The sequence below is a fragment of the Crassostrea angulata genome, chromosome 8, assembly GCF_025612915.1.
Source record: "Crassostrea angulata isolate pt1a10 chromosome 8, ASM2561291v2, whole genome shotgun sequence".
In the NCBI taxonomy this organism is placed as follows: domain Eukaryota; kingdom Metazoa; phylum Mollusca; class Bivalvia; order Ostreida; family Ostreidae; genus Magallana; species Magallana angulata.
Window position 1 is genome coordinate 3,063,382 of NC_069118.1, and position 72,089 is coordinate 3,135,470.

The 72,089-nt window shown below is 33.2% G+C and overlaps 2 protein-coding genes across 2 annotated transcripts; both read right to left on the reverse strand.

Moving 5' to 3' along the window:
- Positions 1–877: 877 nt before the first annotated feature.
- Positions 878–8,613, reverse strand: LOC128158497 (uncharacterized). Its single transcript, XM_052821367.1, has 4 exons — positions 8,483–8,613; positions 7,989–8,103; positions 2,946–3,112; positions 878–2,809 (listed from the first exon to the last, which is right to left on the reverse strand). Exons 1-4 carry the CDS (start codon positions 8,601–8,603, stop codon positions 2,688–2,690), a joined length of 525 nt encoding a protein of 174 aa, XP_052677327.1. The 5' UTR covers positions 8,604–8,613; the 3' UTR covers positions 878–2,687.
- A 28,641-nt stretch (positions 8,614–37,254) lies between these two features.
- On the reverse strand, positions 37,255–47,530 carry LOC128160605 (uncharacterized). The gene is made up of 4 exons (XM_052823939.1): positions 47,479–47,530; positions 47,203–47,338; positions 37,746–37,909; positions 37,255–37,589 (listed from the first exon to the last, which is right to left on the reverse strand). Exons 1-4 carry the CDS (start codon positions 47,528–47,530, stop codon positions 37,510–37,512), a joined length of 432 nt encoding a protein of 143 aa, XP_052679899.1. The 3' UTR covers positions 37,255–37,509.
- Between the last annotated feature and the right edge of the window lie 24,559 nt (positions 47,531–72,089).

Below are 72,089 nucleotides of genomic sequence, written 5' to 3' on the forward strand. Positions count from 1 at the left end.
AAATCAATGTAGCATTAAATAGACAACCTTTAGCTATAGTCGGAAAAGAACTGGTTTTTTTGTAGACAGGCTCCTATTTTGTAATCAATTGTTATTCTGTTAACTAGCATTTAAAATGTTTACTTCCAAGCAACCTGATATTTAATCTTATTATAGGGCGTAATAATGATTGTTTAGACAAGAATATATTTTTTTAAATTTTTGTTGACAACCTGTGTGTCAATGGCACATTAAGAATGATAAATGGTTGTTATACTGTTTTCTGGGGGAAAATCTGTGATATATAGAACTCATTAAAATTATCCATACCTCTATTAAGACTTTTGTTGCAAAATGAAGGTATATTTTTTAATTTAAAAATCAAAAAGCACAAGCATCAACATTCCTAGTGTAAAAGATTAGCAAGAAAGATCAAAGCGAGTGGATTTAGCATGAAAATGAACCTGTAACATCAAGACGTATTAAACACAATTCTTTTGTGGATTTTGTTGATGTATGAAATAACATGTTGAAATGCAGTATTTAAAATACACAAACATATAATTTGCCAAGGAAGTAAGTACACTTACCTATGATTTTCTATCTTGCCACGAAATTGATACCCCGAATATTATTGAGCCACATAATATCATTGTATGAATATACATGTACTAACCTAATTACGATTTTCTATCTTTCCACGAAATTGATTCCCCGAATATTATTGAGCCACATCATATCATTGTATGAATATACATCTACTAACTTAATTACGAGAACTAACATTTCATATTTAAAATTGTGAATGATAATTTTGACTATAGCTTACAAATGCCTCACTCACCTATCTGAGTCATCGCAGTAATAGTTGTAATAGTAATAGTAACATAGCTGTCTTCTAGATGAGTAGTAGCCACTGTAGTAGTAATAGCAGTAATAAGCACACTGCGCGGGAACTGTAACTGTAAACATTGTAATTATACTGTAATAGTATTTTTTAAAAGTCTTTGTATTATGCATTTATCACCATTGCACAAATAGGCAGTATATATTAATAAATAAATATCTTCAAATTCAAGCAAATCCGCAGAAAAACGTAATCTTTCTTACATCTTAGATGTTAGATAACCTAATTCAACATTGGGATTGCTGCATAGATACCTCTATAAGGTTACCCTGACGATGACGTAATTATTGGAACCCCATACAAATGTGATTTTATAGGGATCCACATAAAAGACTTTTATCATCGATATTTATAGTAAAGAAGACGTTTGTCATTGATATAGTATCGGGTCTTTAAAGAGGTGCTGACTCTACGAATTAGTGCGCATTTGCTGTACAGTATCCTTATAGAGGTGTTGATTCTAAAAAATAGCGAACATACTTAGAAAATAAAATTAAAGTATAAAGGTCTTATAACATCGTTTATTTGTAGAATTCGGGTCCTTATAGAAATGATCACTATACAAACTAGTGAGCATGCGCGAAAAATATTGTTTTAATAATTTATGAAATTATTGATTGTCAAAGAGTATAGAACAAATGAAAAAATATTCTATGGAGTGCATTTAAAAAAAGATAACAAAAAATTCCCGAAAAACGTTGGCATTGAATGAAAGTCGTTGGTTTGACAATAAAAATCCCTATAAGAGTTTCAGGAAGTGACCCCGAACGGCTACGATATCTCAGATAGCTGGGGAACTGAAGAAACTTTATCAAAACGTACAGTTATGGCCCAGTAAGCGCTTGTATTAACCCAAGATAAATCTAAAACAGATAAATTTATCAATCAAAAAAGTTCGGTTTGACAAGAACTTTTATGCTCTGTTCGTTCCAAACGAGGATAGGAAAGGTGAATGGATGAATTATGCCACCGAATTTAGGATGAAAATTCAACAGACAGAAAGTATTTTGTTACCACAAGTTAGTATGAATTCTAAAATTTGAAATCATTGACTAAATTACAGCAACGGTTGTATTCATTGGCTATACATGCATAGTAGGAAACTGGAAGATATTTAAAAACCACTACTCTAAAAGAAAAAAAACACATGCGGTTTTTTCTATTATTTTCTACATGTATTAAAATTTCAGTTCAAGCATATCTTTTACAACATTCACCATAGCATAGCATTGACATATCATAGCATAACATTGGAATCTCATAACATAGCATTGAATCTTATACTATAGCATACAATCTTATAGAATCTCATTCGACATAGCATACCATAGCATAGCAGACAACATGATTTTAACTCGGTTTTAAATGTTTTTATTCGAAAGAATAAATGTTCACATTGCAGATTAGTAGTAAACTTTGCCCTCTTTTCATTTTACTCCGAAATATATGGAACTCTTCTGTGTATGGAGGCGTTTTTGTTCAAATCTCATAGCATACCATTGTCATAGCATAGCATATACTTCCATATCATTAGGCCCTTTATTTCAATTTCTCATAGCATATCATACAAATCTCATAGCATTGCTTTGAAATCTCAAGGCATATCATTAAAATCGCATACAATAGCATAGCATGAAGTTGTAAAAGATATGCATGAAATGACTGTAATATCATCACTACAAACTGAATAATAATTATATATAGAAAATTAGTCATTTTTACAAATACTTAAAAAATATATAGAACTCTCTTGTTATATCATTTTCCCTTGTTTATTCAGTACAATATTTCCACTATGTAACTACGAATAATCAATGATTGAAATGTTATTTCGCCCGACAGCTTGCTGATTTTTGCCTAAATACGTTGGTGGTCCATAGGAATAGACAGGAACTGACGGCTGTGGATACCCTGGTGGTGTAACTGAAATAACATAAAAGTGAACTATATGCAGATGATGAACTCCAAAGTGAGTATCAAAAAACAAGCTAGAATTAAGCGTTAAACATTTTTATCATCAGTTAGGTTTCTTAATATTTGATAAACACAGTTTACGTACTTGAATTGGTATTGGCCGTGGTCTGTTGAGGGTACACCATGATTTGACCATGGTTCTGTGTTTTGCAGATTTTGACACACGCACAAACAAAAATGGTGACAATAACGGCCAGCCCAACGATACCCCCAATCACTCCGCCAGCTATCGCTCCAGCTGAAGACGAAGAACTAAATATAAACAAATACGTTTCGCTTATTAATCTAATATGTGATTAAGCAGTAACCGAAAGAAAAATTAGAAGAAAAAAAAATCATTAAAAAATAAACATACAATCACATCATTCTTAAAAAAGCATCTTTGAGCATCTCTGGTGAAACCTGAACGAGGTATTTAACTAAGTCTCTATTCTATGAAGTAGATAAAGGTTATGCCTAAATTTCACAATATCTAATGAAACAAAGTAGTTAGTTTTTGCATGAAAAAACGTCTTCAAGATTTATTGCTTTGAATGAGGTTAATAAACTATTACTTATTTAATTATCTATCTTTTGGATTGTTAACGTATTTCCCACTCGGTATAAACCCGATTGTATATTCATACGACGGAAAACATACTTTGATATTCTACTATTAAGAACATTTTCAAAACTTTTAAGAAAACAAGAGAGCAGTGCAACTGGTCTGTAGCTATTTGTAGAAGTCTTTTGTTTGTCACCTTCCTTATACAAAGGAACTATGAGCCCTTGTTTCCATAGTGGGGTATTTTCCCATGTAGAATGATTGCATTAAAAAGTTTAACAATGCATCCAAGTACTTTCTTCCCCCCAAAGATGATATGTTCGTATGTTATCCTATCCGGGCCTGGGGATTTTCTTCTCTTCAGGTTGTTAACAACAGGCGAGAGATCATCTGTAGTTATTGGTCCGCCGGGGATATTTCCAGAAACTTTAGTACACTCTTCCTCTACGTGTCTGTACTTGCTTTCGATGAACTGGCGGAAGTGTTCATCAAAGGTGTCATCTTCGGCGGGAGTGTATATTTTTTCGTAGTGCATTGCGAAGGCTTCAGCTACACCTCCAGGGTCTTTGAAAATAGCACCATCGTCACCGTGAACTTCGGGATACGTGCGTAAGACAGGTGATAATTTGAGAACAAGGTTAGTATTTATATTGGCAATTTAATCTTAAATGACTAACATTCTTTACAATATTAGAAGCACAACTATGAAAATAGTATTATTTTGCATATACGTAATTATACAAACAATCGTTTGCAAGTTGTTTTAGAAGATAATTTATGAATTTCTTCTAAACTTACCACTATATACAAGATCCATAATAAGTGTGTCTCTGAATATTTATCTCAGATTATTATCTCAGATTATTCCTTATACATGGAGTAATGATTTTGCATAAAGAACTATATAAGTGTTATTTTTGTGTGTATTTTTCAGTTATCTGTATGTCATTCTGCAATGACGTTATTATTTTTTCATAAATATATGGGGATGGAAATTATCAAACAATATCACACATTACTTTTATTCAAAAGTAGTACATGTAGTTGAATGAATGCAGAGGCGGCAATGTAAAGCTGTAAGCAGTAAAGTTATGCTATTAAAGCAATATTAGCTGCATGTTTTGGAGTTTTATTTGCTGCATATCCTACAATTATAATATGTCTGCATGTAACTTCAATTTTTATGATAAATAAGATTTGAACAAAAATCATTATTTTTTTCATTAAAAAGTTTTCTCTTTCAAGGAATATATATAGCACTTAATTTATTGTACAGGACGACAATAATTCAATGTTGCTTTGATTAAGGGTTTTTAACGGCTTTTCCCACAAAATATGGCAAACAGAAATTTAAAAATCATGATATTTCTTTCTTTTAAATTGAAAATAACATTTTGTTTAAACCAGATTTCAGCATGAGAATTGCATGTCATATTTCTTATAATTATTCCCACCATTACATCTGTGGTAATTAATTACCTGCACTAACACCCCTAATTTTTCATAACAATATAGGTAAATCTCAGGTGAAAGACATGCTATAATTGTTATCACAACACAATCGATACTTCTTGTTATGAACATATATGATAACACCATGGCTTCAAACATCGAAAAAAAAATTATACTAGCGGCGCATATATGAATGCAAACACGGTTTCAATGTTATTTTTTATAACTTATTGCAATTTTTATCAGGTTATAATTAATTTCAGAGCAATAATAACACGAGAGAAAGATCTTAATACAGTATGATGTTTCGCCCCGAGGAAGGTATGAAACATCGAGGTGCCCATTATGTCAGCGCGAAACAGAATAGGTGCGAACCATCCCGGATTCTGTTCATATGTGCTTTGACATTGATATTTAAAAAAGAAAAAAAAGTATGTAAAAATAATTATAAATTACATCACCTGCATGTTCTTTGAATTTGGAAAAAAGGTTTTGCCGTCGCTTTGTCCCAAAATATAATAATAACAACCAAAAAAACACACAAAAGAAAAACAAAACCAAAAAAAACCCCCAAAAAACAAAAACAAAAACAAACAAACAAACGAAAAACGCTGTATGCCAGATTGCTTCTATATAAATGTACATGCCAACCGCATTCCTGTGTGACCTCCGTCAATAGATATAAACAAAAAAGTAAAAAAAATGTTTCGGTTTATAAATGACGTCAAATGTCCAATTATTTGTTAATGTAAAAAGTTTATTCTTTGATTGCTTTTAAAATCGTAATCCAAAGTTTAAAATCGTAATCCAAAGCTGTATACCCATAACATTTGAAGTTTTCATTCAATTTTTTGAGAACTAATAGTCTGACATAATGTTAGAAATGTGTAGGGAAATGTTTAGTTATTCTAATGAAATTGGCAGTAGGAAGTTTCCATGTATTTAATGTTCATGTCATTTCTGATTTCTTGTGCACAATGCGTAGGAGTTTAAATTGCAACCATCATTAATTTAAATGAACACCTCGTAAAGACTAAGTGTAGCAAAATACAAAAGACAACCCTTATCTTACATTTAATAGACAAACTAGAATTGTTTTTGTAGATTGGGTCCTATTTCGTAACCAATAGTCATTGTGTTAACTGTTTTGTAAATAAGTACTTCATAGTGACCGGGTATTCAATACAATATTAGGAAAAATGAATAGTGCACTTGACGACAAGCAAGACTGCTATTTGGATTATGCTTTACAACTAATGTTTCAACACCATTCGTACATGAGACTGTTAATCAGTTCAAGTGAAAAATGACTCCTTTTTTGAAAACAATATCTATTCTAGATATGTGACAGAATTCTTTAGAATTATCTATATTATCTCTGCTAACATTTGTTTTTTGTTTTTTTTTGTAAAGTCATAATCTAAATTGCATTATCATCAACATTCTTAGCGTTAAAAGTTTACAAATAAAAAAAAAGATATCAATATATTAAAAATGGAAAATAGATTTATGACATCAAGTATTACTGAATACACTTTATAATTGATTTAGTTTATTTGATCAATAAAATTAAAAGTTAATTGAAATGCAATGTTAAACAAAGTATTCTATTGACCATTTGCAACGGAATTACGTTTCTTAAAACTCTGGTTTTACTTAATCCACGGAATTATAACTTTTAGTTTTTATTGCTCTCCGTTTTATTCCGTCGTGGTGCGTCGTCCGGCGTGCATTAACAATTTTACATTTTTAACTTATTCTTAAAAACTACAAGGCTAATTGTTACCATTTTTGGTGTGAGGCATTTCTATAGTAAGAGAAATGTAAATTGTGAAATTTATGGCTCTACCACCCCCGGGGCGCCACAGGTGGGGCCAAATATGCAAAAAAAAAAAACCCCAAATTTTCAAATATCTTCTTCTCTATCCCCATACATGTGAAGAAAAAACTGGTGGCATACTAGTAATAATGTCCATTAGTCCCTCTACCAAAATTGTGAAACTTATGGCCCCTGGGTTACAATATGGCCATATAGTAAAAATGTATTAAATCTTAGAAAATCTTCTTCTCTACTCCTATACATAATTGTTAAAAACTAAATGCCTGTTTATAATGTAAGGGGTTCAGGCTCTAGGGTGGGACCAATATGGCCATACAGCAAAAATGTTTTTAATCTTAAAAAAAATCTTCACTACTCCCACATATGTGGGCAAAAAACTGAAAACATGGTTATTGTGTCTACTAACTCCTCTACCTAAATTGTGAAATTCATGGCCCCTGGGTCAGGGCTTCATGATATGAGGGAGGGGGCATATGGCAATATACTGATAATGCATAAACGTTTAAATTTTTTCTTTTTAACCTCACACATCGGTATAAAAAACTGACTCACAATTATTTTTACCAGGAAGTCCTCTACTGAAATTTTAATTTCATGTCCCCTGGTATGGGTTTTGACTCTAAGGCAGGGCCAAATTGGATGTATAGGTGTTAATACATGTAATGTTAAAAAATTATCTTATGTACTCCCACACACCTGAAAGGAAAACTGAATTCATGATTTTGATCTTTACTTTTTTGCAAAAATTTTAGGTTTCACAGTTCTTTAAGGAAAGATTTCAGACAGGGAGGTGGCCGTCATAACTAATTTATAATTTTTCTTCTCCAGAATGAAACCTAATTAATTAAACGCCTATATGAAACTCCTCGACAAGTTTGTGTATGGATTATATGATACTCAGGTGACAGTCAAGGCCAATTGACCTCTTGTTATTGAAACACTGTCATATATATTGTAAGAAAAAAATTGTAAATATAAATACACTACTTTACTTACACGTATCTTATTTTTTATCATTCTTCTTTTACGCGAGCTCTTAGTTTCGTGATTTAGCTGTTGTGCACCAAAAAGTGAAAATCTAAAAATGCAGTCGCCGATTAGTTTAACATAGTTTTATTCAGTTTTAGCTAACTGAAAAATAAAAGCGAGCTTTTAAAATTTCCGAGAAGAGGTCTTCGCGATTTTACTCGGATATTAATTTCTCGCGTTCAATTAGGAATTTACAGCACTAGAATTTACTGATAAATATATGCAATGTTATTATAATTAAAAGTTACAGATGCCTTACTTACCTATCTGAGTCATAGTAGTAATAGTAGTAGTAATAGTAACAGTACTGTCTTCTAGATGAGTAGTAGCTACTGTAGTAGTAATAGCAGTAATAAGCACACTGCACGGGAACTGTAACTGTAAACATTGTAATTATACTGTTAGAAATTAAAATCGTATTTTACAATCATTTTTACATTTATCACATTTGCACTAATACATGTATGCAGTGAATATTAATAATGTAATATATTTTGGTATTGCACTGTGTTGTTTTTATTAAGAATATTTGGATATTTAGGAATTGTCATTTCTGAAATTAAGATAGGATTTTTTTTTACATTTTAAACGATACCTGATAGGGATACATTCTTTCCAAAGAAACAAATTTTAACTCAAATGTAGACTGAATTATTCTAAGTGTACGTATCAAAATATCAATTATAATTCAAATAATTAATTTAAGAGGAATTATGATAAGAATAAACTGCAAATCGTTGCCCTCATTCATACTTACGAAAAATGAATAGCAGTTTTAAAACTGAATCAAATCGTTTTAGTTGAGACATCTTTATAAGAACAGTAAAGACTAACAAACGACCTTCTTGCGACAAATGTAACTGATGTAATGCACACATCGAAACTCCTCTAGTCTTAAATAACATTGAATCTATCAAAACGATTTGGCTGTCCATCAAATTTATACAAAACCATGGTGCAGGGGCTCAGTTGTTAAGAACCAGGCAAAGTTTATTAATACCATGGGACCAGTGCAAAACAAAATCATTTAAACAAAACGAAAAACCCCAAAACCCTGCCCATGCCTTAAATCTATACAATAAATGTTTGTCACAAGCTTGTACATAAAAGGAAAAAACATCTGACGTCCCATGCATTGTAGTGTCTCTACAGCATTGATATACTTTAATTATTTAATTGTTTTAATAACGTAAAAGTGAAGAATAAGACGTGCACATTTCTTTTCACAATAGAATAAGTTTACTAGGATAATATGGCTGTTATCTTGTAAGTTGCTTTACTAGATCTAGAAGGCATGTATATTATGCTTTACTTCATTAAATGATTTTTTGAATCATTCTAGAAAGTTAATTTGAATACAGACATAAAAACAGATATACTTTTAAAAAGTTATTAATCAAATATCTCATTTAATGCATTTAAAGATTTGTAGCATTTACGTGACCTAATATCATGAAAAGACTTTAAACAATTCATTGTTTAACCTAGTTTTTAAAAGAAAACAAAACAGAAAAAGAAGTGGGCACATGTAACTTAATTTAACACGATCTCCCAACTCCATTTTTAACTTCCTTAGATTTTTTACCCTGTCACATCTATTGTCGTGTTTGTGGCTGCAGCTGATATATTAAGTGTTTCGAAACGCATCATTGGCGCGAATGACCCGACAAGATGCAGATCCATCATTCAGAGCAATTTTGGAGCAAGGAATTAGAGAATTTCTTGATATTACTGTACTTGATGTTTAGGCTATTGTATTGTTAAAAAAAATAATTAGAATTTTTTATTCCGTACATGCATAACTAGGTTTAAAGGTGTGTCGGTCTGAACGACTACATTGTAAGAGAACTATGCTTTTCAAAGCTACTTACAAAGAAGTTATACATGTACAACTACAGAATACACAATGTTATAACAAGGATTTATAACCACAGCCTATTATAAAATGTTAAATACAACCAAAAAACTGTAAAATTTATTGATACCGCTATATCATACATTTCCAAATATTTAAAACGAATTATTCACATATAACTAAAAATGATAGTGTAAATTCTTATTGATTTTATCATGTTTACTGAGAAAATGTTGAGTACATCACTTCATGTTATTCTTATGTCAAGTATCCTACATACAATAGTAATTAACTAAGATAACCAACTAAGGGAGAAATTAAATAACCCTTTAATAAATATAAATGGGTTTATAACAATATATAGACTGAAGATGGTATTTTCAAATGAGGCAAACATTTAGGTGTTTTCTTGCGTAGAACACATTACTCTTTTTTAAAATACATTTTTTGAAACAGGATGTTTATTTCTTAAAGGATTGGAGTTCAGCATCCAAAATATAAAATATGACCGGTTGTAATCTTCGACATCGACGCGGATGCTTGATAGAAAAGTAACAAAAGGATGCAGTTTGAAAATTTAGATATTTAATTGTTATACGCTGTGACATGAATTTTCTTTCATAATTCATATTCATAACAATATATTTTCGAAAATGATATGGTTGTATTTTAGTTTCAAAATGGTTTAACGCATTTTGTAGAAAATGCGCTATGCAGTGTCGTATGATCAATGTCCGCCCCGTTATGTTCACATTTAAGGTCCAGCTTCCCCCAAAAGAAAAAAGTCCTACCAGTATTCAGCTAGTAGAAATGCTCTCAGAATTACTATTTGTAATGCTCATGTACTTTTATCTAGTAGAAAATAAACCATTCGGTAACTTGTGTATGGTAAATGTATGACCGTATCACCTAACTACATTGTGGAATGTTAAATATTGATGGCGCATTAGATTTGACAAATTGCTTAAAAATCTTTAAAACAAAAATAAAACTTTGAAAAGCACCAATAATTTGCACACATGATTCATTCCATCTGTTTTTAAATCTCTTCCGATGGATACGGGTTAACCGAGGATTTAACGACTGGTAAATACAGGTAAATAAAGCCCTGCATGCGTTCACACCTGTATTGCTTTGTGTTTTGTTTTAAAATTTTCCATAGATCAGGAACCTATCATGATATACAAGCATTTTACACGTCTCTAGGGAGATTTATCAATATTTTAAGATAATTTAGTTTAAAGTACCATGCATAACCCGGACATATATAGTATCTATTCATAATACTGTATAGGAAACTGTATGGGTAGCAAAAGACAGAAAAAATTAATTTAGTGATTTATTTCCCAATTAAAAGCACGTTTTGATTGACTAAAGGTAAAGTGTTTAAAAAAGTAATAAAAGTCTGATAAATTGTATGATACATATAAATTTGGAAATAAAACTATAATATATGTAAGCGTATTAGGCTATCTAACATTTATTTCAAATGAATTGATCATAGCATTTTATATTTTGCGTAACGTTGATCTAGTTTCATTCCACAGAAACTAATCGGAAAGAATCACATTACAGCGATAAACGTCTATAACATGCCGAGGTCAAGCAGATTTAAAGGAGCATGCTCGATCACGATTTTCGCCAAGAATTATTTTCTAATTTTAATGTTTACAAAGTTTCAGAAGGGCATTTATCACAGACAACCAAATTTTGAGGGTCTTCCGTTGAGTTATAAGGTTTTGTTTACATTCTGAATGTTGAAGTGAAAGTTTAAGTTAAAGAGCTAAACTAAATGTGTTAAACGCTAAGAACTGTTTATTTATGCTTACAATGATTAAGAGGATTGACAAATTAGCTTGGAAAGACATTTTACTGGTATATTGAACATATGTTAACAAAAACAGGCACGAACCTTGTTTACAACAATAAGTATTCACAATCACAATCTCTCTCTCTCTCTCTCTCTCTCTCTCTCTCTCTCATCAATAATGAAGTCTTGCTGGAACCTTGCTGGAACCTTTTAATTATATATAAATAACAATATTTAAAAAAAAATGTTCCACTTTCACAATATACTTATTTACCTAATTACCGTAACTGCACGCCATACAGTCACACCGAACAAAACTCGCTCTACAAAACCGTTAAGTGTATCAGACCCCTCAACGTATCAAACACAGTCACAGTTAAGCGTATAAGACCTCTTAACATGCAATATAGTTTAGTGTATAAGACCCCTTAACACCACAAAACAGTCAATGTATGACCAATAACGGCGTATAAGACTACGAAATATAAAAATATAAAAAATACGCTTAGCTATACATCGTGCTACTACTGCAGCACGTGCTAATGGACCCCGGCTCACTGGCCAAAAAAATGGGTATTTATAGCATCATAGTAAACAAATAGACCAGTCCGAGTATAGTCCATTATTGACCAATACCTGAGGTGACAAAATCAGAGGCACCAAAAAGGATATGAACATAGAATAAAAATCAAAGGTACCCTACAGGAAAATTGAAAGCATAAATAAATCTATTGATTGTGGCAATGATTAACCTACCCTACATAAATGTATTTTTCGTCTTGATTTTCTGATTAAATACATGTACATATAAGATGTGTGTTTTTAAAAACGACCGTTCACGGATATATGTTCTACGAAGTGTATTTTTTAGTCGTGTGTCATAAAAAAATGGTGTAGAGCAAGACCTTAAAGTAGTCATATTTTTCCATTCACTAAAGGGAGGTCGTCAAAAGTGTTAAAAAGCACAATGCATCAGTTTTAGATGTACAAAAGTAGAAGAGGAAAACACATTTAAACTGAAGGAAGAACGATTAAGTCATCAAACAATACGATGCTAAATCTTTATAAATATTATTTATATTTACTTTACAAGTATTTTATTCATGGATATAATGTTTGTCGAATTGTTAGCAATAAGTAGATGTAAACATTCTCTCTCGAAACAATATATCCAGCACAGGTAAACATTTATGTCTGAAAAAATTAGTTTGTTGCAAATAAGCTTGTATCTAACTTTGTTGATGTGAGGTATCTGAAACCATATATCCATGCAAATGGTCATTTCAAAAGTAAATATCTTTTTAAGTTAAAGAAGATAAAAAATAAAACAGACGCTAAAGCATTAAGAAAAACCGTCATAATAACAAACCGTCAATAAATTCTCCATATGTATGACTTTTAGAATTTAATAGTCGACAATTTTATAACAATTAATAATCATAATGGAAATAAACTTTATGTATGTCGTTTTTTTCCTTCAAACCTTTCCTCATAAACCAATCAAGAATATCATATCGACAATTCTATAAAAATAGATAATCATAAAAGAAATAAACATTATGTTTGTAGTTTTTTTTTTTCAAACTTTTCCTCATAAACCAATCAAGAATATCATAGCATTGTAAAAAATAAATAGGTTGCTTAAATGTGATGGAAGCATAGTCTTCCGTTTTTGGACAAAGAACAAAAACAGGAACTTGATAACAAACAAATAGGTACCAATTCAACAAATGAAGATACCAAAAAAACTAAAATCTTTACACACATTTTTGTAAATAAACGTACACTGTATGTATATTTTATTTACTCATATTCTTTTTATCAGACAAAGTAAGCACTAGTTATATAAGTAGCGGATAACTTTCTCTTCTTCAAATATCCTATCCTTTATGAGAAATAACTTGCTGTCCGCTCAGTAAGGTTGGTTGTGGATAGGAATAGGCCAGAACTAATGGCTGTGAATATCCTTGGTGTGTATCTGAAATTTTATAGCAGTGGCTCATGTAAATAATGAGATCCAAAGTGAATATCTGAAGAAGTCTGGATGAGAGCCGGTTAAAAAGGCAGATATGTTTAAGTCCTTTGAACTTAAAAAACATATTTACGTACTTAAAGTGGTATCGACCGTTGGCTGTTGATGGTGCACAAAGTCATAGTCATGGTTTTGTTTTTTGCAGATTTTGACACACACAGCCACGATTGCAAAAATAAAGGCCAGTCCAATAAAACCACCAATTACTCCGCCTGTCTTGCTTCTTTAAGGACCTAACAGCCATCTTTAAGCCACCTTAAGCCATCTTTAAGCCACATTGAAGGTAGCTTAAGGGTGGCATGAAGATCGTCTTTAAGCTACCTATAAGCATCTTAAAGCCACCTTTAATGAAAACCTAAAGAAGGTCATTCATCCTGTGAATATTGGATACTTTAAATTTTAACCAGGGTATGTTTATTGTGTTTTTTATACCATATACATGTCAATCCACATTGATATAAGATTTTCTTAATAGATTCTTACCATGGGTTATTAAAATTCTTAATACATCAAAAAGTAATGCTGACAATTTGAGTTCTTGAAAGTAATTTACCCCAGTAGGAAATCATTCTGACTTTGACATTTATATATTGTTAATGGGTATCTTCAAAGTTCCTCATATACCATAAATTTGGGTGTTGGGGCTCTCAAGTTTAATATATGTTTACAAAATTTTAATGTAATTTCTCGAGGAGATAAGTTTGAAATAAGGAAACCTATTTGCAAGTGTAAATATTTATATTTATTAATTTTTAAACTGCAGGACAACCCATACGGCCGTGCAGCGTGTAAGTGTACCTCATCACATCTTAATTTCACTGTGTCAATGCATTTGAGAGGTGGAGTAGGTATGGATGCTGGATCGTATCGAGATGGAAGTGCTATGGTATACCATAATACGTTCACCATAGGTTAACAAAATGAGTTATCCGCAATTGTGCCGTTACACGGCTTATTTTGTGTGTTTATCCGTTTTTGTCCGTGATGTGAAATTTGTGTATGTTCCGTTTATATCCGTGTGTTGTGATTTTTGGAATTCAGTGTGTCTCGTGCGGTTCGTGAGGAAACACAGTAGAAACATCAGTGACTGTCAATCTTTTTCATGTTTTGGACCACAATGGAGTAAGTTAATTAATTTTAACAAGTTTAACAATAATGAAAATTCATAATTGTACATTCTGATTATTCTAAGCCTACAAATTTTGACTATTTTTATTACCTTTAAAAGAAAACATTTGATGTCATTGTCCTATGTGCTTATGTTCGTCTTTGTTTTGTTGTAGTTATTACCACTGTCTATCATCTAAATAAAACTATAAAAAACGATGGTAGAAGCGTTAAAGTAATAATCCATTCCCATATTTCAACATGGCGTCAGCAGATAATTTGAACCCACAAGAAACCGTCGTCGATGAAGATCACGAAGAAAAGGACCAAAATCAGACTGCTGAACAAACTGAACCTGAACGTACGGAAGACGAAAAACGTGTAAGAACTCTTACTAACAAAGGTAAAGAACTTTACGAAAATGAAGTACAGAAATATTCTACAAAAATTGACAAAATATGGAATGAGATAGAACATATTCCAAGTGAAATTGAAAAAATTGGTAACGATATCAAAGCACTACGTGCTCTGGCTTCCAATCTTGATGACATGGGGAAAAGATATGAAAAAGAAAATAAAATATTTTTCGAATACCTTACTCGAACCAATACATCTGAAAGCCAAAAGGAGTTGGACTCCCAGAAGGCTACCTTTGACAAAGGAAAAGATATTATTCAGAATTTAAGAAAAAGAATCCGGGATTCTTGCATGGAGATCACTGAAAGTGTCTCAAAGAGTTCACAAGGAACTATGTCATCTAGTGTTAGTTCAATGTTATTCAAGAAGCACATGGAAGCAGAATCACAACGTGCAAATGTTCAGTTCCGTGAAAAAAACTATCCCTTTTAAAACAGAAAGCAACCCTCAGAGAAATGGAAGCTAAACGTCAAGCTGAAAATGAAAGGAAAAAAAGCAGAACTAGAGACCACTCATCAATTTTTAGAAGAGGAGCGTAAAGCGGCTGTGGCGGAAGCAGAAGTACGAGCATTACAGAATTTTGATACAGATAGTAAACAGAGGTCCATCATACCAAAACACATTGATACCCCAGTTAACCGTATTAAGTACACTGCTCGTTATATCAATGATCACAGTGATGACAAATTTGACATGGATCCCTTTTCAACTTGTGATTCAGAAAGTGTTTTTTCACAAACTAACCATGAAAAGTCAAACAACAAAGGGACTCCGGCTATTCAAAAATCCATATTGAGAGAATTATCAAGTCAAAATGTCAAGTCAAAACTCCTGAAAGTCCAACTGTTGTGAGTGATCTTACAAGATTTTTATTCAAGAAAGATTTGTTGTTCTCAAGATTCTCACATTTCAACGATAAACCAGAAACATTCACTACATGGAAAACTAGCTTCAAGAGTATTACTGAAAAATTACAAGTTACCCCATTTGAAGAGATGGATTTATTGGTGAAATTCCTGGGTCCTGAATCCTCCAAATTTGCAGCTAGTATCAGAACAGCAAATACAACATATCCAAAGAGAGGACTTGAAAGAATTTGGTCAAGACTTCAAGAACGGTATGGAAGCCCGGAGTTAGTTGAATCTGCATTGAAAACAAAACTCAGAGACTTTCCCAGAATTACCAATCGAGACAGTACTAGTAAACGACTATACGAGTTAGTGGATATCTTAGCACAAATTGAGGCCATCAAAGAAGATCCAAACTATTCAGCATTGTTGTCATACTTTGATTCATCGTCCGGAATCAACCCAATTGTAAATAAACTACCGTTCAACATTCAAGAAAGTAGACAATGCGTGCCCCAAACTATAAAATAAAAAGAGTGTTCCATACCCACCATTTTCATATTTTGTTGAATTGTTACAAGAAATGAGCAAGATCCGTAATGATCCGGGATTTCAGTACGAAGCATCCTTGAGTGCTCCTACACCAAACCAGTACAGAAAAACAAAAAATACTACAGTTCTATCATGCAAAAATGAAGTGGAACCCAACAGAAATTTAGACTACAGAGGGCAAAAGTGGTGTCCTATTCATATTGCTAACCATAGTCTTAAGGACTGTAAAACATTTCGCCATAAACCATTATCAGAAAGAAAAACAATCCTTAAAAATTCGGGTTTGTGTTTCCGATGCTTGGACTGGAACGAGATTGCAGAACAGTCGTGAAATGCGAGTACTGTGATAGTGAAAATCATCACACTGCCTTCATGATGACCGATTCAGTCGTCAAGACCAATATAAGGAGACAACTTACGAAAAGAAAGTTGATGTGCAGAACAAGCTTAAGTGTACTGTGGTATGTGGAATGAACTTTGAAGGCAAATCATGCTCGAAAACTATTCTTGTTAATGTTTATCCAACAGATAATCCATCCGACAAAAAATCTATGTACGCGATCATAGATGATCAGAGCAGTAGAACTCTTGCACGCTCAGATTTCTTCAATATGTTTGATATACCTACCGACTCTGTGACTTACACATTGTCATCGTGCAGTGGTTCTGTGACACTTAGTGGGAAATGTGCATCAAACTTTACCGTGGAACCAATTTAAGAAGGAAGTCCGGTCTATTTACATTCAGTGATAGAATGTGATGACATTCCCAACTGAAGAGAAGAAATTCCCACACCAAACCTAGCACGTGCTCATTCTCATTTTGCAGATTTAGTTACCCTCTTACCAGAATTAAACGAAATGCAGAAATTCTGTTACTAATTGGAAGAAATCATCCAGATGCTCATCACGTGTTGACGCAGAAAACTGGACCTTCTGGAACTCCTTTCGCACAAAAGTTGTCATTAGGGTGGACAATCATAGAAGAATGCTGTCTTGACAAGACACATATACCACATGTTGTGACAAACAAAACATATATCTTACCATCAGGAAGAAGTTCAACCTTTCTACCCTGTCCAGCGTACATGAAAGTGTCAGAAGTTAGAAATAATTTGTGTGATACATCAAACGAGGAAATCATAACTTCTGATATCTTTGAGAGAACACCCGATGATGATCAACCTGGCCTATCAGTGAATGACAGAGAATTCCTGAAGATCATGGATAGTGAATGTTACAGAGATGAAAATGGGTCCTGGACCGCACCTCTTCCATTTAAAACAGATTGAAAAAGACTTCCCAACAACCGTGAACTAGTTATGAAGAGAACTTTATCATTCTTAGCATCTTGTAAGAAGAACCCTTTGAAAATGGAACATTCAATTTCTTTTATGGAGAAAGTATTTTCCAAAGGACATGCAGAAGTAGCACCAGTACTTAAAAACAAAGAAGAGTGTTGGTATATTCCTATATTTGGAGTTTACAACCCCAAAAAAACCCAAACCAAATACGCATGGTTTTTGATTCGTCCGCAACATTCCACGGACAATCCCTTAACTCCATTTTGTTAAGCGGTCCAGATTTAACTAACAGTCTTCATGGAGTACTGTTAAGATTCAGAAAGGAGAAAATAGGAGTGACAGGTGATATTGAACAAATGTTCCATTCATTCAAAATTCGACAAGATCACAGGAACTTTGTTCGCTTTATATGGTTTCAAGACAATGATCCCACACTACCACTAACGGAATACCGGATGTGTGTTCATTTCTTTGGTAATTCACCATCTCCGGCAGTAGCAACCTATTGTTTAAGACGTTGTGTTCAAGAGAGAAGAGACTGTGACCCAAAAGTATATACATTTGTGAACCGAAATTTCTATGTATGTTTGAGGCACGCATTGTATTCTTATGCAGAAGAGTACGCAAACTATACTTAAAGAAAAATGAAACTTGAACTTTCATAAATTTGCGTCGAGCAGTCCACAAGTCATGGATAAACTTCCTCCAGAAGATAGGGCGAAAGACCTAGGGGATGTGAATTTAGACTTTCATCAAATACCTTTACAGCGAAGTCTGGGACTCGTGTGGAATTTAAAGTCAGATACGTTTACATTTCAATTCGTACCAAAAGTCGAGGACTTTTCACCTACAAAGAGAGATATTCTTTCATGTTTGAACAGCCTGTATGATCCACTTGGATTTATAGCACCTGTGATTTTGCAAGGCAGATTCATATTTCGGGAAGTGTGTAAACAGATAGCCATGCTATGACCTTAAATTGCTAGTATTACATAATGGTCACTATGATATTTGAGTGTACCTAGGTGCTGCGCACTGAATGGTGCTAAGGATAATTAATAGAATGAACTCTGTGACTCTTGTAGCAATGCGTAGTATTCCTAAATGATGTTATGAAACCAGGTGCATAATACGGGCATCATAATATCCAAATTGAGAGTTTAACAACAAGTGACTTATTTGGCGGTTCTGTGTCTGCAACGATAGCTCTAGTACTCTATATTGACTCATGTATTGTGTATTCTATATATTAACCTTTGTAACCTTTTATGCCGTGTATGAATGAACGTATTGTGAGTACGTGATGCCTCATACTAGGTGGGGGACTCCGAGACCCAGGACTCGGAGACTCAAATCCTGCATCCAGACTCTTTGATTGGCAGTTTTGACGGTTTTGTTACTTTATTTAGAAATAAAATATTAATCTTAATTTTGAACACTAAATGTTCACTCATGGTCGTCGTATATGGGCCGAACTAGTCAAAACTGTCCATCATAAGTAAAATGTTATATATACCCATGTAAAATGATGCTGAACAGATTTAATTAGATCCCGCATATAGATAGAGAGATTCCGCTTATAGATAGATTCCGCTTAAAGAGATTCTGAGACTCCTGATTTGGGCTGCTATTAGCTGATGTAATTGTAACTATACGATCACGCTTAATAAAACCGCTTGAGAAAGAAATACTGGACTTGTCATCACTAAGTTTGAGCTGACCCTCAATTGGATCCGTAAGACGGAAGGCTTACATGAACTTTCTTGGTGCCAGTGACCAGGACTAAGCGAAGTTCAAAACAGAATAAGGTAAGAACCATTTCTATATGTCTCTTATAGCTATCTCGAAGTAAACAACTTTGTCTATGCAACCAATATGGCGACAGGTGATGGGTTTGACAAAAAAGAGTTTAAAAATCAAATGGAGCAATTAGAAAAACAATTCGCGGGGTGGGGTCAGAACAATGAAAATAAAGGGCAAGAAACAGGTCAAAAGTCCCCAGAAAAAGAGCAGATTAAACAAAATACTTTTGAAACATATCATGATGCTAGGCCGTATGAAACTCGTGAACCTCGACACCGAGTCCCAGATCAGGATGATGAAAAAGATTTTAATATTGGTCAAGTTAAAGCTATAACAGCCGCACTCTCAGTGCCCCTTTCTTCTGTGATAACTCCTTTTGAGGGAGATGCTCAAAAATTTAAACAGTGGATAAAGGAAGTTGAAAAGTACAGTGTTTTGTCTGGGAAACAAGGTCATGAGATCCCCATGCTTGCATACATAACGAGTAAGGGTTCAGTTGGGGATTATATTAAAAAGTATTTAGATGAAACAGATGCGTCTGAAGAAATCCCATCTTGGAACGATCTTAAGGAATCCCTTAAAAATAGATTTGCAGAAATAACAGACCCCCAACACGCGTTAGCAGTAATGCGTAAGACTCGACAAAATTCAAATGAAAGTGTTCAGTTGTTCGCCGATAGAATATTGCAAATCGCGGAAGACGCCTACAGTAATGACAGACTAAAAGATCCTTTGATACAACAACAGTTAGTAGATATCTTTTGTGACGGGTTGACATTCGACTACCTCAGAATGAAAATTTTGCGAGAAAACCCTAAAGATTTAGAGTCTGCAATTCAAATAGCAATGCGAGAACAAAATCTAAGACAGAGGCTAGCGATAAGAGGGTCAAATATGACAGAAATTGTACAAAGTAAAGACAACAGACGAACTCTTTCAAATGTTGATACTACTCTTCCCTTATTAAAGGATAGAGCAGATAATCTTACCTCAATAGAAACAAGGCATGTAGAACCAATGGAAATTGACCATACGCGAAATAGTAGGTGTTTTAAATGCAAACAGACGGGTCATAGGGCTCGATTTTGTCCTCAAAATAAACCCCAAGTTAGGTCTCAGCCTCAAATGAATAAACGACTCAGTCAAAACAAACCCGTCCATAATATAGAGCAGAGACCCCGCACAGGGCGAAAAACCATCTTTAAGCAAGTCCTTAAAGGTGGCTTAAAGGTGACTTAAAGGAGCTTAAAGGCTATACAACCTTTAAGCCGCCTTTAAGTCACCTTTAAGCAAGTGCTTATAGGTCCTTAATGTCCAAACTTCTTTAAGCCACCTTTAAGCCATCTTTAAACATCTTTAAGTGGCATTTACGCTCCCTTTACACTGCCTTTACACTGTCTTTAAGTGGCCTTTAAGTCAATATTGATCAAGCTGAACAATAAAAACATATATTAAATGCAAAAGCTCTTTTATAGAGATGGGAGGGGGTCATCCGAGTGATAATATAATTTCCAAGGAAGGGGGGGGGTGTGTGTTCCAGGCGGTTTTAATCGTCGCTCCATTAAACACAGATCGTTATCATCAGCACCGCTCCGATGGACACAGATTGCCGTTATAAAATTCTTTATAATTTTTTGGGGGTTTCAAAATTATTGTAGGGATGAGCGCAGTCTCTGTATCTTAATATGTGCATAAAACTAATTAAAGTATGTTTGTTTCCTATTATAAATTAATCGGTGAAAAAAATAAATATCTCTCTCTCTCTCTCTCTCTCTCTCTCTCTCTCTCTCTCTCTCTCTCTCTCTCTCTCTCTCTCTCTCTCTCTCTCTCTGTTCCTCCGGTTATTAAACAAAATAAAGATAATGAACCAAAAATGCATGATTTAATTTGATAATCGGTTTAAGGTTTGTATTTTTTTTTTCAATTTTCATTATTTCTAACTCTAGATCTGCTAGATACATGTTAAAGATGAAAAGACTCTCAACTGCCTTTGTTATATCGGGCAGGATATTACTGCTTTGTTTGTCTAGACATAGTTTTGTTCGTTTGTGTATATCTAATTAGAGTCTATTGTTTGTCCAACTTAAGAAAACCCCTGGAACTAACACAGAATATACAAGATATACACAGCAGTTGTGTCGTGTGCCCAGGTGCATGTTTGTGTATATCTAATTAAAGTCTATTGTTTGTCCAACTTAAGAAAACCCCTGGAACTAACACAGAATATACAAGATATACACAACAGGTGTGTCGTGTGCCCAGGTGCACGCCAGGGTTTCTAAAGGCGTTGAATCTTAGTATGTACGAGTATACGATAAGTCTAGTGAATAAAAGTTAATTTACATTTGTAATTCATTTTCAAAGTATTATTTCCTAGCTCTGGGTTTCAAAGATGTTACGTCTACAAATTAACGATACATGTATGTAAGAGTCAAATATACCCGGCCTGGCACATCATACAATTGTATATACAAGTCATTTGCAATTGCCACATGCAGTAAATACGTCACCGGTAATTGGTAATTTTGTTTGTTATAGAATTGATAGTTTAAAAATCATGTACATACAATTACATGTAAATATTTAAACATATTGGAACGGCGCCGCGATCATGAAAACCGGGAAATTGCGGGAAATTGAACAAATACCATAATAGTATCAATGCATTTCATAAAAGAAATGATTTCATTTTCTTTCTTACATTTTTATAGCTATAAATTAGATGAACGTATATCTACTCGGTTTAAATTTATTAACTAAGAAAGCCTACTATAGTGAACCTAACGGTTTCCATTTAGGCATAATATATTTTTGTTCACTGAAGACCAAGTTCCGTATTTCATTCTAAATACACGCATGCATGTAATTTATAAATTAGATATAATTGATTGTTACAAACTGAATGGTTTGTCAAAATCGTTTCAAGTAAACACATTCAATACAGTGATTCAATATCCACTGATATAGGATATAAAAACACTCATATATATGTAAGTTGCCGTGGCGCAGAGGAAGTGTGGTGATGCTAGTAAACTAAGGGTCCCGGGTTCAATTCTCGCCGTGGCCGTTTTTTTTGTGTGTTTTTTTTTTCATTTTTCTTTCTAGAACAAAAACCGTTTTAATACCATTTCTTTCATAAAGTTAATAAATTTTGTTGGAAATTAAGCACAATATTGAAATAAATTTTTTTTAATGGCTTAAAGGTGGCTTAAAGGTAGCTTAAAGGTGGCTTAAAGGTGGCTTAAAGAAGTTTGGACATTAAGGACCTATAAGTTGTCCTTAAAGGTGGCTTAAAGGTGGCTTAAAGATAGTCTTTAAGCTGCCTTTAAGCCATCTTTACGCTTTCTTTAAGCCATCTTTAAGCAACACATATAGCTTAAAGGTAGCTTAAAGGGGGCTTAAAGATCGTCTTTAAGCTACCTTTAAGCATCTTTAAGCTATCTTTAAGGAGAACTTAAAGATGGTCATTCATCCTGTGCCGTTCACCTGTGGAATGTTGGAATTGTGGTAAAGTAGGTCATGTGCGTGCAGATTGTTGGAGCTCGCATATGTATCAAAGAGCGCAGCAAAATCGGGGCAGACCATCAAATCGTCAAGGCCGAACATATGAATTTAGCGACCAAATAAATAAGGGACCGTCTCAAAATTTCAAATCGCGCTCTTATTTTGACAAACAAAAACAGGAAAACTAAAACGTTCTTCCTTCGTTGAAGCCCGAAGAAAGAACTTTAAACAAAGACCTACATATGAAGTTAATTTTACTAACAACCCCAGTAGCTGTTTATTAAAAGTAGGTAAAAATAAATTTAGAGCTTTGGTAGATAAAGGTGCAGCCGTATCTCTAATTAGTAAGAAAATGTATGAAAATCTATTTCCCCGCCCCAAGTTGTTTAATAATGACATCCCCTCTTTACAAGCAGCAAATGGCAATTCTTTAATTGCGATAGGGTATGTAAATATTTCCTTTAAGATTTCAGGATTAACTTTAGACCACAAACTTTATGTGACAAAGGGACTCAACCGAAATATGATTCTCGGTCGTGATTGGCTCAAGAAAAACAATGTTCGTTTATACTTTGATCTTGGACTCATGCGTATTGATGGCAAAGTATACGCGGAACTTAAAGAAGATTTACACATCTCATCTATTTTAAGAACTCCTAAGAAACTTATTATGAGACCAAACACGGTGTCTGTATTCTATGGAAAAATAAATAACAATTTTCCTCTGGAAAAAAATGACTTGGTTGAAGTGAACAGCATAGACAATAACTGCATTATGGAAGACCCAGGACTATATTTAAAAGACGCCGTTTGTATAGTTCGGAGAGATAAGAAAGTTCCAATGATCTTCGTTAACCAAACTAACAAAAATTATAAAATTCCAAAAGGCTACATAGTTGGACGAATTACCGCATTAAAACAGTAGGAAATCTCAGAAATACAGACTACTCAAGACACAAAAGAAGAAATTGATGTACCTAAAAGATTTGAACACTCAATCAAAAGACTTGTGAGCAAAAACAATGATTTATTTGCAAAGAAAGACAGTGATCTTGGAGTGACTGATACTGTTAAAATGAAGATAGAAACTGGAGATCACCACCCAATAAAGAACAGACCCTACCGTGTACCCTTAAATAAAAGACAGATAATTGACAAGGCCATACTGGAAATGATGGACGCAAAGATTATTGAGAGATCACAATCGCCTTGGTCATTTCCCTTAGTAGTGGTGAAGAAAAAGGACGGATCAGACCGGATTTTTGTTGACTTTAGAAGCTTGAATAAGATAGTGAAACCCGTATCATTCCCGCTACCGTTGATTGATGACATCCTATGTTTACTAGGTAAGGCAAAATATTTCACTGCACTAGACTTAAAGAGTGGATATTGGCAAGTGGAATTAGAAGATTCAAGTAAAGAAAAAACGGCCTTTGCATGTCACAAAGGACTATTTCAATTCAACCGTATGCCATTTGGGTTGAGTAATGCACCAGCAGTTTTTCAGGTGCTGATGAACATAGTTCTTCAAGGACAAGAGGAGTTTGCTATCGCATACCTGGATGACATTCTTATATTCTCAGAGACACCGGAAGATCATCTTCGTCATATTCAAGACGTTTTCAACCGCCTAAGGAAGCATGGACTTAAAATGAAGCTAAAGAAATGTAGTTTCTTCAAGGAACAGACAGAATATCTTGGTTTCATCATTGATGAACATGGCGTTACACCTGATCCAAAGAAAGTCGAAGCTATAAGAAAGTTACCAGCGCCCACTACAGTCCGAGAAGTTCGTGGCTTTATAGGTATGTGTAGTTATTACAGGAGATTTATACCGAACTTCTCTAAGATTGCAGAACCATTGATTGACTTAACCAGAAAATATGCAAGGTTCAAATGGACACCATGTTGCCAAAAAGCGTTTGACTTTATTAAAGAAAGTTTAACGGTAGTGCCTTTACTAGCATATCCAGATACTTATAAGCCGTACATCCTGTACACCGATGCCAGCGACAATTGTATTGGAGCGTGCCTTACTCAAAAGACAGATGAGGGAGAAGATAAGCCAATATATTACTTATCCCACAAGCTGAGTAAAACTCAAAAAAGTGGTCAACCATAGAAAAGGAGGCATTTGCAATCCATTACGCCCTTCAGAAGTTAGACCATTATTTACACGGTGCTCAGTTTACAATTAGAACAGACCATAAGCCGCTCAAGTATATCTTAGAATCCCCAATGCAAAATAAGAAAATTCAACTATGGGCATTAAGTATTGCAGGATATAACTGTAAGGTAGAGTACATAGAAGGAAGAGTTAACTGCTGTGCAGATCTCTTATCCAGATTACCAACAGTCAACCTGGAGTGTGAAGAGGAAGAACAATCAGAGCATGATGAACCAGATGTTAAGGACAATTTCTTTGAAGTGAACGTACTTAACTCCAATGCCTTTTCGCCTAAGAGATTGGCCAGATGTGAAGTTAATCAACACGACGAATTGGTCAAACCCTTTATTGATCTACCAGAGGATATCAACATCAAAGAAAGTCAACAACACGACGAGCAGATCAAGAAACTGAAGTATCGGTTAAATAAAGGAACAGCAACGGCAACCGAAGAAAAGAAGTTTCTGGAAATTGATGGTTTAATGTACTATCTTTCAGATGGAGACTCAGAAGGCCCAAAACTTCGCCTGTATGTACCACGTGAGTTAGAACTTTTAGTAGTGCAGCAGTATCATGACGGACTCGGACACATGGGAGTAGACAAAACATATGACGTAATCAGACAAAAGTACTACATACCAAATTTGTACAAAAGGTTATACTCTTATATAGAAGGATGTGTAGTATGCCAAACGAGGAGCAATAAGAAAAATCAACCTCCACTTCAAGAGACAAATACCACCTTTTCCAATGGCTAAAGTAGGACTTGATCTATCAGGACCATATCCAACATCCTTGTCGGGAAACAAGTACATAGTTTCTTTTATTGACATTTACTCTGGTTGGCCAGAAGCTTTTCCCGTTCCTGATAAGTCAGCTGACAACATAGTACATCTTATCTTATCCTCACAGACAACGGAACAGAAAATGTGAACAAGAAAGTGGAAGAAACCTTGAAAGAATTGAATATCAACCATATCAAAACATCTTATTACAGTCCTCAAGGCAATGGTAAAGTAGAGAGATTTCATAGAACTCTTCATGACGTGATGGCAAAGAAAATAACAGACAACGCTCAAACATGGGATATTCATCTTAATCAGACGTTGGCAGCCATTCGTTTCCATCCTAACGATTCGTCAAAGTTTTCCCCATATTACCTTATGTAGAGATGTCGTATTACCTCTTCATACGTTAATGAAACCTCGAAGGAGATATGCGGGAGAAGATCAACACAAGATCGCCCTACAAGGACAACATAAAGCTTTCCTGCTAGTACATCGTAATATGAAGGAAGCCAAGAAGAAACAGAAAGCTCAGGCCGATAAGAAAAGCAAAGATGAAAATTTTCAGGTAGGTGGCCCTGTCTACCTTAAGAACAATAGGAGACAAAATAAGTTAGATAAAAAGTGGCTACCATATTATCGAATCATTGAGCAGAAAGGACCAGTTAGTTTCGTGGTGAGAGACCAATTGACTGGATTAACCACCAAATGCCATGCACGACAATTAAGACTGGCAGATATTTCGCACTGGCCCCTTTCACAAACTACTGAAGATGGTGGAAGAACTCTAAGAAAAACTAACTATGTGGTGCCACCGAAAGATGAATCGTCGTCAGAAAATGAAGACATGCAACCAGAACCATTGGAAAGAGCTATACAGTCCAAACAATGGGAAAGAGAAGGATCTTCAGACGAAGAGGATATTCCCCTAGCAGAACTTCAGAGACGTACAAGAGCTAAGAAGATCATGGATGATCAGCAGTATAAACACGAAATTGATCAGACCGTAGATTCAGAATCGGATGAGACCCATGAGTCAAATCAATGTGGTGAAAATAGTGGTCAAGACTATGAAATACCCTTAGATAACCCAAATGTACCCTTAGATGAAAATATGGAAATAGATGAAATAGCCCCTAAAGTAGGTCTAGGCTTCAAACCAATCCCTAAACCTCGTAAATCAATCCCTAAGCCCTGTAGAGAAAATAACAAACAAGAGTATGCGTTGGCTATTATGAAGGAATTAGCCAAAATAATAAATTAAATGTTATATTATCGTAGACTGTAGATGTAAATAATCTTGAATAAGCTTAGCTTTGTATATATTGCACGCTTTTAAAAAGATATGACAGGATGACCCCCTGTGACATAAAAACATGTATTGAGATACGTTGACTAGCAAACGCGGACTCAGCACCTCGGTTATGTGAAGGTATATGAAGGTTAAAGAGATTTAACATATACTCGAAATACATGAGACAGCAAATAAGTAAAGAAATTTTACGACTGATTTTTGTAAGTGTGACTTTTGTAAGAACTTTAAGATAATTCGTAAAAACAATCAAATTTTGCGATCAACATTTTGAGTATGGGACAAGGTTCCTCGGGTTTTCATGGTTTATTTTCTTAAGACAAAAGATAATAAAGTTGTCCCTATTAATCAATTATGGCGAAATTGCCAGTAACTAATTTGCAACCCATGTTCTTTGGTGGGAAGCCCCTGGTTTTAACTTTGGCAGTAACAATAACGATAGTACTTTGTATTAAGAAACGGAAAAATATTAAAAAGTGGGGTGGTATATGTTGTCGTGGTTGCTGGACGGGTTGTCGAAAAAGGGGTAGTGACGGAGATAAGAAAGGTTCTTCCAAAGACACTGTATTTTGTTGTGTGAATCCAGAGAAATGGACCTCTAGTGACATTATTGAACTTGAACCAATCTCGAAAGACACTAGGATCCAAGAGAAACCCCGACGGAGCGGAAGAATCGCAACTCGCAAATTGACCAGTAACACGGGGACAATTTCGACTAAACTAGCACAACAATTTCTTGGAGAGGAGAAAAATTAAGACTATCCATGGACCAAATACTATCGACCGGACCCAGAGCTGGCACGTAAATACCTGGAAGAGAAGGCCGCGATGTCTACGCAACAGAGGAACGTAGGAGACGCTCCGCGAGAAGTCGCCTCGCCATCCGCGCCGACCCTCTATCCACGGGTGCCGATGATGGATGAATAATTAAGCTACAGCCGCGAAGAAGTTGTGTATTCCTTATGAAAGGATTGTGAAATTTAGCGAAAATTAAAAAATGTGAAATGTGTTAAAGTAGAGATGTGCGTTATCTTGTGCTAATGTAAATCTTGTATTTGTTGATTCACTCTGGAGAAATTCAGGAAGAAACCGATGGACTCCGAACTTATGACGCTAACCTCGCCCCTAGGAAGGAAGAGATATTTTTGTGAACTTATAAGCATGCACTGACTTTGTATATATATGTGACATCAAGCTTAACCATACTTAGTATTACTTTGATGATGAATTACGATTATATTCAACTATGGTTATTTCATCTTGGTCATTATTATCATACTTTATTCATTATTGTTTTCATGATTGTAATGCGATATAATCAAGCTATATGATTTTATGAACATGTATACATCCTGGTTATAGATTTGTTTTTATAGATGAATGATGTTCCAAGCTGGAGGTGGAAACATGTCACTTGTTACTATCTCTTAACATAGATGTTCTGACTGGTATGTCACTAGGAAGTTCGTCTGATCAAGGGAAGATCAAGGACGCTTTCCTATTCCGGGCGCCAGGCATGAGAAATCTCCCTTCGGGATATTTCTTTTGTTTGGGGGACGTATGTAAACAGATAGCCATGCTATGACCTTGAATTGCTAGTATTACATAATGGTCACTATGATATTTATGTGTACCTAAATACTGCGCACTGAATGGTATTAATGATAATTAACAGAATGAACTCTGTGACTCTTGTAGCAATGCGTAGTATTCCTAAATGATGTTATGAAACCAGGTGCATAATACGGGCATCATAATATCCAAATTGAGAGTTTAACAACAAGTGACATATTTGGCGGTTCTGTGTCTGCAACGATAGCTCTAGTACTCTATATTGACTCATGTATTGTGTATTCTATATATTAACCTTTGTAACCTTTTATGCCGTGTATGAATGAACGTATTATGAGTAAGTGATGCCTCATACTAGGTGGGGGACTCTGAGACCCAGGACTCGGAGACTCAAATCCTGCATCCAGATTCTTTGATTGGCAGTTTTGACAGTTTTGTTACTTTATTTAGAAATAAAATATTAATCTTAATTTTAAACACTAAATGTTCACTCATGATCATCTCAAATGGGCCGAACTAGTCAGAACTGTCCATCATAAGTAAAATGTTATATATATCCATGTAAAATGATGCTGAACAGATTTAATTAGATCCCGCATATAGATAGAGAGATTCCGCTTATAGATAGATTCCGCTTATAGAGATTCTGAGACTCCTGATTTGGGCTGCTATTAGCTGATGTAATTGTAACTTTACGATCACGCTTAATTAATCGTGTTCAGCGTATCCGTCAACATTCAGATCCAGAACAATGGAATTATATTTCGACAGAAGACAATCCTGCAGATGTCGGAAGTAGAGGAGTCCTAGCAAACGAATTAACACAAAGCCTGTGGTTTCAAGGACCAAGTTATTTACAAATTGACAAAACAGAAAAAGAAGACGATCTACTTGTCATCCCAGATAATGACAGTAAAATAAAAAATGTGAATGTCATATCGCAAAAAACGTGTCGAAAAACTTTTGAAGTGTACAAGAAAATAGAGAAATTTTCCTCCTGGACGTCTATGGTTAGAGCCTTTACTGTTCTTAGAAGAGCTGTTAGGAAGAAGCTTAACCTACCTCCCTTGGACACTGTGCACATGAACCGTGCTACCGAACTATTCCTAGTAAAAGTATGTCAGATTTCCTAGTAAAAGTATGTCAGAATACTACATTTGCTGCTTAAATCTCAAATCTTGCTGGTAACAAATCTGTACCCAAAGATAGCTGTTTATGATATCTGGATCCTTACCTTCATGATGGAATCATACGACTAGGAGGAAGAGTTCGTACTGGATATGCTCTATCCAAGGAACATGGTCCAATCATCATCCATGGGAAAACCCACCTAGCTCGCCTTCTTGTTCAAAGATGTCATGAAACTATTAAACACCAGGGGAGACATTTGACGGAAGGGATTGTTCGTTCATCTGGATATTGGGTAATTGGAGGGAAAAGATTGATCTCATCAATCATACATTCGTGTGTAATCTGCAGAAAACTTAGACGTGAATTAGAACATCAGAAGATGGGAAATCGTCCGGAATGTCGTACAAGACCATCCCCTCCATTTACCTATGTAGGCGTTGACGCCTTTGGACCATGGGAGATTACTACACGTAAGACAAGGGGCGGATCAGTGAACAGTAAACGTTGGGGAATCTTATTCACATGTCTGACATGTCGTGCCGTGCATATTGAACTAGTAAAAGATATGTCTTCACCTACTTTTATCAATGCTTTGAGAAGATTTGTAGCCATCCGGGGAAAAGTAGCAGAATTCCGTTCTGATAGAGGGACAAATTTTGTTGGTAGCACAGATGCTCTAGGGATTGCTGCAGTCAACGTAGAAAGTTTATCAATGAAAAATTTTCTTACCAACAATGGATGTACTTGGATCTTCAACCCTCCCCATTCTTCCCATATGGGAGGAGTATGGGAGAGGATGATTGGAATGACCCGACGCATATTGGACTCTATGTTCCTTAAGGAATCAAAGAAAAATCTTAACCATGACGTATTGAACACCCTCTTGTCGGAAGTTGCAGCAATCATAAACAGCCGACCTATTGTGCCTGTATCAACAGGCCCATCTCAACCCTCTGTGTTATCTCCATACACTCTATTAACACAGAAGACCGAATTGGACGTTGGACCTTTTGAACATTTCGATATTAAGGACATGTATAAAACTCATTGGAAATATGTCCAGATCTTGGCTAACCAATTCTGGAAAAAGTGGCATTCCCAATATCTACAGTTGTTGCAGTCTAGACGGAAATGGATAGACGCTCGAAACAACCTTGCTGAAGGCGACGTCATACTATTGAAAGACCAAAACTCTCCCAGAAATGAATGGCCGATGGGTATCGTACAGCGTGTGTTCCCGAGTGAAGACGGACGAGTGCGTAAAATCGAATTACGTGTCGTAAAAAATGGCCGTGTCGTTACATATGTGAGACCAGTTACAGAGACTGTTCTGCTGTTTATACCGTAAGAATGCTTGCGATGTTGGACATCACAGGCGGGGAGTGTGCCGTTACACAGCTTATTTTGTGTGTTTATCCGTTTTTGTCCGTGTTGTGAAATTTGTGTATGTTCCGTTTATATCCGTGTGTTGTGATTTGTGGAATTCAGTGTGTCTCGTGCGGTTCGTGAGGAAACACAGTAGAAACATCAGTGACTGTCAATCTTTTTCATGTTTTAGACCACAATGGAGTAAGTTAATTAATTTTAACAAGTTTAATAATGATGAAAATTCATAGTTGTACATTCTGATTATTCTAAGCCTACAAATTTTGACTATTTTTATTATCTTTAAAAGAAAACAGTTGATGTCATTGTCCTATGTGCTTATGTTCGTCTTTGTTTTGTTGTAGTTATTACCACTGTCTATCATCTAAATAAAACTATAAAAAACGATAGTAAAAGCGTTACTATACTGTATACAAACAGACAAGGACATTATTTACTGAACGCCCATCGTAAAACGGTTCAATCAACAAGCGAGGCTACAGTCATGCAACTTTTAAAACACAAAACAGAAAAGTTCTTTTTCTGTAACGACTTATTTGATTGGATGGTATTCATAAATATTTGCTCATCAAAACAAACGTCGATGTTCAATTCTAAAGAAAGAATCAACGTGTGTAACGGGATGAGCGGAGGCTACTCCAAACAACAACAAGACATCTTAAATTTAACAAAATTTAATAACAAAAAAAATAAGAGAAAGAAAGAAAAGATAGAAATATAAACACTAAACCACACAAACACTCACACAACTTTCACTCAACAAGAAAAAATATGATGTTTATACAAATGACCAAAAATAAATTAGAAGAGTGTCCGAATCTCCGGGGCTGTAGTCCTGGACCAACTACGGACAACCACAACTATAGTAGTTTCGTCACCACAATCATCATCATCACCACTATCGTCATCATCACCATCGCCATCATAATCATCGACACTATAATTATAATAGACATCATCGTCATCACCATAATCATCTACTTCATCATCATCACCGACGTCACCATGAACGACATCATCTACATCATCTTCATCGACATGACCATCATCATCGTCGTCGTCATCATCACCATAACATCATCGTCGTCATCAACATGAACATCGCATCGTCATCGACTTCACCATAATCATCGACATCATAACATCATCATCTTCTCAACATCAACAATATGACACTACAATAAGTGTACAAGTGACACCATAACACCATAATAAAAACAATATTGTATAATACATCATATAAGTATCTCACTGATAGTATCAAACTATGATAATGTATAAATAGTATTATATTAAAGGCAACATCTCAAAATATTGTAAGTATATGGTAACTAAGTTATTTGTTTACAGTAAACAATATGGCGTCTGAGACTTCCGGTGACGCACTTCCGCCCAAGTAGTTAAGTGGAAAAAGTGACCATAAATTGTAAAATAAAATAACGCATAGAAAATAGCCCTTTAAATCACCGTTTCTTTATACAGCAATAGCAAAAACTGTACTATAGAAAAAGACGAATTCCATTTAAACACTCTCGCTAAAGTCACACATCAGTGAACACACAGGTAACTCTACAGTGAACAATGGTCAAGGTGACTTTATAGGACGACTGCGTAATACTAATAAAAAGGCAAAAATTTACAACTACACCAAACTAAATAAATACTTACCACGGTCAGCTATCCGTGTCCGCGTCAAATGCTGAACTTGTGAAACTAAAACATGCCACACAGGCTTCTAACACGATACCCCCTTCACACACTAAGCACGTCTTAATTGCTGGACACCTCGGCCGGGTATCTCTTAGCGCCTATTGTTAGCGTCGGCCAAGCACGTTGCAAAGAATTATGGGAAAAATAAAATCGGGTGTGTTCGATATGAACAGTGATTGTCACAACGTGTCATGGAGAGGGGAACGAAGCGTTATCAACCTTGAGTTTCCGACAATGACTCTTCAGTCGATTACAACGTATGAATGTGTGTTTAATTTATAATTTTTTTCCATCTTATTTATCGTTGTTAACAAATTCAAAACTTTGAACGAATGCAGGGATTTTACCGCCTCAACTCCCATAGAAAAATTAATTTTTATAGACCTAGAGCTACAGTTCATACATGTTACCAAAGAAACTTACACATGCATTCAATGAAATAATTCTAGTTAGTCAGGCACGCTCTTAGGAACGTATTTACTTGTAAAAAACACCACCACTTTACTCTGTCTGCAGACGCTATTTGTCATTTTTTGTAGAAACTATTTAAGGAAACACGCAGAACCATTAATACACTGTTCGACTTTAATAGACCTAGCATTGTAAAAGTATTGCTTGGCAATGTGCAAAACTAATTTAAACCTTTAAAGCACAGCTGTCATAAAGCGCCTGTTTATATGTATATTTATATGCGCACACATGTACAGTGTACAAACGTGATTCAAAATATTTCAGTCTACAGGACGTTGCGAATGGAGTCAACGAGTCTACATATCATATGATTTGCTTAAGTCCAACATTACAGGTCTGAAATTTTATTCAATTGACAATCCATCAAATAATACAGTTTCTTATTTTTTCTGCATGATAATTTAATAAATACTTTTGTGGTGTTTACTTGACCATGTCTTTATTAGACTATCACGTGAATTTTCAGTGTCACATGGGCGCTTTTTAAACAAAGAAATACTAATTTGAGAGACTAGGACAAGGCAAAGAAAGTTTTGAGCAATGTATTGGCATTCCTTATATTTTTGACTTGTGAAATGTGTTGAACGCCACAGCAGTTACAATACTGTAATGCACACATGTTACTCAAAGGTTAAAATGACGAGTTTTATTATGACGTCACAACCGCTGAACGCTGTTCACCATAACGTCCCAAGCAAAAATTAAAGTTCACGCTTGTGGCTGTTATAGTGGCTCTTCCGTTTATACAAACTTACCTTAGGATATGATTTTAAAGTAATAAGTAATTTTAAGGTAATATGTTTTACGGTGTACAGAGACAGAAAATTATAAGAATAGAAGTTTTAAAATTCTAACAAAATATATAGACTTGCTTACACCTAAAACCTTTCTTTACTTTTGGAGAGAATTTATCAGTCTGTAAAACGTATTTTGTGTTTAATTTTGTCAAAACTGCTAACGATAAATACAGTACTACCTGTATTATGTTTTTGTACCTTGTTATCTGAATTTTTTTTTTCCTGGTTCATAATTTTGTTTATTTGTTTACTTTTGCATTCTAATTATATATGTTGTATCCATGTCCCGGTCCTTGTTTGTAGGTGTGTAATTCCCCATTTTCCAATTGAATGGTTTGACCATATGCAATATCTCTATAGATTGTTTAACTTTTTATTTTTTCTCTTTGTTTTTTTTTATTTAGTTCAAAAAATGACATTTAATGCTTAAATTTACATGTACATCCCCTTACTGACAAAACCACTTTCATTAATCAATACAAGTTGCAGATCAATAAGGGAGTAAATTAGTAACACCAGCTTTTAAAAAAAAACCCGGTTTAAACTGGTTATCACACAGACTGTTGATTTGAAATCGATTAGCATGAAAATATAATTCATGAAAAATAAGTATTAACATTTTGCTGATAACAATAAAATAAACTTTTTTGTTGAATAATGGTAAAACACGGTGTTTTGACAACATTTAATACGTAATGATTAGTTGTTGCATTTAGAGGCATTCAAACATCACATAATTTAATGGAAAAACACAGCAGAATGTAAATATATTCATTTGTTTACGTATCGCAACTCAGTACGAAGGAATGGAAACATGTAAAAATGTCTTGGGTCTCAACAAAGATTCTGCGGTACCAAGAACGTTTATTCAAACCTCAAGAAAACGTAAACTTCAAGTTAAATTTTTTGGCATAGCACTACGGGAGAAAAAAATAAGAGAGCACTATGGGACATAGACAAAAAAATTCTTGATTAATCTGTAGGTTTAGCTCGTTCTTTTTCCCCGGCGCACATTGGTTCTTAGGTGGCACGGGACAGATTTTTTTTATACAATTCATTGTAGCCAGGGAATGCGTGTCTTCGGAACTCTGTGACTAGAATTTCCCCAGTTCCCATTCAGTACAAATACCTTTAATTCACTCTTTATAAGGCCAATCACCAATTTCTGAAGAAAATTACTAGTAAAAACCTGTAAAATTCTCTACATACTGGTTTTTATGAGGTTTTGAACCTTTAATATTTTGCTAATTATTCACGATTTTTCAGCTTTTTAGACCTTCACAAGCTAATTCCCTACAAATGGTTGACTTTGCACACCATGTGCATGTTGCACCATCACATGTCAGAAACTTACCAGTGTATAGTTAACAATGTTCCATTCACCTACTTTTCGTGTTATTTTACCTCCCGTCTGTAACTTGCAATTTCACTGTGTAAAGTCAACACAACAGTCATAGCCGCAGGTTTCGCATTTAACTTCTGATTCTCATGTACCTAACTTATGGGGCCTACATATTGCATATCAATTTCAACAAGAGACACCCCACAAACTAATGATAATCATTAAAAATCATTTCATGAATTTTAGCAACACTCACACGCCTTCAAGTACAGCAACTCTCAATTTTACAAAAATATTTGTAATTTATACCTTATCCGAAACTGTCAATTGCTACCTTAGAGCTCGCCTCGCTCGCTATAAATCACATTTGCAGACGATGCGAGAAGTTGAAAAACGTAAATATAAGCATTATGTCATGATTTTTTAAAAGATGCAGTCTCATACCTCCAGCGATGTGTGCATACAAATTTTCATAACGCACTAACGCGCATTACCCAATTTGTATGCACACACCGCCGCTGCAGTTATGAAACTGTATCTTTCAAAAAATCATGATTCAATGCTATAATACCGTCTCGTTCAAAAAAATCTATACATCATAGAAATTAATGTAACGTTAGTTTATATTGCCAGTTTATGGAAAAACGGTCTACTTGGTTCAAAAGTAGCACATTTTTGTACAGTTTGATTAAAATACAGATTAGATCTTCATATCTCAACAACTGAGCATAAGTTTTTATAAAGTACACGTCAGAAGGAAGAAAATCATACCATAATCAATAATATCTATAGCCGCTTTATCGTTGTCTTTTTGAAGTTTATTTGTCAATCATGAAGGTCTTTCAAATTGAATGACATTTCATACGCACAAGTGCTCCTTAAAGAGGAAATAACTGTATCAAAGAAATTTAAATCTTGTAAAATATAAAGAAAGTGTGTTAAATATACATGTACTATATGTTCTGTTTCGTTTTGAGTATGGGTATTAGGAAGGCGCAATAGTATTCTTACATGTCTTTGTAGTATTTATGTAACACAGCTAAATGTGTCCATCAGTATATGTATGATAGTTCCAAAATTTAGCTTATATACATGTGTACAATAATATTTTATTGAAAACATTTTATTTTGTCATATTCACGTAGATCCTGTTGCAGAGCATCGTTATGGCAAAAACACTGAATGTTTATCATCTCCTTGAGAATACAACAATACAAGTGAAATATTTGATAACTAATTTCAATACAAACATATTTCCAATAGAATTATAAGTTAAGTGCCAAACGTTTTAGTAAGTTAAACATAGATATTAAGTTAAAAAACATATCTGAGGTATAAATTCGTTTTAATTTTGCGAAAAAACTAAATACATTCAAATGATTAAATACAGACAGGATAGTCATCAGTTTACATGTTGTCTAAAAGTTTCAAATTTGATAATAATTGCTAACAACAGATTTATAAAATTTATAAAAAGGCATACACAGTTTGTTGGACAACTCTGTTGATAATTTCAGTTCTTCATTTTATAAGGTATTCGCGCAAATTAGCTAAAAATTTATCTACGGTAAAAATTTCCAGATTTACGGTAAATCAAATATATAGAGCAATTACTTTTTCATTTATAAACCATTTATGCTATAAAATATATTTTCGGAAAAACTTATATATCTCTTTAATTTGATTTTATAAACACACGTTGAACAAAAGTAATTTGCTCGTCCACAATATGCTGAAACGTCACAAAATTACTCATTTTGGATAGAAAGCACAAAAGTTACAGGTTAAAATCAGAATTTGGCCGACACAACACCTTGATATATTTTCTATTCTGTGAGTTCACACATTGTGTTTCAAATCTACCATCAGTAGGTGAGAAGTTATTCGGTATTTGAAACAACTTGCGAGCTGGGATAAGCTGGTGCCGGATAAGCTGGTTGTGGAAAATATCCATAATGATCTGAAATTACAATTATAATGGAAAAGGTAGATTATTTCTAATTTCTTATGCAATCAAATTTCTTTCTATATTGAGCTGAACTGTCAAATTCATAAATTATCTAATTGGTTTTCTTACATTGAAAAAAAAATCAGAAAAATAAAAAAAAATATCTACTTGGATTGATGTACGACACAGGCATTTGTGACGGTTGTACTGCTATTTGACGATGGCTAGGTTTGTTGCAAACTTTCTGGACGCAAATGCATACAATGCTGATGAAAATAACTAACCCAACAATTGACCCAATCACCGCTCCAGCAATTGTTAAGGCACTGGAACTGAAATAAAAGATTCATAAATTTCTGTAAGTTATATTTTTTACGGACATTTTCTTCAAGCGCAGTTTAAAAAGGTGTTATTTGGCTGTAATATATATATATATATATATATATATATATATATATATATATATATATATATATATATATATATATATATATATATATATATATATATATATATATAATCCAAAATTAGTAAAGTTAATCCACACAAGTATTAAATAATAAATAATAATAGAAAGCCGATTCAAAACTCTACCGGTTTCATTATAATCTTCAAAGTTTTGAACAATCACCATAGATACATAAGATACATACATTTCTAATGATCATTGTGACGTCATATAACATCAAGTATATGTTGCGCTTTTCAGAGTTCATTATGACGTCATAGTTTAAGCGTTTTGTAATAGTACGGGAAAAACATATAATATATTCAAATATTCTATAATTGTACAAGAAAAACATAAAATATATTCAAACATTCATAATTATAATGCATTCAGTTTTGGTTTATATAATGAAATGAAATGTTTTTCTTTTGTTTCACGCTCTTTTTCGGTTGTTGCTTTATAAAATTTATAGATAGGACACACTGTAAAGTTCGGAACAATGTTCTTGGCACAGTTTCTGAGATGTCCACTAACAGCCGTGCACTGGTATTTTGTTTCACGAATTTGTTGTCGGTGGACGGTCATTTGAAATGTATGTATCTTATGTATCTATTGTGATTGTTCAAAACTCCTGAAGATTATAATGAAACCGGTAGAGTTTTGAATCGGCTTTCTGTTATTTTTTATTATATATATATATATATATATATATATATATATATATATATATATATATATATATATATATATATATATATATATATATATATATATATATATATATATATATATATATATAAAATTTGAAAAATGAAAGACAACACAGAGTAAAACGTTAGCGCTTTCATTCAATCTTCAGACGTTTTTAAGATAACAATTACGTTACTTGGTGACGTCTACAATACAATGACGTCATAGTTAAAGTTAACGTAGTAGAGGGATAATGCCGCGTAATCTATAGGTTAATTCAATGAAACATATACACAATACATAAAAAAGTTAAATTATAGCAGTCTGTTGAGGCAAGGTTTTAAAGTTTGAATAAAATGTTTTTTCTTTTTCTCTTCTTTCCGTTGCACTCTCTGTAAAAAGGTTATAAAAAGGAAACACAGCCATGGGAACTAAAATGGCCCCAACATACGCTACATTATGCTTAGGATTTTTAGAAGAAAGTCTGCATAAAAAGACAAATGAGGTATTCGGTGAAGAATTCAGCCAGACTCTAAAAAAATGGAAAAGATATCTAGATGATTGTTTCATCATATGGAATAAAGGAGACTCGGAATTAAAAAGGTTAAAAAATATTCTTAATGATCTAGATCCAGATATTAAATTCACATTAGAAAAAAGTTCCACAAAAATTCCGTTTTTAGATGTTCTAGTCAAGAAGGAGAACGATAAAATTTCTACAGATATATTCTACAAGAGTACAGATACTCATCAATATTTGCATTTTGGATCGTCCCATCCACGACATATAAAGAGGGCCATCCCTTACAACCTTGCCAGGAGAATATGTACTATAGTCAGTGATGAGGAAACAAGAAATCAGCGTCTCAACGAATTAAAACAATTTTTAACTGACCAGCATTACCCTATCAACCTTATCAACGACGGAATAATGAAGGCCAAAGGAATAGATAGACAGGATCTTATTTATCCAATTTTACAGAACAACAAGGAAACTAAAATATTACCGCTTGTTACTACCCATAACCCTAGAAACCCGAATATAGCTCCAGTGGTCAATCATCTCAACGGAGTTCTCAAAACAGATGAAGATATGGCTCGCGTTTTATCCAAATTCAAGATTACTAACAGTGAAAGGCAACCAAAGAACCTTAAGAGAATACTCTGTCCATCTACAATTAATACGTCAATAAAAACGGTATCTAAATGTGGAGACATACGATGCGGCACGTGTCCGTTTTTAAAACAAGGCAGCTCAGTTGACTTCAGAGGAAAACAATTCCGCATAAATTCGGACATGTCATGTCAATCCAAAAATTTAATATATACCATTATATGTGATGGTTGCAACAAATTTTATATCGGCGAAACAGGGACAACATTAAGAACAAGAATCCGGAGCATAAACAGCAAATTAAAGACCCAGAGTACCGTAAAATAAAACTCAGCGAGCACATCGATGTATGCGGAGGCGGGCAATTTAAAGTGTTTCCTTTTTATAAACTTTTTACAGAGAGTGCAACGGAAAGAAGAGAAAAAGAAAAACATTTTATTCAAACTTTAAAACATTGCCTCAACAGACTGCTATAATTTAACTTTTTTATGCAATGTGTATATATTTCATTGAATTACCCTATAGATTACGCGGCATTATCCCTCTACTACGTTAACTTTAACTATGACGTCATTGTATTGTAGACGTCACCAAGTAACGTAATTGTTATTTTAAAAACGTCTGAAGATTGAATGAAAGCGCTAACGTTTTACTCTGTGTTGTCTTTCATTTTTCAAATTTTCTATATATAAAACCGGACACTGCGATATTTTTTGGATTTAACTATATATATATATATATATATATATATATATATATATATATATATATATATATATATATATATATATATATATATATATATATATATATATATATATAGAACCGATCAGGTATATAAGGTCATCGAAGAGCAATTAACCCATTCGAACACGATGTTTTTTATTAGAGGTACATCTGTGTACATACGATGCAGTATACTTGATATGTATTAAAATTAACATTTTATTTTTTAGATATATTTGGAAATATAAAATTATCGGGCCTAATTCCAGTTCATCGCTATGAAAGTCGCGTGCTGAGTGTATATTATGGCGAATAAACTGGTTGATAGCTCACTCACTCCCGTGTTGTGTTTATTTATAAAATACTTAGAATAGAAATACTTAATGTTCGGATGAGTGAAACGAAGGAGAACATAATGCATATTACAGTCAAAGCGGGTCCGGTATTTTAACAAGCAATTGTTGGGTCATGTTAATTTCATGTTAATTTTGTGCGCATTTTCCTATCTTTATTCATTCATTGAATTTTACGTAAATTCAACCATATTTTTTATAAAATGATAAAATAATTATCAACTGTTCGTTTAAAGATTGAATGAAATATGGGGTTAATGTTCGTCATCTAGATTCAAGAGGAACTGATGTTAAAATCCATAGTAATCATAAATTGCTTATTGCTTTGATCAATAAATAATGTCACTGAAGTTAATGTAAGGTATTTTATAGATATGAAGTCACATATTTATTTTTTAAAGCTAAAATGTCTTAGATTGTGGCTCTAGATCTATGTTTTATAACATTTCAATATAAACCATTTTTTAGGTTATGTAGACCGTTCATCAGTTGAATCGGTCTCCTTTCAACAATAGAATATTTGAAGCAAACAAAAATATTTTTGTGTGGTATAAAAAACACACATATTAAATGGTCATACATTATGACGTGTAAACGAAAGGGGGCTCTTGGGTTCATTCAGCTTGCATTTCATGCATCGGATATAATGACAAACAAACTTTAGAAAGGTTTGTGAAAACAAACATACACACTTCCGGGATTACTTTAGGTGTGTCAAACTTTTTTTAAGCTAAAAAATAAGCAAAAGTCGTATTACAAACATACCCGCTTCGACAAAGGGATGCATCTTTATTCAAAAGAAGTGAAACAGACTTTGTTCATTTATTTTCCTTTGAAATATCCCGTTCATGATTGCATTTTATAACATTTGTACTAACAAATTATCGTTCATAAAATACAAAAATTTTGGTATCGAACCAAGCAATTTTGATTTTACAGAGCATAAGAAATGATTATTCTTTGTGTTTGATAAATCATTAAATTAATAGGATTTATTTTAATCCTTTTATTCACATATATTGTTAATATTTGTATACATTTTATACATTGTTAGCAGGCCTATTTTCATATTCTTACGAAGCAGACTTTATTCAAAAACTTGTACGTGAAAAAGGTAAATCACTCGCTATGGCCTTCAACTCAACGTTTTTGTATATCGACGACGTATTATCAATTAACAATTGTTATTTTCATTCTTATGTCGACTCGATATCTCCAAGTGAACTTAAAATAAAAAATACCACAGAGTCTGCGTCATTTTTTTCATATTTGGATATTTTACTGGAAATGGACATTGAAATTAACCTAACAACAAAATCTTTATGGTAAGCGCGATGACTTCAACTCTTCAATAGTCAACTTTCCTTACTTATGTAGCAAAATACCTTCATTACCTGCATATGGTGTTTTTGTCTCTTTGTTAATTCAATACGCAAGGGGCATGCTCTTCGTATAAACAGTTTCTATGTCGAGACAAGCTACTGACAAACAAGTTGATAAAACAGGATTATTGTCACACTCATAATTTCACTGTTTACATGTTTTTTCATATTTTTATTCAGTTTCATATAAAGCGTTTATTTCAATAATTCAAATGATCAGAAAGAGGATTTTATAACTATAAATCCCTAATTGAGTATGCTGTGTGAAATTGTTGAATATAAGAATATGTTGTTTTTCAATCATTCTTTTTATTTCTAAAATCAATGGTTTTAAATGTGTGAAATTCCTTAACTATTTTTTAATGGCAAAGACCCTTGTAATAAGCGAATTCTTTTTAATGTAACATTTGGCATTGTTAATTTAGGATAAGTCAATTTGTGTCTTCTTATACTCATTTTTCTTTAATGTCACTAATGTTTTTGTTATCCTATTTGTGTGAAGCAGTTTACTGTCTAAACACCAGGTGTTATACATAGACTCTTATTTACTCAAGTTGAGCCCCTTTAGCAAAAATGTAGTTCCTACTTAGTTTTAATTATCAATACGCGTTAATCGTCTTTTTACTTATATTTCTCTAAACATTCGCAATTTTAACAAATTCCATTGGTCAGTTTTTCAAGAACTAATTTTTTACAACAGGCGAGAATTGGGCATTTGCGCGTCAGTTACTCAATTGCGCTCTTTTAATAAACACCTTTACTTACTGCCCACTCTCTGCCTCCTCTTCAAGCGTCTGGGATACAACCTATTTAGGATCGTCTGACGAAGCAGATATTGTCTCAGAAAGGATATATATATATATATATATATATATATATATATATATATATATATATATATACATCTACCAAGCATAATTTCCTCTATTTCTTACGGAAACTTATAGTTAATTCATAGCTCTATAGAAACAGCCAGACTGAAATCTACACGCCCTTTTTATCGATTAATCGAAATCTACAGCGGCTGAAAGTGACAGGGCAGATATCGACACGCCCTGTTTATCGATTTGTCTGGACCTACAGCGACCTTAGTAAAATCCCCGACTGCACGAAATAATCACGACAATGCCAGACTTAAAGACTCACAGGAGACGATTTGGCTGTTTCTTTAAGCTAACGTACTTTTGTACATTAACAGTAATTTAGTGAATTTTACTTTAATACAAACAATAAAATGCTTTCTTTGATGATTCCTGCGGGTTATGAAGGTAGCGATCATTGCAGGAAAAATTTACATAACCCGCATACGCGGGCTATGTATTTTTCCTGCAATGTCGCTACCTTCATATCCCGAATGAATCACCAAAAAAAGCATTATATATATATATATATATATATATATATATATATATATATATATATATATATATATATATATATATATATAATAAAAAATAACAGAAAGCCGATTCAAAACTACCGGTTTCATTAATCTTCAGGAGTTTTATATATATATATATATATATATATATATATATATATATATATATATATATATATATATATATATATATATATATATATATATATATATATATAATAAAAAACTTTTAAAACACTGTTTCAAAATATTTCGACCGTGTTACCGGTCTTCATCAGTCGGTGATTATTGTCTATAGCAACATAACGTAGAACATATACTATGACGTCACAATATGAATACAGTCTGGCAAGTGACGTCATACAACAATATTGCGCCTAAAACATATGAAATATAGGTGAGAGTCTATAGAAAGCACATTGATAGCCGTAATTAGTACATAAACAAGTAATATATGAAAAATGTATAAATAACGGGACATAAAATAAAGGAAATGTCTATACAAACTTGTAATAATGTAGTCTAAAGACAATAATGTTCCCTTTTGTTTATACCAAAAGGCATATAAGTATTTATTTTTTTCTTCCAGAAATTTTCTCTGAATTTTTTGTAAGTTTCATCTTTGTACAATTTTTCGATACCTATTACAGAATAATCCTCAACTGTGTGTTCGTCAGTATAAAAATGCATTGCTACAGGGTCGTTAGTTTCTCTCCTGATCAGTGACAAATTTAAAACATGTCTTTGATATAAAGTCACCCCCGTTTCCCCAACATATACAATTTTGTTACACTTTTTACAAAACACCCCATAAACAACATTACTTGACTTGCAATCGATATGATTTTTAACTTGATACGTTTTGCCCTTAGAATCTTGAAATTGGCCAGAACAAATAATATATTTACACATAACACATTTTTTTGCACAACACAGCTCGGATAAGTGTTGTTTTTTTAAAAAAGAGGTTATTATGTTTCTTTATTTTCCACCAATATGTCTTTCAAGTTTTTGTCTCTCCTGAATGCCACTATAGGTGCCACTATAGGTATATATATATATATATATATATATATATATATATATATATATATATATATATATATATATATATATATATATATATATATATATATATATACCCAAACCATCGAGACACAAGATATTCAGTCAACACCCACAAAACGGTCAAGACAAGCATAGCGGTTGAGACACTATCAACAGTCTCGTTTGAAGTCATCTTTTCGTAAGTTCTATGGTCGATACAACGACCTTGTCAACAAATATAATCTTCCACTAGGTCGCATGTTGACTGACATGTTTCATACTAATTCTTAGACCATAATCAATCACCTAATTGTCCACGGGATTTCCGTTTTTTCCGATTACGACAAAGAGCACAAAGCGGGTGTGACCGGTCAGCGGAGGATGCTCACTCCTCCTAGGCAACTGATCCTACCTTTATCTTTTTGAAGGTCCTTGTTTCTCTGCTTTGAATTTGTATTTTGTTTTATGGATTTTTGAGATAGTTGACGGTTTGTTATTGTCATTTTTCACATGACTGTATCAGTTGTAGTACATTTAGAACAAATATATCCTATTTTATTAGATAATACAAATGATAAGGTGTTCTCAGTGTGTAGATTGTTGAGATTTCAAGATATTTTTTTTTATCGAGATACAGTATTGTTTATCAAATTACCTGAAAATCCTTTGTGTCTCTTTAAAATATTCCATCTGGCAAGACAATGTGTTAAAAATATCTATTTATAGTCTGTAAAAGAATAAAGTATTTCGACTAAACCTTGGAAACTTCTTTAAGTGCGTTTATATCGACAATACCAATGTCCTTTTGAATAAAACATTTTTAGCGATGAATTGGTCCCAAAATCAACGCGCTTAAATTTCTTTTTCAAACTGCAATTTTTTTCAAAGTGCGTTGTTACAATTCAGGTTGTATTGCTCATCAAATTTCCCATCAAGATTAATGCCAAAATGTAATGGACCAGAGTGTCAAAATATAAATAGTTATATAGGGACACTCTTTATTCTCATCGAATTATAATATGTTAACTGATTCCTCTTTGTAATTAACTATTGTGTATTTAATTACAAGGATTAGAATTACATCATTCCGCATCTACGCCGTCTAACTATCAAATAGACACCCAGTGAACAATGTATTCACTGTCAAAAAACACATAAACACTGAGAAGCATTGGTTACCTTATGAATTACCAGATACAAAACCTGAACCAAGTAAGAATATTAAGAGCCACATTGTTAATGCCAACGCCAATTCTCCCACAGAGAATTAAACTTCCTTCACATCTGCGTTTATTTCAACTATTTATAGATCTATATTTTGTTGTTGTTTTTTGCTGGGTTTTTTTGGTTTGTTTTTTGTTTTGTTTGGCTTGTATATATTTTTACATTTTTAATTTTTAATCACTTAATAATATTGATTTAAACGCTTATTGTTAAATAATACATTTGAACTCTTTTATTTAAAAAAAACAACAACTTATAAGTGGGTTATTTAAAATAATTCCGAAATAATTTAAGCAATCTCAGATCAAACGAACAGCATTGGATGACAACACACTCTCGGCTATGATGAATATGGACATCTTAAATTGTTAATAAAATACGCTTTTTTAAAAATTCACTTTATATCAATAAAGATACATGCAAAATAAATTGTTCATACAGACAGTCTAATGTTTGTGGATCAACCGGTGTACATATTTAATAATGTAGACCCGCGTAAATGTTTTTTTAAACAAACCCAAATTTTAAAGTAGTCTTTAAGATATTCAATTTCCTTTACAGGCCTCTCTAACAAGCTCGAAAATGTTTTCCAAAGCTCTGCCAAGGAGGCTCGAGAAGTTGCAATTGTAAAAGAACCAACTTTAATTCGTGTGCAAGAAATTATCGTGAGTTTCGTGAGAACCTTATTGTCGTGGATGTTTTTCGCCGCAAACTAGTATTTTCCAAAAAGATGTAATAAAAAAAAGGTGTGTATAAGGCTTTGTCGCGTTTCCACTTCATCTCCGAAAAATCGCGAATTAAAGTCGTCGCGAATATAAGTTGGTTTCCTGTATATAATGTTTCAAAGGGAAAAAATCACAGTGTTCTATTTGCTTTGCATTTAATTTTCATGACATCTACCATGAATGATGATGCAGAGATATACATTTCTTAATGAATTCTTAAAATAACTCCAACCTATTGTATTATTTTGAGTGTGTACTTGGTTTTTTAGATTTGTTAAAAAGATATTAGTTTTTAAACTTATAGAACAGAACAAATGAATTAAAATCAAATAATAAATCGAATATATTGAAAGCTAAAATAAACAATCCAGATATGGTTTTTATATTATAGTTAAAATAATATCATTTATTTAATAAAACAAATGAATCGTGCATGTTTTTAAGAATAACTTCGTCTACTTAGTACAGTAATTCCCATTTGTACTCACTGAGACGTCGGAGGGTAGCGTTACACGGTAAAGCTTGCCCGACTTACCTGTAGCTAGTATAGTAGTCGCTATAGTAGTAATAGTAGTAAGAGTCATAGTAGTAGTCACAATACTGTCGTAATGTATAGTAGTAGTAACTGTAGTAATAATAGCAGTAGGACGCACACTGCACGGGAACTGACACTGTAATATAATAAACACAATCAGAAGACGTGAGAACCAATTCATTAAAGATTTTAAAAAAAAATCATATCAATAATAAGAAATGTACATCAAATCGATCTTTTATCATTGATTTTGTCTTTAAAAATATGGGTACTTAAAAACGGCCAAGAAAATGTTTACAGTTGAGATAAAACGTTTAGGATCCGACATCTTAAATTATCTTCTGTCAAAGAAGCGAGCACATACAACCACGCGCACGTAATGTCTTGTATTGTTAATGATCTGAATAAATTTAACTTATATATACCCTGTGGTAAGAATATATAAGCAAGACGATCTCTGCGGGTTATTGGACTAAATCGTTGAGGAAAATCACGGTTCCAGCAACAATGATGATTATAATGATAATAATGATGATGATTGCATTATATGTATGTTATTTTGACTAATGTGAAATTAGAAAAAAAATTGAGACGAGCTCGTTGCAAGCAACAATTAGGTCTTCCGTCGTAGCTGCGTCATACTTGTGACGTAATAAAAAATTGATACCTGTTACAATATTAGATGTATAAACACTGTGTAAAAGAAACACAGTACTATACTACATATACTAGTACATGTATATAAGCAAATACAGATCTTTAAAAGTTGTTTATAGTTTGTTTCGCCGCATGTTGTTTTTTGCATGTGCATTTTATTTTGAGAAACTTAATTAATCATCATAATTGACTCAATATAGACAGACTATGGACGACGATTATATTCACACAGTGGGTATGCCCGGTATGAAGGTAAAAAGACCAAACATTTTACACGCATTTTTTTATTGAACGCAAGCGCCAATGAATCTTAGTATAAATGCGGAGATCCTGGAAATTTTACAGGGTGTTTTGAAGAATAATTTTGTTTTTTGAGGAGGAGGAGCATGCAAGGATCAGAAAAAAATTCCGGAGGTGGGGATTGAGTGTCTGAAGGTTATTTGAGTTTGCCAGGGGATGTTCGAGGCATATTTTTGTTAGGGTTAGGGTTGGGATGGGGCCTGGAACCCTCCCCCTTCTCTTCTAGATCCGCGCATGGGGAAGACCGATGCCGGTAGCTTTACGGTTATTTTAACCATTTTCATATAATTAATCATTTTCATTATTATCAAAATTCCAATATTACCATTAAACGGAGTTAAAACTTAAAATACGAACAATTTAGTCTCGGTGAGTATTCGGCCAACATGCGTCTTCGTACGAAAGAAATGGCGATATTCAAGAAATTTGGGTGGAAGATCTGAGTCCTAGGTCGTCTATCCGATTGTTTTTCAGACAAAGAACTACAGACCTGCAGTTAGAGATTGTCAAACTCTTATTGATTATGTCAATTTATTTTGTCTCAGAGAATCAGTTTTTCCTTTAAAAAAAAGAAAGAAATTGGGCACAATTTTCAATGTTAGCGTTTTACAATTTAAAGGTCTAATAAAATTTTGTGTGAAATTTCAAGATACTGCTCTTCATTGCTTTATCTGAAATATTTTTCTTTAATGCGTTAATAAAATCGCTGATCAGCAAGGGGTCCTATGTCGTGCAAGCACCTACTTAATAGATTGTTACACGGGTCTACAACGATGACAAATATCGAAAAGGCAATATTATGGGTGAAGGATGAACGTACATGTAGTTTGTTTTTTAGGTTTATTTTGATAATTATATTTATCTGGATCAATTTTGTTAGTTAGTTGGTTTGTTTATTGAAAAGGGGAATAAAGAAAATGAGTAATTTCCAAAATGAAGTCAAGCATATATTTTCATATTATCGTTGACTTAAAGCAAGTTGGAAAAAATAAATATTGTATGAAGCAGTTAGTTATTATGCGAAGATCATGCATTTCTCTATGGTTTTCACAATTACATATATCAGTTACTACACGTACTTACTTACGGAGAAATACATTTCCAAAGAGATGATGTCGGTAACATACAGTTAGCAGTTAAGTTCCAGATTGTCTTCTGCACATGCAATCACGTGTGTAATCCTGATTTAAAAATAGGTATCATGATTCGGGGGGGGGGGGGGGGGGTGTCATCGCAACAAGATTGTGTACTTGCGTACTAGAATGTACTAAAATGTACATTGTTAATCAATTATTGATGTTGAATTATAATTAACAAACAAAATCATAAATTTATAATAACATGCAGTCCGGAAAGTTAACCGGAAGAACTAATATGCCAGGAAGTTTTGTTTTCTCTATCTGCTGGACGATTTCATTTGTCCTAAATTAGTTTACAACTGGACCATCTGGAATATTAACCAATGAAATTGAGTTTAACATTAGCTATCACAATGGCCGGTCTGGTCAGAAGTTGATGTGGCTGCAGAATAAAAATTCAGTTAGAGAGTATTTAATTTTTTTTATCGGAATATAAGGATGAAAGTAGCGTGCGTTTGATGTGAGATTTTAAACGATTGGTGTGAATGTTTCTTGACTTGTTGCAATACTGCTGTTGTCATAGGTAAAATCCCATCGTGAGCCCTGGACCGGTAAATGTCCGAGTAAAAATAAACTGGCGACTTCGAGAGAATAATGACGTATATCTCCGCTATTTTAAGACCCATCAACTTGAAATTCGACATGAGTGTATCTCAGACATTACTTGTCGGAAAAATACATGCATGAGTGTTTCAAAAATTAATTGATTTATTAGGCTTTTAAAGCGAGCTGGTAGTTTTTTTTATCTGGATGAGAGTTCGACCCCTTTCTTTATTTATGGTTACATTGTAATTAATGTTAAAACGGGCTTGGCCCCTGTGGGCCGTTTGAGATTATTTGGTCCATGTACATTCCTAAAATAATTTAAGGTGGTATGGGACATCTGTCCATATTGATGTGGATTAAAGTACATTATAATTGAAATACTTTCACCGGTTTAGAAATCTCAAATTTTACAATATCTAACCAAAATATAGCTTTTATGAATATTTTGAAACGTAAAAATTGTAAAACCCACAGTGGGATTCGAACTCATGACTTACAGATTCGTAGTAAACCCTCTAACTCACTGCGTTACGCTGTTAGAAATAGGGAAAGAAACTACTTATATAACTGCCCTTAATTTTATTGTTTATTTCGATAAACAATACGTCACAACATGCATGGAAGTGTCCCATACCACCTTTAAATAATGAAATGTTTCAATTTCCAGTGATATACATGTACATGCACTCGATCAAAGAAAAAGATTGAAATTGCTTCTAAAATTTGCACGTTCAGTTAAATAATTTATGATCCGCAGCGAAATCTAAATTTCATTTCTTATAAAATAGCCTAATAAATACATGCAGGCTTCCACTGAGTAAATTTGGGTATACATTTGCCATGGCAGTAATACACCTTATGCTTTATATGACGGCCGCGTATTGTAGAAAAGTGGAGTTTAATTACCATGCATTGGAACCATTTGATTAACACATCTCCCAGTATTGAAACAATTCAAGATGTCTTCGTTACAGTAAAACAGTGGGTCATTAAACATATGTAGGCTCAGCTCTACAGTTGTCTGAGCGACGGCCTGAATACAGCTAGCGACTCTGCTATCTATCGGTTACCTGAGTCTCGTAATGCATCTAAATATAGATTTATTCCTTTTCAAGTTATAGACAAAAAACTGTTGACGCCTCTAACTCCCAAATTACAGGGGCAAGCCCCCTTTTTTTTATACCGAATGAAAGGTCTCGCTTAGACCAAAAACTTTTAAAATACATCTTATAACAAATTAGTTTCAGGTAGAAAACTATAACGGAAAATACGTGAAATATTTTGCATTATTTCTTCCTTTTGTTTCAACACCTATACAACTCCATTATTTGCATTTAAATAACAATTGAAATATGTCTTGGCCAAATTCAATGTATCAGCTTCCAAACCAGCAAATCTTTGAGACTCTGCCAGTCATCGTTAAAGCTAAACCAACCGGACAAAAGAAGTCGTTAAACGGGGAATAATTCACAACCGGATTGGGATTTTCATCACATAAATTATGAAACGACAACATCGCGCGGCATGTTATCAGACCTGAAAATTTTAAATCAATCGGCGAACAAACGAGCGAGATATTAAGGATCAAAGTTGGCGTCTAAGAGAAAAAAAAGAAAGAAGAAATCTGAAAATTTTTCAGAATAATGGTAAGGTCTTCCGCTTCCGAGCGTGGGACCTTAAAACATTTTAATTTCATCACTACTGTGAAAACGTCACTAATAAATTTTCTTATTCGGCTAAAATGCAAATTCCAAAAGGAAACCAGAAAACGTTTACAGGAATCTTGAACCATTGATCTTACTAAACCTGCCCATGGGTACAATACCAACAGAAAGCATAGATAAATGACATAGACTATTCAAACAAAACAGTTACAGACAGATGATCGTATTTGGCTTTTTACCGGTCAAAGTACATATTTAGCATTCTGCGTCATTCGGTAATTAAATGATATAATGTTTAACTATTTTATGTTACCTCTTTTCTTAAACTTTTGCATCATATATTAATTCTATTTGTATATTTATATTAAACAATGCCAAATAGACCATATCTAATAGAATTGTAAAATTTTTTTTTATACATTTACAGAGTTTAGTAAGGGGCTATATTTTCAGGCGAAAGGTATTCAAAAAGAAAATGAACAACTTTCATAACTCAATAGTTTTAGAGTACTGTTACTTTCGCCTCCTAATTTTCAGAGCAGACAATTTAATAATGAAAAAACATTTATGTGCTGGCATTTGAAGCCATCAGTTGAGCAAGGTTTTGATGTTACTTTTATAGTCACTATATGTGTTCATCAACTTCATACTGTATTGAAATCATAACTAAAAAATAGTTCAAACTATAAATACTTTTGTGGTGATTTTGCAAAGAAATGGAACACCTATACTTCACATGTTTTTATTAGACTGTCACGTGATTTTTCACATGGGCGTCTTTTAACAAAAATTAGATAAATACTTATTTGAGAGAAAGGGACAAGGCAAACAACGTTTTGAGTAACATATTTAAATTTCTTATATTTTTTACTTTTGAAGTGTGTTAAAAGCTACGGCAGTTACAATACTGTAATGCACACAGGTACTCAAAGGATAAAATGGCAAGTATTATTATGATGTCACAAACGTTGAAAGCTCTAAGCTGCGACGTCACAAGCGAAAATCAAAGTTCACGCGTGTGGCTGTTACAGTGGCTCTTCCGATAATATGAACTTACCCTTAGGATAAGATAGGAATTTTAAGGTAATATGTTTAAGGTTCTACAGTTGTAGCGAGCGCAGCAAGAATTACACACACATTGCATCATTGTCAACATAGTGTTACATGTATTTAGTTATCAACTAACATCAACGAATTTGAGAGAGAGAGAGAGAGAGAGAGAGAGAGAGAGAGAGAGAGAGAGAGAATTATAAAATTTCTAAGTTTTAAAATTCTTACAAAATACATAGACTTGCTTCCAACTAAAACCATTTTTTACTTTTGGAGAGAGTTTATCAGTCTGTAAAACGGATCTTATGTTTAGTTTGGTCAAAACTGCTACCGATAAATATAGTATTACCGGTATTATTTCTTTGTACCTTGTTATTTGAATTTTTTTTTCCTGGTTTAAATTTGTTGATTTGTTTATTTTTGCATTCTAATTACATACGTTGTACCCATGCTCCGGTCCCTGTTTGTAGGTGTGTAATTTCCCATTTTCCAATTTTATGGTTTGACCATATGCAATATATATATATATATATATATATATATATATATATATATATATATATATATATATATATATATATATATATATATATATATATATATATATATATCAGGCTTGGGGCGAATTACATTGTAAAGTAATGCATTACATTACCATTACTTTATGAATTTGGGCATTAAATTACCATTACCATTACTTGATATTCTTGAAGTAATGCATTACATTACCATTACATGAGTAAAGTAATGCATTACCATTACCATTACTTTTTTTTAAAGTAAAGCTAATAAAGAGTTTTTGCAAATGTTTGAAATATACCACACTCTTTAACATATCTACAGCTTCATGCTCAGTATCAGCTTCAAATTCAATGAATAAACAAGAGTCTTTCTTTATTTGCTCAATATATAAATAATCATATTGTGGCAATATGAACAACATATTGCATAAGTAAAATGATATTTATAGACATTTGGCATGATACAATATCAGATATGAAATAGAGACACAGGATAACATGCGTAACAAAAAACAATTTATGAAATAATGTTGCGGTTTTTAAAAGCTAAATATAGATATATCCTCAGATTACACAAATCTTTATAATTTTGGACACTTAATTTTATTAATTTATAAACAGATGACTTTTCCCAGTTATATTTCTTAACATATTTTAATCGTATTTCTTTTTACGGAGGACACTTTAAGACAAAAGATTGCTGTTGCACTTTATGATCAAAGTTTCAAAGGGTTCATCTTTTAACTGCATCCATCTTCCGGGCTAAACTAAATAAATGTTTTGCAGGAGCAGTCAAAGCTTGGACTGGAAAATACTGTTTGACGATCTTTATCTTAGGATATATTAATATAAGTGCAATAATAGATTAAATACATAAATCTTGTATTTCCTATCAGTCCAAACTAATGTACAGTGTAATGATATATAATATACAAGAGAGAGAGAGAGAGAGAGAGAGAGAGAGAGAGAGAGAGAGAGAGAGAGAGAGAGAGAGAGAGACAGACAGACAGACAGAGAGATAGAGAGAGAGAGATAGAGAGAAAAAAATAAGTAAGATTATTTTCAAATGGGTTATAATATTGGAAGTGATATTGATTTTCATCATGGATGAACAGTGCATTCATTTTGCTTTTAAAGGTGCATGTCTGTCTCCTATTCTATTGTGACATAGTGAAGGGAAAGGGAATGGGGTGTTTAGCACTTCTTATAACAATAGATTGTTTTGACACTTAGATTATCCTGGGGGCATAGTGTGTTGTTGACACATTTCTTATTGAAGTGCAAACCAATTGGAGTAAATTGTTTAAAAAAAACAACACTCTTAAAAATGTTATGAAAATGTGCTGTTATCTTTAGTAATATAAACAATTCAAAAATGAATTTTAAAAAACCTTTTTTAATAAAACATGTAAAATCAAAACATTTTTTTCTCAATTAGAATTATTTCTTTCTTCTTTAAAAATAAATTTAATCAAATTCAATTTCAACTATTCATTTATTCATCACATTTTTTAAAGTAAACATGCATAAATATGCATAGTAATGTAAAGTAATGCCATGTAATGCCAGCATTACACTAGATTTTGGAAAGTAATGCATTACATTAGCATTACTTGTAATGCTAATTTTGAGGCATTACACATTACTAGCATTACTTTGAAAACATGTAATGCATTGTAATGCATTACCATTACATTTAGCATTGCCCCAAGCCTGATATATATATATATATATATATATTTGACTGTTTATTTTTTCTCTTTATTCTTTTTTATTTATTTAAAAAACAAGTTGCTGTCCTTTAAAAAAGGACTACAGTACGTGGACCATTTGCATGTGTTTCCAACGAAAACGTGAAGGCCTTAAAATTTGTCAGAGATTCCACCGCCTCAACCCCTCTGCTTTTAACCACTAAATTTGTACGTTTTATTACGTATACATGTATGTATATCCCTGACTTTTTATCTCAGAATTTAAAAGGTTCATACTTCTAAAATAATTATAATCTATCTATGAATGAAGTTTGCATGTATAGTATCAGGCATTCGGTGAATTCTACTATTTGTGCACACTGTTAACTATGCAGTGACAGCTTTGTGTAAATTAAAAATTTAATATTTTGATGCATTTTTCTTGAGATTTAAACTTTTATACAGTGACATAATTATTCAATCATACTTAAATGCTGAAAAAAAATTATTAATCGGGAAGTTCTCTATCCTCGCCTACTAAGTTACATGTGTATTCGGAAAACAAAAAAACATTGCAAATTATGCTATTTGATGCATGTTGTAGTTTCGGCATAACATTAACTTGTTTCATAATACTGATAGTTCATATGACATGCCAATCATTTCTTTAAAAGGAATACTTTGTTTCGGTACTGTTAACCGACAACTTTACAATTACAGCGCCTTTGAACTTATGCACATATGGTCACATACCACTATTTTTACCCCGTGCTCATCGACCACGCAAGTAGTTCCATTCTAAAAATGTATGTATTATTTCAAAAATTCCTAGGGGTACTAAATGGTCGAATTTGGTTCCTTTTATTGCATGGATGGAAAGAGGAGGTTTGAAAAAAATACAGGCAGGAAAAAATTTAGAAAAATTATCTTTACAGGCGCAATAGAAAGGGTGTAAAGAGGCCAATGTTTACACAAATTCCAAAGTGAAAGTGAATTTTTCATGGTAGGGGTTATTTTAGGGGCCATATCTCAGTCCCCTCTCGATTGATTTTCCTGTAGTTTGGATATGTTGTTGGACTAGTGTCATTCTATAAATATGCTGTATTTGAACTCATTTGAGCCGGTGGAATTTTTTATATGATTTATTTTTGTATAAAGGAATAAGAGGGAAAAATAATTGTGGTCTGTGTCCATATATGGCACGGAATCCCGATCCCGATTCAGATAAACGTGTGCTAGTCTGGTTCCCTGAGCAACCCATTACACACAGGAACCAAGCTAGCTCATGCGTAGGCTGAATTTTCCCCATAACATCCGGTTTAACCTCGTTTATATATTTTCTGCGTAGACCTCAGGGTCCACGCAATGACCTATTTTTTAACGCGTGTTATTCAATTTGTCTGCTCATCTGACGGTCGTTATTGACACGACGACGTCAAAAATAAATCATTTAATGCTTATATTTACATTCTCTTACTGATGAAATTAATCATTTACTTAAATAAATCAATACATATTGCAGATCACGGAGGGAGTAAATTAGTAACAGCAAGAACAGCTGTTTAAAAAAACCCGGTTTGAACTCACATTTGAAATCCGCATGAAAATATAATCCATGAAAAATAAGTATTGAAATTTTGCTTATAACAATAGAATGAAATTGTTGAATAATTGTAACACATGGTGTTTTCACAACATTTAATACGTAATGATTAGTTGTTGCTTTTAGAGGCATTTGAATATCACATATTAACTTAATGCAAAAACACAGCAGAATGTAAATATATTCATTTGTTTACGTATCGCAACTCAATACGATGGAATGGAAACATGTAAAAATGCCTTGGGTCTCAACAAAGATTGTGCGGTACCAAGAACGTTTATTCAAGCCTTGAGGCACCTTAAATTACGAGTTAAATGTTAGCCATTTTTGGCATAGCACTACGGGAGAAAAATAAGAGAGCACTATGGGACGTAGACACAATTTTTTTTTATTCATCTGTAGGTTTAACTCGTTCTTTTTCCCCGGCGCGCATTGGTTCTTACAGCTCGCTTCGCTCGCTATAAATCACATTTGCAGACGATGCAAGAATTTAACGTTAAAACATATACATAAGCATTAAATCATGATTTTTAAAAGATAGTCTCATAACTGCAGCGATGTGTGCATACAAATTTTCATAATGCGTTAACACGCGTTACTCATTTTGTATGCTGCACTTATGAGACTGTATCTTTCAAAAAATCATAATTCAATTTTGTAATACCATCTCGTTCAAAATTATTTATACATCATAGAAATTAATGTAACGTGTACATGTAATGTAACAAATTTATGGAAAACTGTCTACTTGGTTCAAAAGAAGCAAATGTTTGTCCATTTGGATTAAAATACAGATTATTCCTTCATATCTCAACAATAGAGCATAAGTGTTTTATTAAGTACACGTTAGAAGGAAGAATATCATACCAAGTACAATAATATCTTTTTAACCGCTTTATCGTTGTCTTTTGAAGTTTATTTATCAGTCATGAAGGTCTCTCAAATTGAGAGACATTTCAAACGCACAAGCGTTCCTTAAAGAGGAAATAACTGTTTAAAAGAATTCTAAATCTTCTGAAATATAAAGAAAGTGTGCTGAATATATTACATGTTCTGTTTCGTTTTGAGTATGGATATTAGGAATTTAAGACGCAGTAGTATTCTGACATGTCTTCGTAGTATTGATGTAACACAGCTAAATGTATCTATAAATACATGTATGATAGTTCCAAAATGTATCTTATATACAATAATATTTTAATGAAAACATTTGATTTTGTCATATTCATGTAGATCCTATTGAAGAGCATCGATCATTCTGGCAAAAACACAGAATGCATATCATCTCTTTGAGAATGCAACAATACAGCTGAAATATTTAATAATAACTAATTTCAGTACAAACATATTTCCAATAGAATTATAAGTGAAGTGCCAAACGTTTTAGTAAGTTAAACATAGATATCAAGTTAAAAAAACATATCTGACGTATAAATTCCTTTTAATTTTGATAAAAAACTAAATACATTCAAATGAAATACATTCATACAGACAGGATAGTCATCAGTGTACATGTTGCCTATAAGTTTCAAATTGATATTAATTGCTAATAACAGATTCATAAAATTTATAAAAAGGGCATTAAGACCTAAAATTTGCCCAATGCATTGTAAACATGTCATGGTTATTTTTTTTAGTAAATTATGATCTGTTAACCCTATTCCAGCCATATTTTTTTAATGAAAAATTACATTTTTGTCATTTTGAGGGCAAAAATAGGAAAAAAGCCAAAAAATCACTAATTTCTGGATTTTTTAAATATCTTGTCTTTTCAAAATTTTATCAGATAATATCTGGTGATTCCTACTACTATAAAACAAAACAAGTCATAGGAAAACATAATCTTTACCCAAAAAGTGACTAAAACTTCAATTTTGAGATAAAAAGGTTTTTTTTTATATAAAAAAAAACAGATTTAAGGAAATGTTATATACCAGTACCTTTTTAATAGAATATTTATGTACTGTATGCATATGTATGCTTCTTTTATATGGTATTAAAATGAGTTTAGAATACAACACAATGAAGTCAAAGAAAAAACTGCAGATAGAAAATAAATAACAAAAATCTGAATTTGCAGTAAAAAATTAAATCAAAATATCAATGTATGCACAAAAACTCATGAATTTCAGTGATTATTTGTTTTTAACACTTATTGCTCTGCAAAGAAAAGAAACCCTGTGATATTTTTAAAAAATCAACCATATAATTAACATGAAAAAAAAATAAAAACTTAATTTACAAAATTAACAAGCAGTTTTGGGGGTTGGATTGGGTGGGGTGGGGGTGAATGGGTTGTTAGTTAAATCCTTGTCCAAGCCATGAAGCCTGACATTCTAACATTCACACATTACATAATTAACAAACATAACCACCACTGACTAATGTTCATCACAAAAAAATCTTAAATTTTTGCATATTTTCTCCTTGTTATAATTTTATAGTGCATGCATTAGTAAATTACACATCAGATAATTGATTAAATATTTCATAATCTAACACAACTTTTTATCTATAAAGTTTATACAGTTGGGTGAAAAGGTATAATAGTTCTAATGAAAATATCACAGATTTCTAAATCATTAAACAAGAGACCCAGAGGCCACATCCCTCACCTGAGCGACAAAAGCTTATCAAATAAGCACTAAGTGTACAATATCAAATTCAAAATATGTTGACAAATAAGTACAGTAGATCTTGCACAAAAAGTTGTGGCCCCACCCTACCCTACCTCTGGGGACCATGATTTGAACAAACTTGAATCTACACTACCTGAGGATGCTTTCACACAAGTATCACCTTTTCTGGCCAAATGGTTTTTGAGAAGAGGATTTTTTAAAGAAACATGTACCAACAAATTTCATTTTAATAAACTTAAATCCCTTCACCTAAATAAGGATGATTTGTGCAAAGTTAGGTTGATATTGGCCCAGTGGTTCGGGAAAAGAAGTCGAAAATGTAAAAGCAGACAGACCGACGCCAAACAAAAAGTGATCAGAATAGCTGAGCGCACTTAAGCTTTCAGCTCAGGTGAGCTAATAAGGAACAATGAATTTCATTGACTTAAAATCGCTGTCACTTTTATGTTTCACTTTAACTTTTTGAACTACCCATAATTGCTGAAAACACAGTCCTGAGTAGCTCTTCCATAGAGAGTGTGTGTCTTTAGTAATCAAGGTATCAAAGAACTGACCCCATCAACTTTCACACCAGTGCGACATTGGCTGTACCACACATGCATTTATTAAGTAATGGCTCCAGAAAAAATGTTCAATCCATATAAGATATTGTGTTCCTAAAATGTAGTGACTATCCATATCGGCAGATCATCAAGATTGTCATAATTTACCATGTCACATGATATCAATCACTTTCATTATTTGTGTGCTTGGCACTGTTTATTCCTTTGCAAGCTTTAGTAAGAAAAACAGCAACAATCAGATCACTGAGGTTTCATTCTGCAGCATTACTTCATGGGATCTATGTCACTCTTGTATGCATGTTTTCAGAATTCCCATAGCTCTCTTGAAGCTCACCATTTGTCAAAGATGCTAAATACTGAATTGAAAAAAAATCAATTTTTAAAAATATCATGTTCATTTTATATTCTTATACATGTTCAATTATAAATGTGTTACTTAGTAATGATGTGAAATGACAATCATTATATACGATACGATAAGGTAAACAATAAATGCATGTACGTTTATTTATTTTAATCATTTGTGTGTGTGTTTCGGATTCCTCTAGAGGCCGAAAAGCTAGGGCAATAGTAGAGAAAGTAAATACCAAATAGGTAATTGGATATTGATTTTGTTACATTTACATGTATGTGAAGAAAATGTTTACCAATTACAGTAAGAATGAAAGAAGGAATTTCAATAAACATGTTGCAGGATATTAATTGTATAAAAATAATATTACCATGGGTTTTTAGAACATACATGTATTCTATATAAATAACCATTACATACATGTACATTACCAAATTTTTATTACAGCGATTGTCTTAATAATTTAAATGCAATAAAGTATAAAATGTAGATATATTTTAAAACATAAAAAATAACAGATTTCTTATAAAATACACAAATAGCAGTTGTGTGTTAGGGTATCATTTACTCAAAACACAAATTAACATAGCTCTGTTATTAGAGGGGAATTTGATAAATAGACGCTGAAAACATAATTTGTTTATTGTTAAATGAATAGTCCATGTGTTGTGTAATGTCAACCTATTGTCGTAATGCTATTTAATACTCAATCAGCTATAGCTGACATTCAATCAACAGTTGATCAAAAGCAATTTAAAATGTAGCCGTGTTCTTACTTATCTTAGTTTTAATTGTAAACGGAAGCGGTTTCATGAACGATATCGATATCTCTTTCCTTTAAAATTTTATTACATTTTCAAACTACTTACTAGAAATAAGACTATAGCCTAATGTATTCCACATGGTGTAGTTAGCGATTACTGTCAATCATGCAAGTTATTGATCGCTCGGTCAGCTGTCGATCTCGTAAACATGGTTAAGAATGCAGATCAATTACAATACCCCATTTAAATTCATAATGCAAAGCTGTATCTTTAAGTCTTATACTATTTTCACACATTCTTACCAGTTAATGAAATGATTTTGCCTTCATATCTATTTCCTGTTGGGAATGTGACCATTTCATAGGAAATACGCAATATCCGGAAAATTACTCAGATCAAAAGAGGGATATTAACTCTACTAAAAAAACATCGGTGACAATTTTGCGACTATATATTGAAAAATAAACATCCCATCACCAAAAAAATCAAATCATATCAATGATTGAGCTTGTTTGAAAATTTTAAAAAATATTGGGCAAATAATATATGCTTACTGCCCCTTGTTCTTTGATAATAATCACTGACAACAGATTTATAAAATTGATAAAAAGGCGTACACAGTTTGTTGGACAACACTGTTGATAATGTCAGTTCTTCATTTTATAAGTTTTTTTTTTCATTTATAGAACACTTAATATTTAGTTAGGTTCTATGCTATAGAATATATCTTCGTAAAATTTGATATATCTTTTTAATCTGATTTTATAAACACACGTTAAACAGAAGTAATTTGCTCGTATCACGATATGCTGAAGTGTCAAAAAATTACTTATTTGGATAATAAGCACAAAAGTTACAGGTTAAAATTATCAGAATTTAGCCTACACAACCCATTGTAGGAACACTTTGATATATTTTGTATTCTGTAAGTTCACACATTGTGTTTCAAATCTACCAACCGTAGGTGAGAAGTTATTCGGTATTTGAAACAACTTGCGTGCATGAATAAGCTGGCGCCAGATAAACTGGCTGTGGCAAATATTCATACTGATCTGAAATTATATTAATTATCATGAAATAGGTAGTTTATTTTATAATTCTGTTGCAATATATGATTGTTTGTTTTTTTAACTTTGAAAAAAAAAATATGAAAAATATAGAAAAAATATTTACTTGAATTGATGAACGACACAGGCATTTGTGAAGGTTGCACTGCTATTTGACGATGGTTAGGTTTGTTTCAACTTTCTGGACGCAGATGCATACAATGCCGATGAAAAGAATTAACCCAACAATTGACCCAATCACCGCTCCAGCAATTGCTAAGGCATTTGGACTGAAAAAATGATAATATATATTACAGTCAAAGCAGATCCAGTACATGTATTTAAACATGCAACTGAAGTGTTATGTTAATTTCATGTTAATTTAGTGCGCATTTTCCTATCTTGATCCATTCATTGCGGATTGTAGCCGTGCTGGTTTAAAGCACAGCGATGGAAGCTGATAATATGATAACAATTTGGTAATAAAATGGCATCATGACGTCAATGCTCGCGGTCTGGACTGATCTATGTTTTGTTGGTAATCTTAAGAGTATGGTTATTCATTTGGTAATTTTAAGAGAATGATTATTCATTTAATTTTACGAAAATTCAACCATGTTATAAAATGATGAAATAATTATCAACTGTTCTTTTTGAGATTGATTGAAATATGGGGTTAATGATCATCTTTCAGATTCAAGAGGAGCCACTGTTTAAATCCATAATAATCAAAAGCTGTTTATTGCTTTGATCAATAAATAATGTCACTGAAGATTATGTCAGTTATATCATGGATATTAAATCAAATTTTATTGTTTAAAGCTAAAAGGTCAGAGACTTTGGCTTTATGTCCAAAGCTGACTGGGAAAAGGAAACTAACTACAATGGAATCATAATTACAAGATTATACAAGATATAATTACAAGAGTAACTGCTTAGAAAAAAGTTTTAAATCCATGCTTATGTGTATTATTTAGGAATTCCCCATTATATCAACACCCTATACTACCGATAAAATGTATGGTTTTAATAATATTATATACATAATTTGGTAAGCATAATACCGTTATTTGACGTTGTTGACGTTGAGTGTAAGTTTCTTTCAGAGTACATAAATCTTTCCTTTGAGAAAAAAATGTTGTTCAATTAACCGGAAGTACAGACGTGTGCTTTAGGTTTGTTGTGGTGTTAAGTCAAAGCCTTCCTTCTAGAGCGGCATTGTTTCCACCATCCAATGAAAAAAAATTAACTACTTCTGATATCGTAATCCTTTGTAACTAGAAATGATTAGCAGTTATGATTTGTGCTAATCGACCAAAAAGGAAGGCAGGTAAATGTTGCTTTTTTATTTTATTTTTTAATTTTAAATGCTTTCATTAAGAAAAAACCGGTTGTTTAAATAAAATAACAGCTTATTCCGTGTATAACAGTTAATATTTCAGATTGCGTGTTTTGACCAAATGAAACACATCTTCGCTAGCCGAGAGTTTCCGTTCCTTGGCTAGCGAATATGCGAATGAAAGTTAATATTTTAATTGCAGCTTATTCGTTTGTGCTGATTTTTTTGTGTGTTTTTACGGGAAGAATTAAAAAAACCTGTTATTTAAGTAAAATAGCAGCTTATTCCGTGTAATTTGTGTTAAGATAAAAGGTCATTTACATAACATAGAGCTCTGCTTATTCCGTGTATTATTATTAGGTTATTTATTTACGGAATAAACTGCTTTTTACTTAAAATAGCAGTTTATTACGTACAAGCATGCTGAATAATAGTTTTCGTGTTATCACGGAATAAACGGCTTTTCATTATCCACATTTTCTTTCAATATTTAATTCTCTGAAATGTCAAACAAACTTATCTAAATGATAATCATTAAAGATTTTGAAATGTGCATATGTGCTATGGACACCGGCATATTCATTAATGCCTGCTATCCAATCCGTTTATGTGAGGCATAATAAAATATTTTAAATAAAAAATAATATTTACAAATGTTTCATACTTAAATAATTCCAAATAGTGCACAGGATACCAATCACTGAAAATCATTAGAAAACAACCAAACAAATGCAGTCTTTGAAGAAGGATTCAGCTGGTTTCTGGACGCCATTATGAAAAGTGTAGAGCGCGTGCACATACAATAATATATTTACATATACAATGTATGATTTCCTCTTTTTCTTACGGAAAAAAATAGTCAATTCATAGCTCTATAGAAACAGCCAAACTGAAATTTACACGCCCCATTTATCGATTGGTCGAAATCTACAGCGGCTGAAACTAACAGGGCTGAAATTGACACGCCCTGTTTCTCGATTGGTATGAACCTACAGCGACCTAAGTAAAATCGCGGACTGCATGAAATAATCATGATGATGCCAGACTCAAAGTCTCACAAGAGATAATTTGGCTGTTTCCTTTCAGCTAACGTACTTATATACGTTAACAGTAATTTAGTGAATTTTACTAACTTTTCATAATCAATTTATTAATACATGTAAGTTAAAGAAAGATGTAAATATAAACAATAAAATGCTTTCTTTGATGATTCATGCGGGTTATGAAGGTAGCGACATTGCAGGAAAAATTAACATGACCCGCTAACGCGGGTTATGTATTTTTCCTGCAATGTCGCTACCTTCATATTCCGAATGAATCACCAAAGAAAGCATTTTATTGTTTAAGTATTGCATGCATCAATGGTTTTGAAATTTCAGTATATTTGGCAACATAAAATTTTGGAACATCAAGACTTGATTATTCTTATTATTCATACGGGATTACAAGACTATAGCATTGTGGGTATTTTTTCATTATACTGTATCTATGTCCTTGAAAAAATTTAATTTACTTTTATTTCAACAATGTATTTTATTCCGTCACAAATCGAAACGGAATAAACCGAACACAATCTGAACGTGTTTTGTAAACAAAAACAAGAGGCCCATGGGGCCACATCGCTCACCTGAGCAACAATGGGCGTTCAAAAGACATTGTGCCATATGGTCCCTCGGTAGAATAACAAAAAATAAATATTGTAAAATATTCGAATTTTACACTTATTTTTGCATACACGTAATCTTTGACATTGTACCTTCATTAAATACTATTTCTTACCAGAATAAGAAAATCCTACGCAAGATATAAAACTAAACATTTGGTAGGGGTACACAGTTAAGTTGTTAACTTCCAATTCCCTATATTTCGTTCTGCCCCCCCCCCCCACTTTGTAAAACGATCAAAATATATGAGAGCATATAGGTACATTTTTTTCATCAACTACTTACCAGTTATTGTATTTTAAAAAAAAATATAGTAGTTATTGTTTTTTATTTAAAAAATCCTACATGTATAGATGTGAAGAAGAAAATTGTACCTCGATGTGCTCAATTCCTCAAATTAAAAACATTCAAAAAGAAGATGGGGGAATAAGATGGCGCAAATACCCATTCGGTTTAGTAGTGAAATACAATTTTAAAATTATTTTTCCCAATTAAATCTATTCAAATATATAACAACTTTTTAAAAGCAAAATTTCTAACTATAGTCAGTTTTTAATATATTTAACAAAAAATAAGAAAAGAAAAATATTGTCGGAAATTTTGGTGGTATCGAACCCGTAACATAAAACCCCTAGATATGTAAGGTTAGCTTATGTCAGGTACTCTAACCACTGAGCCATTTCAGACACAACAGAGGCGGCTTTTAATTATGTGTGACTAAGGTCACGAATTACCGGACTTGTATTATTTTTTCAATACGTTCAGTTGTTGGGATACAAAATGATATTTTTAATGTATAGTGGGTCATCTCTCCACGTTTTTGTTGATTGAAATAGGTTTGTTTTCCATTAGACCTTAATTAGACTTTGACAAAAATATGGAGCACAGACCCACTCTATAAAAGAAAATGCCTTGAAGTTCTAAAAAAGGACAATATTTGCAGGTTTTGATACGTATACGCCTGTTTGAGTCAACATATTCCAAGTATTGAACATACCTACAGGTTCGTTAAATATGTAATATTGTTTTAAATGATTTAAAAAAACCCATCAGATTTGTTGATACTTTAATTTTATAGTGGCCTGTCCGACCGCGTATGGGCATTTTACACGCCTTATCCACCCATCTTCTTTATTTGTCTTCTCCATTATAATTAAATGACTGTTATTAGTCCCCTACCGGTTTCACCGGAGGGGACTATAGCTTTCCTCTGCGTCCGTCAGTCCGTCGGTCCGTCCGTCAGTCCGTCTGTATGTCCCACTTCAGTTTTCCACACTTTTTTTCTTTATGCATTTGAGGAATAATATGAAACTTGCTGAACAGCTTCAAAATGTCAAACTACAGATCAAGTTTACACTTTTGTAGCGTCTGATTGACATATTTTCGAGAAAATTAATTTTTTATATTCCAATTTTTTAATGTTCGGGTTCGTTATCGGGTTCGGTGTGTACCTGAAGGTCACATACCACTATTTTTACCCCGTGCTCATTGACCACGCAAGTAGTTCCATTCTAAAAATGTATGTATTATTTCAAAAATTCCTAGGGGTACCAAATGGTCGAATTTGGTTCCTTTTATGGCATGGATGGAAAGAAGAAGGTTTGAAAAAAAATACAGGCAGGAAAAAATTTAGAAAAATTATCTTTACAGGCGCAATAGAAAGGGTGTAAAAAGGCCAATGTTTACAGAAATTCCAAAGTGAAAGTGAATTTTTCATGGTAGGGGTTATTTTAGGGGCCATATCTCAGTCCCCTCTCGATTGATTTTCCTGTAGTTTGGATATGTTGTTGGACTAGTGTCATTCTATAGGTATGCTGTATTTGAACTCATTTGAGCCGGTGGAATTTTTAATATGATTTATTTTTGTATAAAGGAATAAGAGGGAAAAATAATTGTGGTCTGTGTCCTATCAGGTCAAAGGTCAAAATCCACGTTTATCAACTTAAGTCTAATTTTTCGTTATTTTTCAAACAATTAGGATGAATAATGACATTTTGTGGGGTTCTTTTTCAATTTTGGCTGATAATATGAAAAAATAACTGTCAAAATTGTGTGAAATGGATTTGAACGGGGTGTGAACAGCATGGTGTCATCAATGAGTCAAACAAGGGACGTAAGTACTTGCAAAATGTCTAAAAGCACTTTCTAATGTTAACTTTACTTATCACCCAAATCATAAAAGAATTGGTCGATTTGTCATTAAGTTATAAAGCCTTAAATATACCTCTCTCTCTCTCTCTCTCTCTCTCTCTCTCTCTCCTCTCTCTCTTTCTCTCTCTCTCTGTCTCTCTCTCATATTAATCATATTACATGTAAAAGTATATATATATTTCCTTTAATATTATTTTGATTAAATTATAAGCAGGAAAGTAGGGCTTATCTTACTTAATGATTCCTATGAATGATGACATATTTCACTGCCTAGCAGATTGCATGACAGGACATACAAGCTGGTAAAGGGGCACCTGCTGCCCCCCCCCCCCCCCCCCCAATTAACACCATTGTGACAGAGAAATAATGGAGAAAACAACAAATGGTAAGTTGATTTTATTCATTTATTCATATTTTTCTTACAATTTAACACTTGAAATCTGATGGTGAGTAGACATCACAACATTTTCCTCAGTACTTTAGAACATGTAAACCTTCATGTATACATAGATATTTATATGTGACATATACATTTTACTGGTTAGAAATAGTCATTTTAGCATCTAAATTATCAATGCATTGCAAACTTTTATTTAAATTACTGTTTTAAAGTCTTATTATGTCAGTTTTTTCCCCTCTTTGTGTCCTAGAAATATAACTACCAACAAATGTAGCATGTGTGTGAGTTTGGTTGCTGGCATTGAACAGTGATTGCCCACGATATATGAGGTCTGCTAGAAGCTTTACTATTTGTAATACTGTAGTAATATCTTTTTGGCACTCTCATCATTAATTTGAGTCTTGGTCATCATTGTTCATGGTAACATACCAGACATTTTCACCTCTAAATGCACAATGTATGTAGAAACCCATGACTTTGAATGGTGAATCCTCGCTACAAAAGGTATGATCTCCTCAAGATTAATCACACCAGATAATGCTGAAAGAAGGTGATGGACTTGTAATTTCTAAAATAGTTTCTCGTTAATGTTTGTCAAAAATCCCTACTTTGGATTTTAATGTGTAGAGTTATCTCCCTTTGTTTTAAGAGTACAGTTTTCATGAACCAAGGCTCCTTATGAATCAGGGTACATTTAAGTAATTTATTCAGTGTATATGTAATGAATGGACAAATAGAATTCATTCTAAATTCTTCTAAATTGTTAGTTTTGTTTCAAAAGGCATTTTATGCCTATCCATATCAGCCCTGTGTACTCTGAGTTAATCTACTTTGGTCAGCAAGTGCCATTTCCTGAAAATGTGTGAATGGTTCTATGTGATTATCTGCTTAATGTAAACGGATTAGCCACTGTATATTTATCAAAATACCTGATTTCTATAGCAAACTTAATGCAGAATTTTTTAAATATTTTTTCAAGCTCATAGCATGTGATTAAATGTTTCATTTTTGGCATTTTCTGAAAAATTTAGCCATATTTGGGGTATTTTTTTCAAAAATTTCCAAAAAATAGTTGTAGGTGTAAAAGAATTAAATCATCATTAGCATCATCATGTAGACATGTTAGGTTAATGAATGTAATAGATTAATGAAACTTTTGACTAGTAATTAATGTTAAATGTAGCTCTTGAAATTTGAACATTGTGTGTAACGTGCTAGATTTTGCATGTTATTTCAGCCTTCCTGGACCAGATTTCAAAGGCCTATAACTCTGATGCAGAATACACAATTCCCGCCAAATTTCACAGGGAGGTGTATTATGGGTATAAGTGTCTACCTACCAAGTTTCATCAAAATCAAAGAAGAATTGTGTGATTATTAGGTCACATACCACTATTTTTACCCCGTGCTCATTGACCACGCAAGTAGTTCCATTCTAAAAATGTATGTATTATTTCAAAAATTCCTAGGGGTACCAAATGGTCGAATTTGGTTCCTTTTATGGCATGGATGGAAAGAAGAAGGTTTGAAAAAAAATACAGGCAGGAAAAAATTTAGAAAAATTATCTTTACAGGCGCAATAGAAAGGGTGTAAAAAGGCCAATGTTTACAGAAATTCCAAAGTGAAAGTGAATTTTTCATGGTAGGGGTTATTTTAGGGGCCATATCTCAGTCCCCTCTCGATTGATTTTCCTGTAGTTTGGATATGTTGTTGGACTAGTGTCATTCTATAGGTATGCTGTATTTGAACTCATTTGAGCCGGTGGAATTTTTAATATGATTTATTTTTGTATAAAGGAATAAGAGGGAAAAATAATTGTGGTCTGTGTCCTGAATAAACGAGGTCAGTATGTAGTCAGTAATAATATCGTCATAATCGTGCGTTACTTGTACCATTCCTTTTCCTGTACCATTCCTTTTAATATATTTCTAACAAACAAATAAATTCTATAAAATAGTGTCAAGCATTGTGTTGTAAATTTAATCGGCAGGTTTTTTTTGTAGTATTATTACAATCGGGTTCGTTGTCGGGTTGGGCTGTTTAACTGTTTCGTTTGATTCGGGGTACAGAAGACGGTAAGAAATGATATTGTGCATAACAGTGCATCGTTTTCACAAATTTTTACCAGCGAATACAGAATAGACTTGGCGAAATTACAGGAGATGCAATAAAGAGTATTATTTTACCTATCTCCTATTTAATTTCTATATCAACTATATAGTTTTAATTTCCTCTGTTCTTTTATCTCTGATTAAAGCATGACATCTCGTTTACAATAGCTCTGAAATAGTTGTGTGCTTGGAACCTTTCATAGAATAATACAAACCGGTAGGGGACGTGTATTGCTTATGCAATACTCTCAGAATGCTTGTTAGTCCCCTACCGGTTTCACCGCAAGTTTAAACGGAAGTAGTTCCATTCTAAAAATTGTAGCGCACGTTCTCCGCCGAGCGGGCGGCCTGAACATTGCCGAGTTACAACACATTTAACTTTGATCCGAATGAATGTATTAAGTCCTAGTATAGAAAAGTCGTTGAAGAGTTTACTAATTTATTTACATATCTAGGCACAAAATCTACGCATCACATAAGAACAATCCACACAATTCACACAAGAAAATAATCCACACATGTATAAATCCAAATATATTCGTTATCTACTGCTACTCTAATAAACTGCTCTGCTACTACTATACTCTACTCTACCACTTCTACTACTCTGCTCCTAACTGTACACTGTCTATACACTGTCTATACACTGTGAGTGACTGGTCTGTTACTGGTACTTTCACCTACTTATATAGTGAGCAGTGCCTCCTCAGTGTGGGGAGTGAAAAATCTACCTCCTCAGTGTGGGGAGGGAATACATAATATTAAATAATTATAACTGTTCGGGCAATTAACTAATTATCACTATAATTGAAAGGTAATTAGGGGTCTGGCATAAAGATAGATAAGACTAACGGTAAATGAGAATTTGATAAGAGATAACACCTTACAATCTGAACATTAATTAGTACTATAAGAATAAATTTGCTACAACTCTCCCCCACTTAAGTTTTGACTCCGATCAAAAATAACTATTCATGTATATCTAAACTAACATATGCAATATGATATGAACCACACGTCACATGACTACACATAATACACAATACCTTCGCAGCACATATAATCATAAAAAAAACAAAAACAAAAACAAACATCAAAATGCATAGTTGTGTGCAAACAACACATAGTCATGTTACTTGTTCAATAAGAAACAGACACACATAATCATGGCAACAATAAACAATCAAACAAAATTAAACATTTGATACTGGTAGGCAATGTAAAATAAAAACAAAACAATGAATGAAATTATGAATACTACCAATGCAATAACAATTAAACATGAAAAAAACATTTTCTGTAAACAATATTCACGTATATGCATTCTTTAAATTCAAAATAATTACAATTTACGCGTACAATATATGACTCCACGTCTGTCTTAATTTTTCAATGTCACAATTTTCACGTCCCGATTTTTAAAGTGTTCAGGAATCTCGCTTAAGACATCGGTGGCGAACTTGAGAACATCGACCTCTTCTGCCGGAATCGTCTCTGAATGTGAAATTTCAGTCTCTCGCACTATTTCTGTTACACCGTCATTATAAGTTATGGTTCTTTTTGTCATCTTAAGAATGACTGTTTCCGTAACAGTCTTTGATGTTGGCGGAATTATCGCAGGATCAATGGGGTTCTCAGATTCTTCGTCTTCAGCGACACTGTCTTCTTCTTCAGCCTCATTGTCGTCAGTTATGGGCTCTGGACTCTCACACTCCAGTATCCTGTCTACTATAGCGTCCATATGTTCCCGGTTTGTGGAAGTTAAAAGTTCTCGTTCCATTTCGGAGTCGATGGACAACCAGTCCTCGTCATCGTTTATTGGTTCATACATGTAGTCAATGGAGTGTTGGGGAGAATTTACCGGCGTTATATCTTCATAGAGAGAATCCACATAAACAGCTCTTTTGGCGTTTTCAAATTGTTCGTTCGACATTTTCTTCTTTTTGCAGTTTTGTACCTCATTGTCTACAATTTGATCAGAAATTTCGTGACACGTTCGGAAATGTCTCTTTAGATTAAAAATCCGTGAAAAGGGTCTTTGACAATATGAACATTTGATCACTATTTTATCACTATGTTTTTCCTCTATATGTCGCTGTAAATTATCCTTCCTGTTAATGTTTTCTCCACAGAATTCGCATAGCATCACTTCGAATATTTTTCTATAGAATGAAAGTTACAAGAAACGCTTGGGTATTTTGACTGCACGACCCCTGCGTGTCAAGGTGGTGGTAGGCTGCGATACTTTGTCCATCTCCCTTCCAGTCCTTTGAAGTTCCGCTGATTCCGTATGGGGCGTCGCGACAGGCGGGTCGGTTCGGTCGGGAAGTGGTTCACTAGAATCGTCCGGTTCGTCTGAATCAGAATTAACACCTGATAAAGTTTTACTGCCATGGTATCGTTTAAGGTTGTCAGCATGAATAATAACGGGTTTTGAATTCTTAGCGTGTTTTATCTGGTATAAAACATCTGAGAGTCTTCTTGTGACGATCCATGGTCCAGTCCATTTCCTAGCCAATTTTTGTTTTGTTCCCTCAACAATTTTTGGTTGACTACGGCGCACTAAATCTCCGACTTCGTAGGATAGTTCTCGTATATTTTTGTCAAAGTTTCGTTTCTGTCTGTTGGAGTTATTTTTCATTGCTTCTCTCGCTAATTGATGAATTTCTCTGAGGTTGTTTTCTAA

Coding starts and splice junctions, on each gene's coding strand:
- LOC128158497 (XM_052821367.1), bottom strand. CDS start 8,603: ATGTGTGCATTACATCAGTTACATTTGTCGCAAGAAGGTCGTTTGTTA. Junction 3,113..7,988: donor TACTACTATGACTCAGATAG/GTAAGTAAGGCA, acceptor GTTTATATTTAG/TTCTTCGTCTTCAGCTGGAG. Junction 2,810..2,945: donor CACGGCCAATACCAATTCAA/GTACGTAAACTG, acceptor ATGTTATTTCAG/TTACACCACCAGGGTATCCA.
- LOC128160605 (XM_052823939.1), bottom strand. CDS start 47,530: ATGTCGGATCCTAAACGTTTTATCTCAACTGTAAACATTTTCTTGGCC. Junction 47,339..47,478: donor AAACATTTTCTTGGCCGTTT/TTAAGTACCCAT, acceptor ATTATATTACAG/TGTCAGTTCCCGTGCAGTGT. Junction 37,910..47,202: donor GACTACTATACTAGCTACAG/GTAAGTCGGGCA, acceptor CTTTTATTTCAG/TTCCAGTGCCTTAACAATTG.